Genomic DNA, 72,089 nt, shown 5'->3' on the forward strand with positions numbered 1-72,089 from the left:
GAGATGATAGTTAAAATGGATGTCGATTGAAACCTGAGATGTTACTTTTATTATGAAGAAGCGAAGGGAACTTCCGGTCTACTACTAATTAGCTTAGCGAACAGAACGGCGGCATTCTTTAAACCAGCCAATGGAACTAACCTTTAGGTGTGAACTTATTTGCATGACCATATTAATAGCCGTAATCTTTGTTCTGGAGTCAGTTCTTTTTGGTTCAGGAGATCTTGAGACAGCCCCGGGCTCTACCCTGCTCCTGGATAAAAGAGAGATGCTTTGGGAGCAGCGAGGTGTCCATCTGTGGAGAGCTCTCCCCTTACCAGCTCCACGGCCGAGAACGCTATATGACGGTTATCTTTGCCATTAAATATTGCCATTAAAACTTTAATTCATTGAATCCTGAATTTCCTCCGGCCACGGGACCCCGAAGGTGTCTGGATATTCTTTCAGACTTCATTACACTTCTTAAGCAGAATGACGCGGATGGGTTTACATTGCAGTTACTTGAAAGCCTGGTGCGTCTCATATAGATGCTGGAGGGTATCAGATGCCGAGGGGCAAAACAAAGCGGCAGTATTTGATGCCCTTGGAATGAGAAGGGTCTGTCTATACATTCAGAATTATGTTTTGCAACCAGAGGAGTCGCCCCCCGATGGGCATTAGAAAGAAAGCAAGTCACTTGTGCATTTTGTTCACTTTTCAGTGAACCAGACAGCTAATTATTCGAGCACATCACAAAAAAACGCCTTCTTTCATCTTAAAAACATCGCCCGTCTACACCCCTCCCTCTCCTCCTCAGCCTCTGAAACACTCATCCCCGTCTTCGTCACCTCTCGACTGGACCACTGCAACAGCATCCTGTACGGCACATCCACCAAAACCATCAACAAACTACATCCAGAGCTCAGCTGCCCGTCTCCTCTCCCACTCCATCACCGGAGATCACATGACCCCAGTCCTTCAAAAGCTCCACACAGTTCAAGGTTCTCCTCATCACATACGAAGCCCTTCGCAACACCTGAACCCCTCCATACCTTTCTGACCTCCTGCATAGACACGCCCCCACCCGCAACCTCAGGGCTGCAGACGCCAACCTCCTCACCCCCCCTACTCTGTCCTAGCATTGGACCTGGGTGGGGGGGCCTTCTCCATTGCTGCCCCCTCCCTCTGGAACTCTCTCCCCCATCACCTCAGACGTTCTCCATCACTCGCCACTTTCAAAACTGCACTTAAAACTCATGTGATGCCAGTTATTTATGTTTTTGTTTCATACTGTGATATAATTTTTCTTGTGTACATTGCTATTGCTTCTATTGTTTGTCTTTGAGTACCTTTTTAAAGCGCTACAATGCTTTTTTTTACTGCATTACTTGTGCAATCCTGCTTTAGTATAAAAGAAGCTCAGCATTTTCTTAAGATGATTAATGGGTGACCCAGATGAGTCATCGGTAATAGTCCTGATTAAAGCATTGTTGGTGTTCTATTAATCAACACGTTATTGACCCCTCTGACTGCACAGAGATATGTACTGTGGTCAACATTCGGTGAGGCTGCTTTGTCTCCTCTTTTATACTTTCACAATTCACCGTAAACAGTTTATCATTTATAGAGACGGAGGAGCAGCTAATGGGCATCCTGCACCACTTAGTGTTAGGTACCAAAACAAAGAAGATGCAGAGTCGTATCCATCAAAGCTCACAGGCGGAGATAACTTTGAAGATTTATTTTTGTGCATAAACACACCTGCACGGGAGTACAGCGAGGCGTGTATTTCATCTAGCATTATATAAAAGTGTCAAATAACCGCATGATTAAAAAAAAAAAAAAAATGATGTACCCCCCCCCCCCCCCCCCCCCCCCATCCCTCCTGTAGCTCACCGGGAAGAAAAACAAGTAAAGCCAACACCGCTGTGACAAAGCACTGACAAAGGCTGTCAGGTTTCCACGCTAATTAAAACCTCAGCTTCACTCTGTTCCCTGATCACTCCTCACAAAGACCCTTGAGTGGCATCAATGAGCACGCTCAGGCTTAAGTGAATGTTTACCTCCCCTAATGACTATCTGTCTCGCCGCTGAGTAAATGCAACTGCCTCGGCCCTCTTCGCCACTCGTTAAGGTTACACACACTCACCCGGAGTCCAGGGCTCGGCCGGAGGTCTGTGTACCGGCTGTCTGACCACACGAGACCACTGCTGGGATTATTTGCTGGAACGCACGGTGGCTCAGTGTTTGATGGGAAGTTGTTCGTGGTGGACGAGTAGCAGCACCACAGTTTAAAAAAAATAATTACAAAAATGACAATTGAGAATCCATCCATCCATTTTCAATACCGCTTATCCTCATTAGGGTCGCGGGGGCGCTGGAGCCTATCCCAGCTGACATAGGGCGAAGGCAGGGGACACCCTGGACAGGCCGCCAGTCCATCGAGGGCACATGTAGGGACATACAACCATTCACTCTCACATTCACACCTCTGGGACATTTAGAGATCAATTAACCTGCAGCATGTCTTTGGACTGTGGGAGGAAGCCGGAGAGCCCGGAGAGAACCCACGCTGCCACGGGGAGAACATGCAAACTCCACACAGAAGGACCACTCCGACCGGGAATTGAACCCGCGGCCCTCTTGCTGTGAGGCGACAGTGCTAGCCACTACACCACCGTGCAGCCACAATTGAGAATCCTTCATACAAAATTACTCAGCTGTTCACAGTGACGCAAATATATATTATATATCCAATAAACCTTTTGATCGTTAAATATGTTGCAATTCATCATATTGTGCTTTTTTATGTCTATTATGTTAAGCTGTAGTTTGCAAAGTGATAGTAACTATACATGAACCTGACAAAAAAAAATGGGCTGGATTAAAAATGTCCCTTTGAAAAGAAATGTAAAGTAACTCAACATGAAAATACATCAAAATTGGGATGAAAGCTGCATTTCATGTTGTGCAAAAAGCAGAAAAGCACAACATTGACATATTACTTATATATTATTAATATGTTGACAGTGTAAAAATGTTGTCCATCTCTATAGTCAGCTGACACATCATGCACCAATGTAGTTTCTGGCCACCTGGCCTACAAATGTCCAACTCCTGAGGGGAATACGTTGCTCCACTGTGTTCACCGAATCGTTGCTATAATTGTATCTGAATGCCAAGTGCTGAAAGTACATCTATAATGAAAATAACGAGAGTCGCTGAAAAGCTCAGCAGAGATTAAAACATATCTTGTTTATATGTTACTATGAGTGACCACTTACTGAAGCGGGGTAAGGGCGGGGACAAGGGGCGCAGGTAGTCTGATAATGTGTTTTTTTGACTCTGATAATGTGGGTTTTTTTCTATAAATCTTTAAACGAACCAAACATGGCATGCAAGGTTCTGCACAGCCCGTCCGTCTCTGTTTGCACAAGATGTCTATCTCCTGAGTGTTGACTCGTAATAATGAATATGATGTTGTTTTAGACCTGAGGCAGATTAGGTTTTGGTTGTGTACAGGGGTTGTTGAGTTTTTTTGGGCTATTGCTTCTTCTGTAAAAAAAAATGTGTTGTGGTTGTAAAAAGAGAGTGAGAGAAAAAGAGCTGCAAATAGCTGCTTCTATACGCGCCTCCCGCTGCTGATTTAGAGAACCGTTAAATTAATGAATTCGGAACATATATAGCCCTCTGCTTGTGTTACTTTCTTTCTTACTATTGCGTGGTTAAATCAATTAATTAATTAATAACTATTTTTGAGAACAGATCCCAAAGTCACTTCAGCCTTGCAACAAAAGTGTATTAAAAGTGTATTTGTGTGTGTGTGTGTGTGTGTGTGTGTGTGTATAGGTTGTGTTGTCCCAGTGCTCCCTGATGAATGACTCACTGTACGCACAGAACTCAGTCGAGGGCTGAGCCAGGATGGGTTATAACGAAGGTTAAGATATTGTAACCCCAGTTCTATAATCAATGGTGGTTGCACGTGTATGGGTCGGCACATCCTAATTGGCCGGCTGATTATGGAGATGTTCATTGGGTCGAATGAACTCATGATTGGAAGGAAAAGAGAGCCCTGAAGAGGGCATCGCTTGTGCTTATTTAAGTACTGGGCTACATTATCAAAACCTTCGGTAATGCTGCCTGGAAATAGTTCACTGGCCAGCAGCTGAGACTTGTATCTTTCCTGCACCTATAATGAGCCCTTTGCTGTGGCATTCTCTTTGTCTTTTTTCTTTTTAATCTTGTGCTGTGTTCACATCTCTTCATAGACATCCCTATGTTCCAATCAATTGGCAATCAATTAAGTTTTGCCTTGGCTGCCTCTGTCTGAAAAATAAATAAACAAGTCCATTTCTCTTGTGAGCACATCACAATACGCATGTAAACGTAGATGCGCGCACAAAAAAAACGCACACGGAATGATTACGGATTTATTTGAAACGGTAAATAGCGTTGTTGTTTTCCACCCTGCTCGTCGGAGTTCTGTGGCTCTGAGACCTCAAAACAGGTGTTCTAAAAACTGCCTCAATGCAATCTGTGAAGTAATGAGCTGTGACACTTTCGCCATCTTTTATTCAGAACTTTAAAAAAAGAAAAACACAAAATAAATGTAACCTCTGCCTGCAGACACACTTGAAATGCAACTTAAAAAACAGGCAAGTAGAAAAATCCTCATCCAAAAAAACAAAACAAAAAACACTATAGAGTGATCCTATAGTTGTCCTTCACAAGTCGTCGTGGCTCCAAGGCATGTGTGAGGGAGGATGGGGGGGGGGGGGGGGGGGGGGGGGGGGGGGGGGGGGGGGGGGGGGGGGGGGGGGGGGGGGGGGGGGGGGGCTGAAGAAAAAGCCACCCAATCCCAAGACGTGATGATGAAACCGTGACCAATCAACTCATTCTTTCACTCCAGAATCGCCAAGCGGTGCCACGGGATTCCACTTTCTCTTTGAGTTTAGGGAGCCAGTGAATCTCGCGACTCAATGGTGTTCATTTCTCTAATCCAATCCCTGTATGAAGCCCCCCTTTTGAAGGTCTGCAGACGAGCTGAAAGGCAGCACACACTTCCCTCCCTTCTCTGCCTCTCCGATCCGCGCTCACTGTCCGACGCACAGGCGATGGGATGGAGCAGATCTAATTAAGTTTGCTGATGGTGGAAGTGATGATTATTCTGCAGGAAGAAAGGGAGGAGGAGGAAAGGGCAAATACGATAACGAGAATAACTGCAGGGGGCTGGATACACCCTCTCCTCATCACGATCATCATTACACCGCAGCCGTCATTAAAGCCCTTATTACAAACGATTCGAACTTTTCAAGATTCATTTACACAAAGATAGCATCCGTTTTTTAATTTTTTTTTTTTTTTTTACCAATTTACAATTAGCGGACTGACTCTACATCAAGTGGATTCCTAGAATATTATTTTAGAAAATCAAATTACATTGTGAGGAGCATTTCTTTTTGTTCTTCTTTTTTATATTTGAACATATTTTTAATATATCAGTGCCTTCGCATTTGCAACGGCATGAGTTCTTTAATTCACGCTATTAGTAAAGTTGAATTGTGCCGATTTACCGTTTCCTATCTCCTCTCCATCCTGCTTTTTAATATGTATTAATCTCAAAGGCAGCTAACTTCTGTCGGGTTTCTAAAAATGAAGGCATCCTCTGACCATCGTCTCATCTCACCTCCTAGGACACCTCCTTCTCTCACTTCCTCCAGTTACGTCTCAGCCAACCGAGAGTGTGCTCGATGCTGGAATAAATTAAATTGGGCGGTATAGTACAGGGAGAGAGAGGGAGGGAGAGAGAGAGAGAGAGAGAGAGAGAGAGCGAGAGAAAAAAAGAGAGAGAGAGATGCCATTCACGCGTTCAGTGCGCTGGGAGCCCAGGTACAGTCAGCAGCCATGTCAGCGGGCTTTCCGTGCGCCCTGCACGCGCCCCGAGATTCTCCAATAAAATGAGTTAGAGGGCAGCCACTAGAGTCGCTTCCCACGGCGCGCGGGCGGTTCCTTTGACCGAATCCCAAACACCCCCCCCCCAACGGTTGTGTAGAAACACTCGGGTCTACCCGGGATGTTGGAGACGGTGCGCTCCGGACGCGTCGAGTCCGCTGCGACTCGTTCCGTTGGGTTGGACCTACGCTGCCCATTGCGCAGCGTCTGAGGCTCATAACGAGGACGCGAGAGCGCGCGCTCCGAGGAGGTTGGACGTCATCTTCTGTTTCGCTCAAGTTTTCGCTGCCCATCACCGTGCGTCTGTTTGCATTTGTGGCGACAATCCATCCCAAGAAGAAGAAAGAACAAAGTCCTTCGCCAATGTCGCCGCGTCCATGCGCCGACCCCAACTTCACGGTCCTCTCAGGGGCTTCGGCGGAGACTAATTCCGAGCAGTCACGGGCTTACACAATAAGGTAAAAATCATCATCATATCAAAGCAATATTAGGATGTTACACCTTGTAGCTTTTCTAACAAAACATGTACATTGTCCAACGAATCATTAAACAATATGATTGACTTTATTATCTACATTAAAAGCACTGTAGACACTCTAAAACTATATCGTGACCCGTGATCATCTTCTTTTTTTTTTTTGACCCAACAACACTGGAGAATTGCAGCGCTCTCAGTTCATCTATATCCCACTCACGGCCAAACAATTACAACCTTATTGTTCTCCGTGTCTGCCCTGCTTCAACTCCTCTCCCTCTCCCTTTCTCCTCCCGGCAGGACTCATCCAGAGTGCAGGGAGAATGAGGAGTCACCGGGGCCGGGGGAAGCAGCATGAGTGGCCCGTGCATCTCCATTAGACTGACGGCCCTCATGTTTCTATGGAAGTGGTTAACACTAAGCCTGCTCCACAGCTGGGTGTCGGTAGGGGCCGGGGCGGCGGACCCTGTCGGGGCTGGCTTCAGCGGCTCCACAGGGCCACTGGGCTGGCTCCTTTCGGACAAGGGTCCTTTTCACCACTCCCAGGAGTTTGTTGATTTCACAGAGCGCTACCAACAAGGATTCACCACCAAGTACAAGATATACAGGTGAGAGAGTGAACACGGCAGGGTCAGGGATGGGTTGAGGTGCTGGGATGTCTGAGAGGAATGTTGATTGTGTAAATGAACCAAAATGCAGCGATGTTGTGTAATTACTTAAATCCTTCTTGTTGTCTTGCCTGGAGGATAATAGGCCTTTTTTTTTTTTTTTGGCATAGGAAATATATCACATGGTAATTTTTCTTTGGACTATAAAAGATGCACATTCAGTAGGTGGAAAACTGTGGGATAAAGCGATTACTTGGAGGAGTTTTGCATACAAATGAAAGCTCTGCATGTGACATCTTTGGGTGCGACTTGCTGCTTCTTCTTTTTCTTTGTGGGCTGCAGAGAGAAATATGGTTTGAGTTCGATACACACCCCTCAGAATGCTGCGTATCGGTGGGAACTCAAAGTGGAGATACCGCAGGAGGGGGGGGGTTGGGCAAAAGCAGCAGGACGTAACAGATATCTGACTGAGCCTGGTTGATGTGTGACAGTGGGTAGACAGGTTGGCTTCAGAAGTGTGTGGTGTGAAGTACCGTGGGCGTGCGCTCGAAAAGCAGCAGGCTTTATTGTTTTGAAAAGGTTTGTTGTTTGAAAAGCTTGCGACAAAAAAAAAATCACTTTTTATTTTGGGAGACAAAGAGAGTGAAGTTACAGGATTCCATGGCAGCATTTCAAGACGCCTATGAGTTCGCAGGGTATTAGATAGTTGCCCATTTTGTTGGTGCCAATCGTGCACACCGTGTTTCAAAGCAAACGCAGTTCTGAATCTTGCATCTTCACGAGCCACCAAAAAGTTCACGAGCCATACAGAGTGAATGGTTTCATCTGCGAGAAACAGCTGAACACCTCAACTGTACCCAGCGTGCTCTCTTCATATATAAGATGACTGTGTGTGTGTGTGTGTGTGTGTGTTGGTATTTAGCACAGAGTTGTCTCTTCAGGATGAAAAAACCCCTCTGAAGCAATTTGAACTCAAAACACAGACTGACGAAATGGTTCTAGGCTTGTGGTTCAGTGTTGCTTTAAGGCTGCACCACGACATGTGTGCATATGTATTGTACAAATTGCTCTAATAAGTGGATTTTGCCCATTTTCTTGTTTTCACTTGAGGGTGACGTCGTCCTCTAGAGGTTAAGAAATCTCTCTGATCGAGTGAAACCTTTTCAAATTGCCTTCCCCCATGTCGAATAGCCTGGAAACGATGTTGATTCTGCTAATTCCGTGACTACGTTGACGTCGCCTCCTGTTTTCAGCCAACAACGACAATGAGCCGACCGCGGCTGGGCGTGCACGCTTTCAGCAGTGTCGTGCCAGGTAAGTGTTGCGATACCCTGCTGATGAGAGCGATGCTGGCGGAGCGCACGTACGCACGCAGCCGTGAAGCGGAGGGGCCGATGCCAGCTCGACAGAGGGTTGACTGACACTGGCATTTAGCAGCTGACAGGGGTGACAATGCCAGGCAAAGATAGAGACTGTAGCGCTGTTGGCTTCCTCACATCCATCACGTCCTCCCTTCGCTGCCTCTCTGCCGGCCTCTTCTCGCAGGATGTCTGGTTTGCATACACAGGACTCACAGTTTTACTGTCATGCTAAAACTCACGTGGACATTGTCTGACCAATTTAATTTCAAAGTACTCCAGCAATAAACCTGTTTTTTTTTAGCATTCTGTAACCTTAAGTATGACCTATTATTGAGGGTTAGGGTTATCAGCAAAACATTGACATTGTCCAACGAATCATTAAACAATATGATTGACTTTATTATCTACATTAAAAGCACTGTAGACGCTCTAAAACTATATCGTGATCAGCAAATATCCAGAAAAGAACTGTAAAACCTTCTTTTCCCCTTTAAACTACAGTGGCCTTTTTTTTGGTTTCCTCTGAAGAAAAGTAAGCTGACAAATTAGAGCAAAAACCAAATGGAAAACCCAAGTGAAGGGGAAGAATATTACCATGTGGAAAAGTGGAATCATGTCGCTGCGTTGTCATTGGCTTCCCCTGCCTTGAATAACAAGTCTTTGCAGGCTTTAAATATCTCGCACCCGGAGCACCGTCATTCATCGCTGAGCAGTCGACGATGAGATCAGAAGTGCCTTCAAAAAGCATTTTTGGTTCGTACTCTTAACAGACTCGTGAATTTAGAAAAGCCAGGAAGATCGAGGCGAAGAAGACTTCGGGTCATTTCGTATTGATCCACAACACGCTACGACCCTGGAACGGTGAAAGTCTTATTATTGGCTCTTGAACGTGCTGTAATCCTACATCTAAAACCCAGACTGGTCCCTTGTAGAACTGAGGAGAAGCCAAAATGGCACATTGTTCGCTAGAAAGACTCATCATTTCGCATATCTGCAAGGACATACGCACACTGACATAGAAACAGAGGAATAACGATGAGTAATTAATTTGAATTAACCAACAGGTTAAAAGGAATTTGAATAAAATCCAACCTCTGCTGTTATCTCCACGTCTATCTCCATTTCCCTTTTATCCCGCCCGTTGTCTCTCTCTCTCTCCCTCCCACCCTTGTTGAATGATCTCAAACCAATTGCTCTCCTCGCTCATAAATATTCTCTAGAGCTCAGTTGGCCTTTCCCGTGGGGGGCAGAAGAGAGGGATGAAGTGTGGAGGGGAGGGGGACTGGAGGAGGGGACACGAGAGGGACCCAAAGCTTTACCCCCCCTGCTGGCCGGTCACTGCACCAGAAGAACAGCTTGTCGCCATTTCTAATCACAATGTTTTCAAATGTAAATGTTAATGGAGTATTAATAGAGGAGTAGGAGTTTTTGAAGCACTGGATTTGTACACCAACACCCTTTCATCTTCTGTCTGAGCCGCCTTTAAAGAGGCCAGATTTTTAAAAGCTTGGGAGAATTACAGCTTTCTGTCACAGCGGTCTAATGTGAATCGTGGTAAAAGATGTCATTTTCAAACTGCAAGTCCTCCCAAGAAACAAAGAAAGAAAAGAAAGAAGGAAAAAAAAAAGAAAGAGCTGAAGCGTTGAATTAATGGATTCGGCGGATTCCAAAGTAGTGAAAAACGGCAATAGGAGGCACTTCACGATATTACTTCCGCTGTAATTGCAGAAAAATGCCCGTAATGTCGGTCATAATGGAGTTTTTTCGAAGAAAGACAGGAATAGCATGAATAACAAAACTCTCAGCAATCCATTTCTTTGTCCTGGCGAGGGTTGAAAATCTCCTAAAAGCTTTGTGTCTTTTATTTTATACCGAGGGCAGTCAGCGGGCTGCGGGTTTCCTCGTCCACACTGAAAGAGACACAACTTAATCACTTAATCACTGAACAGCATTTCTTTCTTGAACTTTGTTCACGCTCGTAGCGCAAGTTCAAGTTTGAAAATATGTCTCTGCAGTTGCAGCTGCTACGCACGCATCGGAAGTGGAAGATGGGGGTGTAAGAGGAAGAAACAAAACACGTTTCATTTAATAATTTAGGAGCTCGTGGAAATCATTCTTGTGAACGTGCGAAGCTTTTGCTCCGTGAGTTCGGTGGTCGAGCCACATCCACAGACAGCGGCGCATTAGTCAAAATGTCAGCTCCCCCTTTCTTCTTCTTCTTCATGGACCATAACTTTTACATCACGCCTCATCTCCCGTGTTTTTCTCCTCTTATTTTCTCATGTCCGCCCACTGGCTATTACATTGTCTTGGTGTGAGGAGGAGTCTCTTGTAATTATGGAGCGATTAGTGTTTCAATTACATGCATACGTGTTTGTCGAGAGGATAGACTGCAGAGGTGTCATCTTCCAATTAGGGCTGTACCTGAATATTTAATTATTATTAGGATATTTGTTCTTTGGGCATGTATTTGGATTTCAATATTGGGATTTGGATATCCGTGCTTTTCACAGACAGGGGTCCATTGCCAATGTGTCTTGACAGAGAGAGGACACATGTGGGTTTAACGTGTTTAAGAAGTCTGTCGGCCTGAGGGAGTGGGTGGGGGTTGAGCAGTGTGCAGCAGTCCGTCGGCCTCCGTGCCAGAGTCCAGTCCCGGGTGAGCGAGGTGCAGCAGCGCGCCGGCGGCGACCACCACGGTGTCCTGCTGTGGGTCCAGCCCCCAACAGCTGAGGCAGCGAGGCCCGAGACCAAAGCGAAGCTCTCCCCGGCGGCGTCCTGCTGCTACCAGTCCACCGGCTAATCGATCGGGGATGGCGTTCTTTTTCTCGGAAGGGTAACGACGAATGCTAAAATTTTTTTTAAAAAACAGCGCATCACACGTGTCATCAAATTAAAGGGGCCAGTGGAGTGACTTCATGGATATATCTCTCTCCACGATGGTAGGCTAATTGGTGGAGGTAAATGCACGGACCAAAAGCATCCTTGAGAATAATAACTGTTGAATGCGAGGCGTGGCAACCTCGCATTCAGAATATCAAAATATTATAATTTTTCAAGCGAAGAAAAAGTACTGCATTTGAGCCGAAGATGTCGCTACCTTCTGGTGGGGGGGCTTCACTTTAATCAGCAGGTGGCTAGCAAGAGGCCGGAACTTGCCATGGGCCTCGAGGAGTTGTAGCATTTATTCACCGAACATCATGGGGGTCTCTCTCGCTCTCTCTCTCTCTCTCTCTCACTCTCTCTCTCCTTCGCCACAAACACTTGCTAATGTTACTTGCAATACATGGAAACCCGGGCAGAGTATGCCAGGCACACACACAGCGGAGAACCTCGCAGCGAAACTAATTGATCCGGTGGAAAACTTCCCGTCCACGACTCAGCACGCAGCATCGTGGCTGCCACGGTAACTCTCCTGACAGGCGAACCGGGGACTTGTTTCCGCGCTTATTTCCGCGCTTATTTCAAGCAATTTGGGGATAATGAGATTTCAGGGGCGAATACAAAAAGGTAAATAAAATAAAAACTCTTCAGACTATTCTGCCTCGGTATAATTACCATAAACAATTAGCCGATGCAGGTTAATTTCACACTTCATTTCTTTAAATGCACATTCCAGCACGACTGCCCCCTCCACTTTGCTGGCATACGTAACCAAGTCAAGTCTGACCTCGTTGTGTAGACGGTAGTGGATCCTCAGTGCCATGGTTTTGTTTGTGTGGAATCAATATAACAGTGTGGGGAAATTATTATGGGGAAGATTGATTGCAAACGCACGGCAACAACAGACCCGGAGAGAGCACAAGTGCATATACCGAGAGCCAGTTTCCATGGAACTGCAGTTTCCCCTCATGCGTGATTGCCTCGCGCAACGACGGGAGGCGTGATGGAGACCGAGTCTATCGTCCTCCACCCAGAGGTTGGATGTGTCTCCGAGACAGAAGCAAGAGCAGCCTCCTTCCTATTCTTGATCACCAGCAGCGGTTGATGTGACGAGGACTTCATCAAGCGCGCAGCTTATGGCTTCTGACATGTGTGTGACGGGGGAGTTGTCACGGCCAGGGGTCCACGGAAAAAAAAGAGCCTGTGCGTTTGTGTTTGGCTTTATGCTATAAGGATGGATTGAGCTATGGTCATTGGGGAAGGGGAGGTTGTTTCTTTCACTGAAGGGACAACAAGACTTTTACATTAATAAAGAAAAGCATATGCCCACCCGCCCTTAGTGGCGCCATGAGTTGTCAATGGCAGGATATCTTCCCGGTGCACAGGAAGTTGTGAATTAAAGATTTAGGAGCAAAAAACGGCTTTTAGCACCGTTTGTGTTTTTGGTATGTCTTCACAAAGATATAAAGATATATAGAGGGCATATAGAGAGCCACCAAGCTCCAAACACCATTTCCATTTTTATTTATTTATTCATGATCTATGTGCGTTATGACACATTTGATTATAAATGTCATGAATACAGTTTTACCCCTCCTTTTAAAAAAATGTTTTATCAGAAAATAAAAGCAAATGTTAAAGGCTCTATCCAAACTATTGCAAATGTCAATTGCATTATGCAAAGCAACATCGTGGCCGTCATCGTCTCGCGTGACAAAGAACGATATATAACGTTGCAAAATGGGATCCTAACTGACAGGAATGATGAACTCGAAAAAAAAAAGGATCCGATTAGACCAAAAAACAAAACATCTCAAAAAGATACATCAAAAAAGTGTTAAACAACTAAGTGTGTCATAAAGAAAATGGAGCTTATGCACGAAGGTGGTGACACTTTGTCTGCAGCTACAGTGATTATCGTTTTAAAAAGCCCATGAAGGCATGTCATTGACAGGAGGCGACAGCAGGATTTAGCGTAGCTGGTGGCTCTTCTATCCTCTGTTCCATGTGTGTGTGTGTGTGTGTGTGTGTGTGTGTGTGCACGGCGTGTATTAACAGTATGTGCATGCCTCATTATGTACACAATGTGATTCCAGGCATTGTGTGTGAGGTAGAGTCTCTTGTCAACAGTGTTATGACAAACAGCAGCACAAGAGGCATCAGCAGTCTTCATGTCAGCAAACTCTGCTGTAAATCTCACTCTCTCTCCGTCCTGCCCTCGCTTTCTGTGATCAGAGCCACGGTGATGTTCAAAGCGGCTACAAATCAATAAAGCAATTGCTTTTCTTAACTAAACTCACCCTCCCACAACAGTTTAGCTGTATTTTTATTAGTTTTTCGCACTATTTCACGGTTTCCCGATACTGGCTTTATTTTCAATTACCTCTGTATATGCTAAAATATGGTAAAGTAGCATGCTGTTGTTTTCATGTTCCCCCCAAGAAAGTGTTAAAGCTCTGCTCAAAGGAAGAGAGAGAGAGAGAGTGAGACACCATTTTATATAAAGAGTTCATTTAAAATGGTGTGAAGCATTAAAAATGTGTTTTGGAAATAAAAGCCAGTAATCAGTTCAGTCAGACACATTTAAGCCGAGGAAGTGACTATTTGCAGCAAATAGTTAAACCATTTGGAACACACACACACACACACACACACACACACACACACACACACACACCACAAGTCAACCATATCATCATAATGTATAAGAAGGAGGAGCTTGAGGCGTTGGAGGGGGCTGAGGCAGCAAGCAGCGAATCAACAGAGTAATTGGTGAGAAGTGTCAGGTTATTGAGGCCACTGTGTACCCCGGATAGATGGATGGATGGATGGATGGATGGATGGATGGATGGATGGATGGATGGATGGATGGATGGATGGATGGATGGATGGATGGATGGATGGATGGATGGATGGATGGATGGATGGATGGATGGATGGATGGATGGATGGATGGATGGATGGATGGATGGATGGATGGATGGATGGATGGATGGATGGATGGATGGATGGATGGATGGATGGATGGATATATGGATAGATAGATATAGATGGATATAGATGGATGATAGATGGATAGATGGATATAGATGGATAGATGGATATAGATGGATAGATAGATAGATACTGTATTCATCCCCAGGGGGGAATTTGTTTGTAGCAGCAGCAAACAAGGTTACAGTATTTACAATAAAATTGCAGAGCAGCACATATTACATTTAAGAAAATTGAATAATAAAGAAAATGAGAAAAGAAAAGTATATACAGTGTATATAAGTGTGTATAAAGTATATAAAGTGAAAGCGGTGTGAGGGTTATTGATGTTGTTCAATTTGATGAGGATCTGGCCAGAGGTGATTTATTAATAAAGTCTTATTGAATTCATAATTACTGCATCCACAGGAGGTGGTCGTTGGCGTCGGCGTCTCGTATTCTTAGTGGTGATCAACCCGGTTAATACTTCCCGTCTCCTTCAGTCAAGCTTACCCTCAAGGGAAATACTTGAGCTCTTTACTGGAGATCAGTGTGACGCACGTGGTTTTAAAAGAATTCCTATTTATATATTTTAAATATGTTGTTCATAAATCATTTCAATCGATTGAGCATAGCGATTGGAAGCAGGGGTAAATGACTCCAACGGCTCCGTCCTTCATGATAGCGGCAACGAGGGGAGTCTCCTCCTCGCCCTCCACTGGAGGTTTATGATGTCCGCGGCGATGGTCACGTTCTCGGGTAGTTATCGAGTATTTGAAAAGTGTACTTGGGGAACACTAAGAAGTATCAAAGGCAGGAAAAATGAGCATGAAACAGTGTGCTGTCTTGTTTAAAGGACCTCTCGGCCGGTTTAATAGGATTTTCACAAATTAATGGTCTGATGTTTGTTTGATGTTGTCGGAAAAAAAACTGTTGGTGGCAATTCCGTGAAGCGCTCACAACCAGCAGCTATTAAGTACATCATTACACTCTCTTCCCTGTTTCTCTCCTCCGTGGGTGGATTACTAAAAGAAACAAGTCTCTCCATCTTTTCTCCCCCCACCACCACCACCCATCTTACTTCCGTTCTCATTTGGGTCTCCAGCTCTCCCCTTTATCATCCGAAGCTCAATTAACAAAGTTCACGTATGCCACTATGAAGGTGACTTTCAGGAAAATGCAGACATTTGTGGAATTTATTTTTGATGTTATTCTTAATAAAAAAAATGTTATTATTTATTTATGTATTTTCCTGAATGAAGCATGAAGGACTTTTCTCTCATTTTGCACAATTCTATTTGGGGAGGTCCTTGAAATAACATTGAGTCTACTTCAACACGCTGTTTTGCACAATGGGTTATTTTGGTATCTGGGGTAACTCAACTACACACACACACACACACACACACACACACACAAACACACACACACATGTCCTTTTTGGCTTTTTTGATGGTAAGCAAATGTTTGTCATGGTAAGGTAAATGTAGTCTAGATCAGCGGTCCCCAACCTTTTTTGAGCCACGGACCGGTTTCGTGTCAGACAATATTTTCACGGACCGGCCTTCACAGTGTGGGCGATAAATATGACGTAATAAAATACAACTCACCATGACGCCGAATTAGTGGGAGCCCTGAGCTTGTTTATCTGCAACGAGCCGGTGCCATCTCGGGGTGATGGGAGACAACGACACCCGAAGTGTGTTTGTTATGTCTGCTCCGTAACTTAGTTTTCGTCGCTGTTATTGCAGAAAACCCGCTTCACAAAGAAGCTCTCCAAAGACATTTTTACGACTTTGATAAAAACCTTTTTTTCATTCACTTGCTCTGTGCGACCCCGGTACCAACCGACCCTCGGACCAGTACCGACTCGGGGGGTTGGGGGCCGCTGGTCTAGATGGTTTTTCACCAACATTTGTGCATCAACACAGAACAAAATGCAATCCATTTCAAATCTATTTCCTGTTTTTCTATTAATTAACTGAATGCAGTAATAATTATCTCACTCTTTTAAAACATGCAATTATCAAAGTGATAAACAAAAAGCAGCGGATTATAGATGTTCCACGGTCAACCTTATCTCCTGGCAATTACGATTGAAGTACTACTACTTTGAAAGAAATGTAATGCTGAATTTTGGCAATTAACATATCTGGCAAGTTGCAAAACATTGATTCTTAACATGTCTGGTAATAGTTCGCTACAGCACATTTATATTCATAGTTTTGTTTTGGTACTCACAGCTCTAAGTTATTATTAGAGAAAGACTGAGGTCCTTAAATATTGAAAAAGTCCACAGTGAGGTAACACTAGAATGGATAGAGTTTATTTTGGTGGACAAATGTGGGCGCCGATAGCGCCCGATTCTGTTTAGAAAGCCTCTCACTTGACTGCAGCAGGGGTCTGACAATCTGTCCCTGTGCAGTCCTGGTTCTCCCGTGCCTCCCTTCCCTCGAGCTGGACCAGCATAGCGGCCCGGGCCTCCAGCAGCGGGGGTGTCGGCGTCGGCTCCCTGCTGCAAAGCTCTGCTCCTGGCTGAAAGAGGTGCATTCTCTCCAGCCAGAGGTCACGACTGCAATCCGAAGATGGCAGGGAAGCCGGCCCCCGGGTCTGTCTGCGGTGGGCTGATCACTGCTGGAGGCACAGCTGGAGTCCGGGTTGAAGGACTCTCTGTTGAACCTGCATTCTTTTTTTTCTTTTTTTCTTATTCTGTGCATGACAAATAACCATATAGAAATAGGCAATCTTCTCCTTGATGGTCTCGTTTACCTTTATAGGTCACATGTCATATCGAGGCAGTGTTATCTAACTGTTTGTTAACCAGGTACAAGTTCCTTACAGTGACATTAGGTACTTTGGTTGCTTAGACCTAAATCCATGTGGGACTCAAGATAAGAAATCAGTGTTAAATTCCTCTGTTTTCTAAAAGTCTAGGAGACAGGGTTGTCTCTTCTTAAAACTCCCAATATGTAACATAATTCTTACATGCAATGAAAGTCGAAGATGTTTCTTAAATAAAGGCTGAAATTAGAGCCAGAGTCAGTGATGCAGTTAACTGTAAACCAATGATATGGCTCCATATAAATATGCATTAATTACATAAGAATATTAAACGGTAACAATGCCTGTTTTGCCATTGTGTAAATATTGTGCATTTTGCGTCGCACAGTTTGAATGCAGAGTTTTGGTATCTGGACCTAACTGCTGTAAAGTCATCTCACGATGTCGGAGTAAAACAGTGAGGAAACGAGAGATGGAAGAAAGAATGTCGTCAGAGGGAATCAGCTCGCTGCTCATGCACATAATCTGAACACCTGCTAAGACAATGTGTTTAATAATTTTCTTTCTCTGAGAAATTCAAATGTTCTTATGAGGTGTTGAAATGCCTGCTATATTAATGTTCTTTGTGTTTAATACAGCTCCCGTACTACACTAGCACGATTGAGACACCAGCAGCAGTCATAGAGGTCATTCATGCTCGGCTAATTAATGTGCAGCCAATGAGATATTTTCACCCTAAATTATGCGTGTATAAAACTTGATATACATTTTAAAAAAATATACTTTCTGTTTGGAAAACTTAGACAGTGGCAATTTCAGTAGGTGTGATTATTCCGTGCAAACAAATGTTCCGTCCTTCAGAAGGTTCGGTGTTGTGCATCAATTATTTGAGTTCCTCACATTTTGCCCACAGTATACATATGACATGACCTAATTTACCTTGTTTTGTGCCTGAAGTTTAAAGACTGTGGTGTGGCCCTGGATGGTTCCCAGACATTTTACCGAATTATGAAGCAGTCTTAACATCGCTGGTGGGCTTTTTATTAACCAAAAGGGTCAAGCTTTCATCCGGCAGAAGGCCTTTATATAGACACACCCTTGGGTATTTTCCACCAAGAATAATGACATTGAGGCTGATCTCACCAATAGTGCCACTGTAATTGTCCCTTTGGTATACAATATCACATATAATACGGTTCTCGTATATAACAAATTCTACTTGGTGCTTGGAAAAAAAGCAGCAATAAAAAAAAAAAAAAGCAACAAAAATGAATAAATAAAAGTCGTAACCGAGTTGCTTGTATTCGATAGTCGTTATCTTTTAACTGCGTTACAGAAGGCTCCTTTGAGCTGAAAGGCAGTTTCACATTTTTAAGATTGAAAATAGATTTAGTGTGTGCTCTCTTGCTATTAAGATACACCATGATGTGTCATGTGTGTAGAATTTCATTTTCTTACGATAATGTTCCTGTTAACAGGCCTCAAGAGAGGATAACATCAGCAATAGTAGGCCCTCACTGAGCCCGCCCAGTCCCAAACCGGCCTGAACTGACACAATCTGCATTGCTATGCTCGGCAGCGTGTTCTTTGACTGCATCGCTGGGTTATTCGGCGGGTTGATTCCTTGATTTGTTATGTTGGGCTCCGAGCGGCACCCTCGGGCTGCCTGTACGCTGTGATGGATCTGAGACACATGGGCTGTGATGGACAGGTAGCAGGATATGACTCTCCACGCCCCCCCTGCTCCGATCGCGGCCCCCGCAGCTCCTCACCTCCTGGTGCACGGTGCTCAGGCCTGCTCGGAGGCGGTGCTGACAGGTAGATAGATGTGAGGCGAGCCCCCTGCTGCACGGAGCTCCAGGGGAAATAAACGTGTGTGTGTGTGTGTGTGTGTGTGTGTGTGTGTGTGTGTGTGTGTGTGTGTGCGTGCGCACATTTGGGAAGAGTTAATAATGAAATAAACCTGCAGTCTTCCATGAAACACAAAATCGGTGTATGTGCGTGGTGTGCAGAGGATGAGGTTGAATAGAAGTCTTCGACCATAGAACCGTGTGTGTGTGTGTGTGTGTGTGTGTGTTTGTTGCATCCTACCGGTTATAAACGTCCGTCAGCGAGCAGCATAGCGAGGCTTTGTGTCCATCACAGTTAAGTTCTCCCTCTTTCTCTCTATTCTCTCCGCTGCTCAGTTCTTCGAGCCGGTGGACTCGGGGAAACACTAATGGCCACTCGTTATAGGGAAACTCAGACATGAAACGGGCCTTAATGAGCTGTTTTCAGTTTTGTATTTTTCTCAGGGGGTCATTGTTATTGGTGAGAAATTGATTGGCAGCTGGCCCGCACCCATGGGGGCGCTGGGGTATTCTGGGCGATAGCAAAGTTGTTGCAGCAAGGGCAGCTTTGTTTTCGATGTTAGCAGCTGTAGGGTGCGTGAATGCGTGTGTGTGTGTTCGTGTGTGTGTGTGTGTGTGTGTGTGTGTGTGTGTGTGTGTGTGTGTGTGTGTTGGCAAGTATCTTGGCATGAGGAATAGGGTGTTGGGTTTTTTATGTATGTAAGAGAGAGACAGACATCGGGGAACCCAAACCCTTTTGCAAAAAGAGAAGGAGCAAGCAAGAGTTTTGAACACATTTTTAATGGTTTGAGGAATTGTATTTCTCAAAAACCATTAAAAGGCATTTGTCAGTGTGATGCTGTAAAACAGTGTTGAAGCTACAGTGTCACTTGGTGCAGTCCTGTACTCTTGAGAGCACTCTAGCATTCACAATAGATTGTCTCTGCCTCTCGCAGGAGCACATTTGTATGCACGGGATGCTGCCAGGGGTTGGTGATATAGATAATGTAATGCTGATGAGATAGAAAATAGTCGCTGGCATATTGCACATTCTTTTGAAAAATCAATTGAGACTCCATATAGATATATTAACGTGATGGCGCTGTCCTCTTTTTTTGGCTAACCCAGTGGATGAAATACCGGACACATTTTAAGTTTCCTTATCTAATGCAGTTCTCAAACTGGGGCGCACCCCTCTAGTGGGGCGCAGTGGTACTACAGGTACAGGAAATGCAGAAAGACCTTTTTTGAGAACTTCACATATTACACAAGTTCAAAGTACACAGACATAAAACTAAGTCATTAATAAATGTTGAAATGCCTGTGCCTTTGTGTACATGCTTACGTTACGCCGTTAACAGGTTACGCTCACGCATGAGCGACGGCTAAGATTATTGGCGACTCGCTGATTTTTGGCCTTTTGCGAATCTCCGTGAGATCGGCTTTTCCGCTGTTGCCCTTCAAAACAAGAGCTCAACATTGACCATGAATTGAGAGTGGCCGTGTCAAGCCCATTTTATATCTGTAGTGGAAAACAGGCTCATTGCAGCCACTAATAACAATATAACTTGACACACATATCTGCACTAATTTTGTTTTGCACTGGTTCCACAGTATTGTTTTGAAAATGTATGCACTCTTTATTGCCAAATATTTGAACTTGTTTTGTTTACTTTTTCACAGGTTGCACTTTATTGTTATTATCTTGAAAAGATATCCAGTGCAAAACAGATTCATTGCAGCCACAATAAGCTATTTATTTGCCAGTGTGCTTTTTTGCACATGTATAACTTTATTTGCATTGTACAGTAATGTATTGGTTTCCATATACAGGCAACTGTCACATTGACCAAATAAACAGTTAAATTGGGATCCAAAATAGCAGAAACTTAAGATGGCTGCCAGTCTGTCTCGGCTGAGTTTTGAATGAATTCTTTGTCGATTCGTCTTGGCAACAACTGTAATCAAGTCAGAAGAAAGTGTTTGATTGTTTTTTCCGGTGTGAAGAGGTATGTTTTGTGTGCTTCCGCACGCTAATCTCACCCATTGCAGCCTCACGAAGCAAATGCATAGTCAAAACTCGAAATTCATATCAGATTTGAGATCCTTTTTTCCCCCCCCCCAAAAGACAAATAACCACCGATCCAACAATAATTGAAAGGCCTTCAATATCTCCACTGCATGGTATGGGTAAAACTGTGTTGTTGTTTTTTACCAGCTGCATTTGAATGGCACTAATCTATGCATCAAGCAGCAGCACTCAGTCTGCAATTGGTAGATAAAGACAGCTGGCATGCTCCGAGGCCAGGCTGAATATCAAACGACTTCAGATGAAGCCTGTTCCCTCAAAAAGAGGCAAGAGAGGCCCTGAAAGCAGCAAGGCTCCATCCATGATTACAGCCCGTCCAACCGTGGGGTGACTCGAGATGAGAAAAGATTGCGCTATTATTTAAAATCGCTGGAGAAATACAATGTTTTTCACTACGGTGCAAAGCAATCCAACGAGCTGGAGGTAGAAATAGCATGAGACCATTCATCACCAACACTTTACTTTTAGTCCCTCTGTATAACTTTCATAAGCAGCATACAAATTGACCAAAAGAAAACATTGCGACCCATTCAAGATTCCCTTTCGAGATCGTGAAGACAACATATTTTACATATGGCTAAACAAAAGACCTGAATATGGACCTCCTCGTGAGAGACACAAGCTGTGCCTCGTCCATTTTGAATCCCAAACAAGGCGCCTTGTCAAAGAAGCAGAAAACAACCTTTCCAGATGGAATTGCTGCATTCAGTCCTTGCATTGTCCACATAATGTGTGCTGTCCGTTGGACCTGCGTCCGCCTCTCAAATGTGCCCGCGTGCAGCATTCGCATGTGTCCTTTACTCAGTCTTAGCATGTGCTTCTGTGACATTGCAGGGAGTTTGGCCGCTGGAAGGTGAACAGCTTGGCCCTGGAGAGGCAGGAGAACAATGGCTTTTCCTTGCCGCTGGACCCCGAGTTCCTGCAGACCATCAGGCAGCTGGGCAGGAGGCCCAGTCTCGGAGCCATCACGGACAACATTATCAGGAAATACGGAACCCACTTCCTGCTCTCCGCTACACTGGGAGGTAAATACATTATGCTGGCTTTTATTAACCTACCCTTAACACGAGGGAACGGGAAGTGTTAAACGGTGAGATTTACGGCATCCGTGTGGCCCAAGACAAACAAATATATATATATATAATAATAATATGTGGAACTTAACTAAACAAGACAAACAAATATATATATATATAATAATATGTGGAACTTAACTAAACAACTTTACTTTGGCGACCTCCAAACTTCTCCAGTCCAACACTCATTGAAACATCACAGTCAAGCAGCTGTAAATTTGAAGAACTATGTTATGAATAGGCATAAAAAAAAGGCCTTTTGTTTCCAAAAGCAGCAGCTCATATTCATCACCACCGTGTCCTAAATGGGGAGCTTTTCTCTACTTGTCCGTCCTTGTGGCTGGAGACTGCCGGCTGTCAAATGAAGGGGAATCGTCATGAGAGTAATCTTTGAAAAATAAATCTTTCTTGTGTGCTTAAACAACTCAATATTTGATTAAAGCCTCTGCTGTGACGGTGGGGTTTCTTTGTCACTTTGTCACATATTCCCTGATGCAACATGTCAAATCGATGTTCGGAGTTGTTAAACAGAAATGTCAGTGGATCCTCCACAACAATAGTTGTAAGTTAGCCAGACAACTGTAATGCGCAGAAAGCTCCTGTGGCTATCTGCTGCACGATCTTCTCCCAGCTCCTCTGCTGGCTCTTTTCATCCCTCGTCTCTCAAAGCAATGATGAATACCAACAGTATTTAAAACGGATCGGAAAGGCAATCGAGTGCATCACGATTCGCAATTAAAAAGAAAGTACATCAGTGACCTAATGTAACCTTGTCTCCAGCCAGTGTTACGGCATATATAGATAGTGTGTTTTTAAGGTGCTTTGTGTGGCATTGTTAAAGAGCAATACATAGAGATTAATTGGGATTTCATTGTTAATAATTGTTAAACCCCCCAAAAAAAGAACAAATATTGCTAGTTTTGCAAGTTAAACCGTTTTTCCAAAGGAATTCTCTTACTGCGAGAAATAAAATGTGTCCGTCTTAGAAACGAAGCTTGTTGCAATATAATTAAGATAATTATACCGTTGTTGTACCCTGGTCATTTTATTAGTATTGGATACACATGGTCAATAATAGACAAAGGGAGTTATTCAAATGGGGAATTGTCTCAGACAGGCGCTAACCTTCACCTATACCCAATGTTTGTTATGCCTCTCCAAATTAAAAGCACATTCCCCATGAAACCTAATGCTAGAAAGGATTTTTCCATAGATGTTTTCACTCTTTCCGCCCTCTGAAGGCTTCGGCTCCGTTTGGATTGAAAGACTTTGTTCCGTGACGCGTCTCGATTTGGGGCTCAACGTATCGGCGCCACGTGACTGTAGAAAGAGCGCTTGGCAGGCGCTGATGGGTTAACATGTATCACGATATCACTGAGGACATGTTGTGTCTGTGTTCCCAGGGGGATGAGTCATTAATGGAGTGTGCATATGTGTCTGTGTGCGTATTCGCAGGGGAAGAGTCATTAATGATCTTTGTGGACAAGCGGAAGTTGAGTCGGACGTCTGACGTGAGTGAGTCCAATGGCACAGCTGTGACTCTGGAAGCTCTGCACCAGCTGGCCGCCTCCTACTTCATCGACAGGGAGAGCACCCTGCACAAGCTGCACCACATCCAGATCGCCTCCACTGCCATCAAGGTAAAGACAAAAGCTTGCTTCCCAGTCCAAAAAACAAACAAACAAACAAACAAACAAACAAACAAACAGGTACTCATTTGCCAGAGATTTAAATTGCCACCATTGTTGGATATTATTTGATTTTACAGCCATTTCATGGGGACATCGTTGTTGTTTTTTTTGTTTCATTGTATAAACGTTACTACATTTTCTTTTCGCGTGAGTTTTGTTTTTGTTTTCGAGTATGGAGCATTTGAATAGAAACCCCACAATTATTAGGTTTGGCTCATCAGGGTCCAGATTTTTTCCCGTTTTTTTTCTGTCTCTGTGAATTTAGTCTTCCCCTTTAGTCTTTAGGATTCAGTTTACACCCCTTTAACCATTATATCTTTACTGGCAAACATTACAGACGTAGAGTTATTAAATTACTGACCTACATGACACTGCTGTTTATATAAAACAATATAATGATAACAGAATATTATGGGATCTCTACGATGAGATATTGACTCATAATGTTTGACGGTGCATGCAGACCTGCCTAATGAATGCTATAACATCCACATAGTTATTTTATTTTATTTTATTCTTTTAAAGCTTTGTACATTTTTTCTGATAGAAGCCATTGATGCCGCTTGGACAAGACACAACAATTACAAAAACTAACAGTAAACAGTATTATTAACATATTATTGCTGATTATGAGACAACGATGGTGAGTGTGCTTTCCTCTGGGAATAAGTTTTGGAAAATAAATAAGAAAATCACTCTACAGTGCTACTTGCCACTTACTACCAATTACTGTATGCAGTTGGCGACACATCAACAGGCCCTCAGTGGGCTACCCTGGCCTGCTTCATATGCAGAATGTCATCATGCTGCAGACTATTAAAACATAATCTTAAGGACATAAAGCAGACTGAACCCTCTATAGGGAATGATGAACTTCAGCTGCTTTCCTCCCATTTTTAATTAATGAACCCTTCATAGTGAAGGCATTTTAAGACCTCACCTAATGTTCCAGCCAAAAAACCCAGGATAGTTTCATCGGTTGCCTCAGGTCACTTACGGAGCCAAACTTCTGCAAATAAATATTTCCACGCTGCTAAGAGGGACAATTGTCGAGAGAAAACCCTTAGTTTGAAAATCTATGCTACTTAGTAGATTTACTTTGCATTAGCTCTGAAAACCATAAGCCAAATGTGTCTGCAGTGGTCTTTTTTCTTTTAATCTTTTCTAAACCAGGAAACTGAATTCCCCCTGTTTCCACTTTTAATGCTAAGCTAACAGGGTGCATTCAATTAGGCATATGTATCCTAATTGGCTAAAATATATTCAGAATGTTAAAGGTCATAACAACATGCACTCTCTTGAACTTACTTGGTACCATTAACAAATTAGTTAGTTCCCCATGTTGTCCAAATTAAACCGAAAGAATACAGCATTTTTCTTGTCTACGCCTTCTGGAAATATGTTTTTTCTTCTTCTTTCTGCTCGACATCAACAGCACAACATTGGCTTGCCACTGTTTTCCAAAATTGTTCCAAATCACGAAAACCGACTTTGTTACGGAATTATCGTGATCTAATTTTAAACTTCTTCATTAAGGTATAGCTTCGTCGTCATTGTTTAGTAATAACAACTTGATAAAGTCTTAAGGAATAATTAATCAGCGCTGACTTGCTGTAGAAAACAGCAAGTCAGCGCTGTGGTCTTTCGTGTTGAAGTCCGATGCTTTTAAAAAAAAAGAGAAAAGAATCCTTCCATCATCCCTCTGTGGAATACATCATCCTTTGTTCTGGACGGACACGGATGCATGACTGCTAGAGGCAGAGTCATTTCAGGGCATCTCTTCCCTGCAGATCGGCCCCTTCTTGTGTGGTCCAACTCACCAAGTGGCTTCCAGTGTCGTTGCTTTGCTCAGCTCAGGTCTATTTGTCAGAATTGTGCTGTTTTATTTTCTTTGCGCCTTGAAATCTTGTTGATTTTTTTACGAGGAGATTCAGAAATCGTGTCTTTGCCAGTCCTAGTTAGCTGCATCATGAGGGTAGTGTATCTAACAGCAATATTAGCCTCGATGTGAAAAGCGTTTGATAAAGTAACAAAAGTTTTGATTGGCAAAGCTGAAACATGACAAGTCAAAGACTTTATAGAAGTAAATAAACTGACTGACATCCTTCATGAAGCCGATGGATTAAACATACAAAGTATTCCTCGCTAATATTGCATTGTATGCACTTTGATATGACATGTGTGTACAAATGTACACAGGCACGCACTCCATGAGAGGATGAGAGGATGAGAGTCCGAGCAAGAGAAGAGATGAAGGGAGCAGCACCGCTTGCTTCTCTCTTCGCTCTTTCATCCGTGTGCATGCTCTCTTATATGAAACGGCATGTTATGCATCTCAAGGTAGGCTTAAGATGTAAATATCACCTTGCATCTTTTGCTGCTTTGCTACCTCCGGGGTGTGTTCATTCATCACTCTGTCAGTTGTTATCAAGCCGAATTAATTGAATTGGCCGAGTTTGCCCTTCACACTGCAGACGGAGCTCTCTTCGCTTCCTCAGGAATCTTTTTCCCTCTCGCGGCTTTAATGTGTTTACGCCTGCTTGTGGTAAACAGCGGATTAACGTCACGGAATGTAGGTAATATCAACAACATGCCAAAAGCACTTTTGTTGTTGGATGTACCACCCCCCCCCCCCCCCCAAGCACACCTGACTAATAGGACCCCCCCCCCCCCCCATTCATTTATACAAATTTCAGTTAATGGGAGCATTGTGTTTCGCAATCTGCCACGGAAAACCATGTGTCTCCATTGTTTCATTGTCAGTAACACCATTTTTTTGTATATTAACCAATATACAGGGAACCAGGGAAAACATATTTCTTTGAAGGTAATGTTTACAAAATGTTTTAGTTTTCTCTGACACATTACCATGATATAGAAACTGAAATAAACAGGAAGTCCTCACATAAGAAAAGCTAGACCTAGTTAGGCATTTGTGTTCTTGGTGACTGAAACCACTTACAGGTGCTCAAAAGAAAGAAAAGAGCATATTGTCTGCCTCTGCGCGACTCTCAACGTAACGACCCAGCAGCTTGCACCAACAGGGCTTCTTACATTCAACACTGTTAACCTAAGGCACAACATGACGCCGGGGGGGCTAAATTAGCGCGATGACCCCATCAGTCGGGATGGCGCCATCATCTGTATCTGCCGTATAAGAGCAGTGTGGAGCGGCTGCCCTTTGCTAGCCGCCGGGGGCCGATGCTCACGCTCACTAACATGCACTGAAAGGCCCACGTGGTGGACCCCGCCTCTGTAAACAAAGCACATAGAATGAGTTGAAGACGCCAGGAAAACGCTCCTATGTATGATATTCTGACGTGCAAACCTCACCGTTTTTTATTAAACTGATTTGCATGCCAAGATTGTACACGGTACATTAAGCAGTCATTAGCGAGTAGCGGGCTCGAAGACGGACCTCCTTTGGAAAAGCAGAAAGATCTGAGTCTGTATCCTTCTTTCCGACGATGTGGCCGCGGCTACAACGCTAAGTTGCTCGCCTTTTCCTGAGCTGCAGCCCATTTTTCATCGACTCTCACTGATGCCCCCTCTCTACAGTCCATCGGAGATAAAACTGTACATTCTCGAAAGTGAATTGGCAAGAGGACGTTGAGCTGATTTGGCAGCCTCCGCTGAAGCAAAGTGCTGCTAAAAACCCCTCTGATTGAGATGAATGGAGAAGGGGCCCCTCTGGGGTATATTTGTTTGTGAGGCATCTTCAGGTGACTGATGTGAAATATTCACAACATCCGCTGCCTTTAATTCTTACCTCACCTCAATGAAGACGGATGCCAAAACAAAGCTGCTTTTAAGAAGAGCGCTGGTCCTTTGTTTTCAAAAGATAATATAGTTTAAATAGTAGAAGTGCCTGGCCTTAAGGCCCGGACGACTCGGTGCAGCAGCATTGGAGAAAAAAAAAAAAAAATCAAAGACGGGAAAACTGAGATAAGAGTGCCGGAGAAAATAAAAAGTCTCTGCTGTTACATATAGTGTGATGAATCAGCCCATACGTTTCTGTAATTTCCTCTGAGAGCCCCGACCATTTGTCAAAAATGTTGCGGTATGAGTTAAGGTGTCATGTGCGACTGCACCGAAGAGATGAGACGAGGGCCGACGGGCCTTGTTCAGCAGGCCTTTAAGCCCGGGATCGGAGTGCAGCGGATACGCAGGAAATTCCGCATCAATCAACGGGCTTACCTTTTGATTTGCGGCCCGGGCTCCTCCGTATTGCAGAATCATTAAACTAAAGTTGAGGAGGAGACTGTCATTGAGAAGCGACGGGGAATGTTTGACACAATTTGCCGCGCGGGCCTTTAGTGTTCAGTCAGCCGCGCGGCGATACACTTCATTTTGTTGCCGTGGAAGAGAACACAAGTAAGAGTCGAGCTCCAGAAATCAGATTTGCGGCTGCCGAAGGAACGGTTTCAGCTGCCTGAGTTCGGGGCAGTTTTGATGGCAGGATAAACGCAACAAAACAAAAAGCTCTCTGTTATCACAAGTGTGGATGAATAATTCATAACTGGCAGATTTTCTTTTCTCTTTTTGCTTCTTAATTATTCAGAAAGAAACACAAATGTCCTTTCTTATTGCCTTTTCACAGCGTATTCAACCCCTTTTAACCTTTTAACGGGATTTACAGGTTTCCTTTGCGGGATACGTGTTGGGTGAAGAAGCCACAGATAATTGTCTGGTATAAGTAAACGGATGATAGCTCCTGGTTTAGTCTCATATCTGACCTCCAATGTCAAGAATTTCACTTCTTTGCGTTATTTCTCTTTAACCTGCAGCTGGTTCAATGAAGTGAAGACAAAAGATAATATGCAGAATCACATTAGCTCATTTGGCTTCTTTTCAAGCGACTGATACTTCCTGTAAAATAGCATCGCTTATACTGTAGCTTCCCTCGGAGAGTGTCAGTGAACAAAACACCACGTGCAGTATTCAATTCAAGGTTCCCCTCTGCTCCCCTGTGACTTTGAGAGGCTTTTTGTCTTCTTCTCACAAACACACACACACACACACACACACAATAATAATCTCACTCTGATGCTTTTTTTCTTCCTCTGATGCTTTTTCTTGCTTTTAGTTTATGAGCTTATCCCTCGCTGGTTGACATTATAGTGTAAGCCAGTGCGACAAAGTGGTCTTAAAACATGCATCGAAATCCTCAAAGACTGAATAAACAGCGGGAAAACGCTCCTATCTCAGATGCAAATGTGGATTTGCACATCTCTGCCGTGGTGATTAAGCCAGCGACAAATCTTGAAGGTGCAGCGAATGAGGCGATTCTGAAATGAACCATAATTTTGAAACATTAATTCTGTCTTCTGCTATCTTTTTTTTTCTTCTTTTTTTTTTTACCAGCCAGCAGAATATGCAGCCATTTAAAGCTCATTGTTGCTCAATCTGACAACACGAGCTCACTAAGTGACATTTTATGCAGTTTGTGTGGAATTATTCATACTAGGGATTTACAATTTAAGTGATGAATCTCCATCAGTAAAATGCTCTCACCTAACCGGTCTTATAATAATATTAAAGCTGTACATTTTTAAATAATAGATGTGCCTCAGAGCCATGTGTATCCGTGGACCATGTTAACAGGCTAAGTGCTGTGCTCCCCTTCCAAGGCCCCACACCAATAGTACAGAGCCTCTCATCCATCTATACACTCTGCAAGACGAGGCATAATCTGATTTATATTATACGGGTATTTTGATTGCCAACCTGTAGCATCGTGTGTATCGTGTTCATTTTATTCAATTCATCAACTATAAATATTCAGTTCCAGCTTCTCGTGAAGCCGGACATTCGGCTCGGCTGTAGCTCATGGGGGAGAGCGGTCGTCCCGTAACCACAAGGCACCCGGTTCGATCCCCGCTCTCCCCATAGATGCATGTTGAAGTGTCCTTGAGCAAGGCACTGTACCCCCAGTTGCTCCTCTGGCTCTTCACTGCAACCCACTGCTATTAAATAACTACGGATGGGTTAAATGCAGAGAAGAATTTCCTCAATAAAGGATGTATTATTATTATTATTATTACATCGTTGTGACTTCCTATCTGGTTTAGTGAGGGAGAAAAGTATAAGGCATATAAAGATAGTGTTACATTTATATATTTTACATTTCTTAAACATTAATCTTCATGTGTTTTTTTGTCTGTGTGTGTGTGTTCTTCTTTAGTTTTATTATCCAGCTTCCTATATTTGCCGTAGTTATTCCCCACATAAAGCATGTTTGAACTCGAGAGTGTTCTAGTGGGAACACTGTATCCGACAATCAATCTCTCTCTCTCTCTCTCTCTCTCTCTCTCTCTCTCTCTCTCTCTCTCTCTCTCTCTCTCTCTCCCCGATGTAAAACTGGCAGCCGAGCAGTTGGATCCAGTTAGGGAGCCAGATACTGGCTCTGTCTCCGGCTCTCAGCCGCTCCAAAGGCTGAAATGACACGTCCTGAGCCGCCGGGCCCTCGTGCTGCCTGAGAGTGGAACTATGTCAACTTTCCAAGCAGCGGTGTTTGGCAGCGGGCAGAGAGCTACATGTTCACCGCCGCAGTGTAATATGAGCGAATGTCCGCCTGCTGCTTGAATACGCACGGCGGTGAGGAATTGAAGGGTAAAAACCTGACTGAACGAGTTACCAAATGTAACAAACGCCGACGCTTCGATGCTCGTGGGAATAGTTTTGATGAAAAATGAATAAATAGATAAATCATAGATAAATCATCTATGCTCAGCAGATCTCACCTCGGTTGAGCAGCTATATTGGATTTAGGATGCATGTGTTGAGCTGCGTTCACACCAAATGTAGGTCAATCACGCCAGAGAGAAGGAGGGGCTTATCTCCATGTAGATGCGCAACGTCTATTTTTTTTTTTAGCTAATCCATTAACACTCAAAGGAGACATAAATACAGCAAAATAGACGGTCCATGGGCTACACGCATACACGTATATGTACAGTATATTCTACAGTAATTGTAATTTTTAATGGAGGTGTTTCCAGTGACTCCAATCGTCACCCATCTGTAGTTGACTTACTGGCCGCTTTTCCTCGCTGTGGGACAATATTCTATATCCCCATATGAATATTGTGAAGCTTAGCGCTAATCTGATAAGAGTTGTATTTATTTATTTAGTGTGCCAGCTTAAACGTGTGCTTGTTCACGTATTCTTTCAACAATGGTGATTTGCAGAAGACATAGAGATACAGCCCAGGAGGAATATGGCTTTCCCCTCAGGCAAAACTGAAATGAGCATTAAGCTTTAGGAATTTATTAAAATTGATCATTGGCTTTTTTTTCTGTCAAACTTTCTGCTTTATTATGGTTCACTTCGTTATTTTTATTTCTCATATTGTGATCAAAATTTTTTTTTAAAAACACACACACACTCCTTTTACCATGGTGAGATAAATTTGCGTCCATATAAGTCAGCCCGAAAGATATTTGAATAAGCTAAAAATGTTAGGACTCTAGAGGTTACACAAGATCTATTTTCAGGATTAATTCATTATAAAGGAGCATTTAGACAGTGAGAAGACATCAAAAGGCGAGCCTAGAGGGCAAAGAGAAATTCATAGTGATAAGATAAACAAGTCACGTCCACAGCATGGGTAAGCATTGCAAACTGCTTATTCTAGGAAAGCCTTTAAGTGCAATTAAATGTTCCATTAAATGCAGCTGTTAGTTATTCCAACACAGTCAGCACAATTATCTTGTACTCAATTATGGCACATTAATAATTCCCCCACCGACTGATCTATGTAATTTGCATATCACATTGTTGGAATCACTTGTATGTTTTCTGGCTTTTAGCAATAAAAAAAAAAAAAAAGCCCAATGGGGTCTTAAAAGTAGTGAAATATACAAAAATGATTTTTTTTCTTTGTGGGGTCGATTTCTAATAGAGAAGGCTGACTGTGCACACATGCTCTGCTCCACTGGGTTCTTTTTGCAGATGGTCTCATTGCTATGCATAGAAAAGCCATCTTTATATTTGCATTTGGTCAATTTTCCCCTTTAAGTTGGACATCTGTCTCTGTTAGAAATTAATCTGTGGATCCCTACAGATGCTGCTCAGGTTTTAATTAATTGTTTTAACGCATCAATAATAAAAAAAAAAAAAGAAGAAGAATTGGAGTCAGTTGCCTCTCCCACATCGCTCCTTCTGCCCTTCCAACTTAAAATGGCGAAATTGTTGTATTCAGAAGACACCTTTTAAGTAATTGTAAATTACTAAGTAGTAGCTCTGTTAAGTATTTTCCAAATTTTGCACAAACACCCACGTCAGGTCCGTCCCATGAGCGATTTTCCTCAGACTTGCCACTTTCATTTGGACTGAAGGATTTAGATGGTTACTGTAGCCTCACAAACCCACTCAAGAATCCATGTGTGAACTAAGCAGGGCCACCACTGCTGTATTGTGCGATTTAATTACTACAACCCAACAATTGACTATTCCCAAAACATCCAAACTCAAGAATAAGCAACGATGAATGCAGACAATTGGCTCGAAGTTGTCAAACAAGACATGTCGTACAATCGTGCCACAACAAAAAGGTGCTTTGAGAAAACGTGGCAACAACCGCGGGAGGTCCTTGAGCATGCATGTACAAGTGGCCACCCAGAACATCATGCATTTTGCCCCCAGAATGTGGGATTAGCTGTGGACGGACACAGAGGCGCACACTCAATCACTCACGGACACACACACACACACACACACACACACACACACAGATCTCATGATCTCCCTGGCAGATTAAAGTGACAGTTTCTCACAATTGCCTAAAAGGATAAAGATAATGACATTTTTAGACGGATATGATGAGGCGGTATTCATCCTCAGGTCTCTCTGAATCTAGTTTTTCCTTTGACCTTGTAGATGTCAGAAGTAGATGTCAAAAAGAAGACAAAGTCTTGTCTCCTCCCGGCCAAACACCACGGTTAGTTAGTCATTAGTCTGGCAAGGAGATGTTGTTACTTGTATTGGACCTTTGGGAAAATATTAAAAGAAGACACCGTCATGGTGTTTGGCAATAATTTGCAAGTGACAGCGAAGGGAGATTGATTTCCTTTTTCGGTTGGCAGTTTATCTTTGCTGCCCGTGGAGCCTACATATACGTGCGCTCCAAAGTCAGTCTTTTGTCGAGGATGATTGAGCTGCGATTGTGAACAATCTAACCGTGAGCTGAGAAGCAGAGGCTGGGTTCTAGAGTGTCCTTTGTGCTTTCAGCGAAGATATGCTGCTTTATCTTTTAGCCTTTATATAAATGAGTTGCATCTTTCAGGACAAACGGCAAAAGTGAACTTGTGAGATATTTGAATGCCTGTCTCGATGTTTGATGTAACTTTTGTTTCACACCAACAAGTTATTGCCAGTTGCTTATCGTTGTATTCATGCCGTTTGTCTCTTTGACCTTTGTCTTAAAACAGCTTATTAACTGCTTCATTTAGCTTGCTATCCAAACTTGGGGGGCAATCATCTGGGTCTTTTTCAAAGCTTGCTTTGAGTGTGTTCATGTTGGCCTTTGCTCTTATTATTTGCTGCTTTTCAATCTTTTGTATTTTTTTTATTTGTGTATCACAGTTTTTTTTTTCAGTAATTGCTCACCTGAGTGCAATAAAACTTACAGCAGCAGAACTAGCAGCATGAACTAATTTGTAAACAACAACTCAGACCATTTTTAAAACCACATGTACCACTCTGTACCACATCCAACCTTTTTATCCAGTATGACTTACCGTGAATACACAGATTCCGTTTGGCAACATGGTCAGCCTACTCAATACCATTAGTATAATATGTCTGCTATGCTTGCACACACCTACTGTGTTAAAAGACCTTTTTATAAAATGTATCTTAATACATTAGCCTCCGATTCATTTTGACAACAGTGTGTCTTAATGGTTCTAGAAAATTGAAGCAGTCTCCTTAAAAATGGTTGTCTTTTCGTCATGCTTTCTTCGCGTTACTACATTCAGTCAACCCATCTATTGAATCAGAACATTTTAATTTAGAATGATTCTTTTTGAGCCAGCAAAGAATGAGCCGTGAGCTTTAATAGATTACCCAACAGGTAATAGAAATAAACACATTCGGCTCGAGTGGAGCTGTGAAACAGTTATCTGCCTGAACAGCTTCAAAAGCTTCATTTCTTTCGAGAGAATCATTTCCTCCTGGCACACAGAAGATACTTTAAATACAAACAGGAAGGAGACGGGTTCATTCCACTTGTTTAATAAGGAAATACAAGCAAACAACCGATGCTATACAAGAAACGTGGTCTTCTACACGTTGTTAGGTTCGCTGTCATCGAGTTCTTGTTTCCCCAAAATGTTACATTTGCATTCGACACTCAATGCTGAGTTGTTCTCCACACTTGTCGTAAAAGCAAAGGGCTTCTGTTACATATCAGGTGGAAAGCTCAGAGTGCAGACAACAGGAATTTACCAAGCGAATTGCAACGTTACTTAACGCAACTATGCAGCACCGACACAAGGACACAGCGATGTTTACTGGTAATTCAGACGCACAATGGCTTCTTCACAATCGAGACAACCCCTGCCCCACACACAACCCAAGTGTCCTTGCATGAACACATACTTCTTCCAATGAACAGGCTGGTGGACAGAGTTGTCTGCATGTGTGTCAATCAATGTGATTTTTTTTCTTCTTCTTCACGTACTCCTACATGGTTGCACCCGTAGAATCAGGTCCCCTCTCAGCCTCCAGTTGGTGCTTCCAGCACAGCACTCATGACCAGACCTTGTGAAGCTGTCTGATATATGCCATGGTATGAATCCCTGAACTTGCAGTAAAGGTTTTCCTTGACAATTATGTACACATAGCCGTTGTGTGATGGAAAACAATGCCATAATGATGTATGGCCTGTGGATAAATTGGGTGAGCATATCCTCTGTGGAGGCTGGCTGGGAGATTACTCTCTCAGTGCCAAACCAGCAACTTCTGCCAACTTGTTCGGTGTTTCCAGACAAGCGTTTCCTAGATGAAAGAGAATGGAGAAAAGAAAGGATTGAAGCAATCACACCTGGTGACAATAACAACCCTATCGTAGGTCTGTTTTTCGGCTCAACCACAGGCACACCAAAAATGCCAAATAAATCCCTTGTTTCACCACGTGAGCTCCCATTTAGAGGTTCGCCAAGGGGCTTGTGATATGTGCCACCGATGTGGAGAAAAGAAAGCTCTAAAAAAAGCAAAGAGTTTCTATAATCATGCTCTGGCAGCCAGTAACACTTTCGGAGAGTCTAAAGGATCTTAAAAGGCAACACCTGCCCGAGCCACGGCCTGTTCACCCTGCTGCCGTCTAGCAAGACGTATCCGCTGCCGTACCGCCAGACATCAGAGCAGCGTCTTTCCTCCGCCTGGGAGACTCCTAATCTCATCCTCCACGCTCCACCATGTAATATAGTGTTTTTCTTGTGCTGCAACATCGGACTACAAACTGCATTTGTTGCGCAACTCTGTGTTCAGTTGGTCCAGACTAGAATATCTATTATATATGTATTTATACACTATTGAATGGATTGCAATAAATCCTTGTATGGACATCCATATTCCCCAGAGGAGGAAATCAACTGACGTTGGTGACCCGTTGACCTTTCGTCTAGTGCTTCCACAAGGTCTAATTGTTTGCGCGTTCTCCTTCAAACGTCCAGCAACACGTGTTGATCCGCTCATTGCATGCATTCAGTCTTAAAATAAACCTTTTGTCTTCACGGGACACACAATAGGGTTCAGGCAACAACAGCATTTGGTTTAAGTGGCGTTACTTTAAGGAGAAGAACATAACAAAAAAAAAATGTTCAAACAAGACCCCAGGAAATAAAATGTGCCCACATGGAATTTCAACTTCGGTGTGAGTTACATGATTATATTGAGCCCAAAATACTTTTTCCTTTAGACGTACATCCCCAGTTGATGTGAATGAGCCTGAGGCCGAGCAGCTTTGTGGCAAGGTGAAAGGAAACGCCAGTGCGCTCAGCTCTATGGGGATGGATGCGGAGGATCCTGATAGCTCGGAAGTCAAACCTTTTTGTGCTTCACATGTGGAACTTGGCCAATTTTGTATATTAATATCTGTTTACAGGTTTTGAGGGGTTTGTTTCTGTATAAAGCAGTTTGTTGTGCCAGAGGAAGCCGTGTACAATCTAGTAAATTGCCTCGAGTGATGTCAGACACATTGTGGGTCATGTCGGCATGTGCTGACATGGAAGATACGAAAAAAAAAAAGAAAAGACAACGTATCTAGTTCTGCTTCATTGATAATAATGATATTCATATTAATCATTTGTGTACATTGTGTGTTTGACAATGTAACAAAACTGCAATGAAATCGGTGGAGCACTCCACCGATTTCATTCGCGGTTCCCAAAACTGACGGATGCTTTTTCATTTTTTTGCCAATCCTCTCACCACATCTCAGCCTGTGCGTATATTGCTGTAACAATCTTGCATACCTCATGCAAACGTTTTCATCGAGCAATTACATGAATCCTCAGGTGTGTATATAATTGAATAGGACATGCTTACACCAGCATCACAATAGATTGTAGCATGTTATGGGTGTCAAGGGGCATGGTAATGGGGAAACGCAATGTCGAAATAAATTTGACAGATGACACCACAACTTACCCATTATGCTTTGCTCCAGGGATCCTTATCTCAACTAAATTTCCAGCCGACAAGCTCACAAAGTTTCCAGTTCAGGTCTAAGTAATAGAATTGAAGACGGGATAGTGAAGGGAAAGGGTGTTGTTAATTTTATTCGGCATGGCAGTTAGTCGTGTGCTCTTTGTTTAATTTCCCTCTCTCTATATTTAATGTGTTTTTTCTCAGTATGCATTATTATGTGCCTCTGTTTCCCTCCCTTTAGGTGACCGAAACAAGGACGGGCCCTCTCGGATGCAGTAACTATGACAACCTCGACTCTGTCAGCTCCGTTTTGGTTCAGAGCCCTGAAAATAAGATTCATTTGCAAGGTTGGGCATTTATAATTGAACTCCCCCAATTTCTGTTGGAATTGTCGCAGTGTCTGTTCTTTGGCAAGTTTATCACTGCAGCATGAGAGTGTCGGAACGAATTTAGCTTCAATCACTCTTTTCGCTCTTTTCCTTTTTTTTTTTTTCTTCTTTTTTTTGCCATGCATCCTTGCCGGCTTCTGAAGTGAATCCTGTAATGATTCGGAACAAAAGTAGCAGAACTGTGCAGTGAAAATAAAACTTTAGGTGAATCTCAGCATATTGCATGTGACGCCGAGCACATGTCAAGCGTGGCAACAAAAAAACAACAGAGAAAATGAGTGCCAGCCTTTTGTGGCGTAGAACAGCCATCTTAACTAATTCTCTGCAATAGCCAAAGTACTTGCAGCTCCATATTCATTCATCCGTGTGACATTTCCATGTTTTTGTCCTTGACATAGGGCTCCAGGCCATACTGCCTGAGTACCTAAGGGCCAGGTTTGTGCAGGCAGCTCTCAGCTACATCGGTTGTAATGAGGAGGGCCAGTTTGTGTGCCGGGACAATGACTGCTGGTGCCAGTGCAAAGTGGACTACCCACAGTGTAATTGCCCCGAGGTGGATCTGAGGGCTATGGAAGCCAGTGTGCTGAAAATCCGAGATTCCTGGAACATGGCCAACAAAGACTTTGAGGAGTCAGGTCAGTGTTCTCCTGTTTGCACTCATTCATCGGCTGTGACCCCTCCACAATGACAGCAAATTAGTCTATTGGTACAGGAGCCGGTGGGCACAAAAAAAAAAGAAAAGTAGACCGAAAGGCGAAACAAGGGCCAATTACAGCCAATCAATGTGATGGGAATTCAACAGTACACAGAGGTGCCGGTTTTAAACCAGAAGTATCGTTCTTGCAAAATGATAAGAAAATAACGGAGAAGGGCATGCCATGCCTATTAGCTGAAATTACTGAGATTTGATGAATTTGCGCTAGTAGCTGTGGTCTTAGACTTTAAATTAAATCATTTTGACACAAACTAAAGTATTGCTCTCTATTGGCCAATTTTGCAAAATTAAATGACGATGATGTACAAGTGAAGGCGCTTCATCAAATTGATGGAAGAAATCCTGTAAAATCCAATAGCGCCATAAAGCCTATTGATTGGCAACATTTCCCTCAGTTTCCCTGAAACAGACAGAAATAGGCAAACATCTCTTTACAGTTAAATCGGTCACATCCCAGTGTCTTCAGCATTCAAACAGCTGCCTTGTGAGCCTGCGTGTGTGCAGAAATTGCATTGTGCAAATCTCAATTTTCAGAAAATGAAAGGGTAGCATTAACTGTAAAGGTTTTTTTCTGTAGCGAAGGGGAAGCTGTCCCACCCCATAAACAAATGACAGTAGCTGTAATCTGTTAGCTGCCTCTGATGTAATACTTAGCAACTGAGTTCGAACCCTTTTTTTTTTTTTATCAGTTAACCTCATTTTAACCAGCTTATCATTTTGCTCGAGATGTTCACTTGGGAAGATGCGTACGAGCTTTCAAACAAGCTTTTTGCAAAGTGATTTTATTAGGCACACCACACTGCGTGTCGCACACTTTGAATATATTTACTCAAATGTTGCACCCTCACAATGTATCACACGTGTTCCTGAATGTCCCAACAAAGCTCTGTTTCTGTGTTGCCATCATTATTTAAACTGTGAGCTGCATCCACACACCCTGAGGGCATCGAGTCACTCCCAGCTCTGCCTTAAGCGGTTCTTTGTGCACCCCGCTGGCTGAAAGTGTCATTACAGGCCACATGCTTCTGTACTGAGGGCGACTTCATTAGCTCACAGCTGGCGATAACTTAAGCAGCAAGGTGCCTTGAGAACTGCAGTTGCAGTCCTGAATCAAATCAAGGAAAATAAGTAAATTCCCTTAGAAACCCCTGGGGATCCACTCGTGTATTAGATCTAATAGAGAACAACTAACGGCAGCGATTAATAATCACGACTTGGATTTTTAAATGAGGCTTCCATAGTCACTTGATGGCGTACGTAAGGTGTATGTTTTTTCATTGCTTCACACAGTTGCTTGGTGATCTTCAGTTTTTGGTGAGCCAAGTAATAGAGTCATATTCATAATGGTAAACTGGAACAGTCTAATATCCATTGACTGGAGGGTGCAATATGTAACAAGTCAGGGGGTACAATACGGATCTTTGAGACCTTACACATTCTAATATTTTGCATTTGTTGTCAAATGGATTAAAATATCTGTGTAAGATTAACAAAGACAGCTTGTTTTTTTATTGTAACCTCATAATTTAGCGATTTAAGAAGTATCTGTCAAATAAGCCTCTTGGTACACATCATTACCCTCCAAACCCCAATTCTGTTTTAACAATGCCCAGAATGTGTCTGTTCTGCTGCCACTCCAGAGCTGACAGCGTCTTCTATTTTATAAATCTTACCAAAGGGGGGAGCGCTGTTACCTCCCCGGGTTCAGAGGCTGACCCGATAATAATGGTGGACGGAGAGTGGGTTTCCAGGGATGAGCTCCCGTTGTCCTGGTGATAAAATAATGGTCGAGCTCAGCAGCAGCTTGCGGTTTCAACCTTCCACAGGAAACTCAACACGGTGACCAGGTTTCGCCACTACATTGTGTCCAGAGAATAAAGTAGTGGACATAAAAATGCACACGGTCAACAGTAATCACCTATGATACAGTTACAAATTGTCAAATAACGTGGAGGGAACCATAGCTTTAAAACATTATTTTAATTTTTATATACCGCCCTGATGAGGTACTTTGTAAAAGCACAAGACTGAACCAATTAGATTTTGATTGTTAAAAAGCTCAAGGTCACTGTGACCTCACAGAACAAATCTTTGGCCATAACTTGACAATTAATTTGATTATGATGACCGTTTCACCAAAATGTCTAATTGGATAAAATGATGAAGTGATGACATTTTGGAAAGACGTGAATGTAAACTCTATTTTGAAGCACTGAAACCGCAAGATTGTAATTGTAGTAGATTGTGTACTTTTAAGGGGATTTGTATGCAATCTGAAAATATTATTATTATCATATTAGTTAATGTAATATACATGAATATGTGGAATTCGATGAACAAACATGGAAGCCACAACGTGTAGTTCCTTTCCTCAGGAGAATGTCTTTCATATTAATATCTAGGACATGTGAAGCCCCCCGACCCCAAATAACCATGTAATATATTTTATTACAAGCTGTTTAATCAGCTTATTAATTTCAGAGGAACCTGTTACACACCTTGCATAATCACAAGGGAAGCCATTGACACTTAATTGGTTTTCTAATCAAATGCTATATCATCAAGATATCTAATTACAAAAAGTGAAGTCATTTTCTCATCTGTGTTGAGCTTTGCATCGACGTCCCATATGACCAATCGTGAATATTGTTATTGAAGGTGCCTCAGATATGTAATGTGTTTGCTGTGCATTGTGTTTTCAGCAGACAGCGGGTTGACATACAGGATATTATCCTCTGTTCTCCTGGTCCATAATGTTTTATCAGACTAACCTGGAAAAGCTGTAGTCAATAATGGAGGAAAAACAAATATTACCCCAACCTTGTATTTAGTATTTTTTTCATTATTATTAGCATAGGCATACAACAATACCACTCCCAGTTTGACCAGCAGCTCTTGAGCACATGTGACTCCTGCAAAGTGAGTCTCTCATTTGGTTTTGAAAAGATTAGCCGAGTAGAGCGAGGGAGGAAGTGAGAGAGTCAGCTCCGTGTGTTCCACTCTCATCTCGCAATCTCCCTTCGCCTTCCAGAGGAGTTTCAGAACTTCGTGCGAAGGATTCCTGCTTTCTACGCCCTGAACGCGTCCGCCATCCAATACTTCTGGAAGATGGAGCCGACCATCCACAACCGCTACAGACAGCTGGAGCTCGGCGCCCAGCAGCTCCTGAGCAAGGCGCGGCGCATCATCAACAAGCTCTTCACCCTCAGCAAGAGGTGTCGAACTCAGCCCAAAATTATTATGCTGAGGGAGAGGTGAGAAGCTTATACGTATTCCTGCCCACTTTTACTGTTAATACGGATGTGTAAGTGTGTGTGTGTGTGTGTGTGTGTGAGTGTGAGTGTGTGTGTGTGTGTGTGTGTGTGCAAAGCCAGCATGAGCATGTGTGAAAAATAATAAGAAAAAAATCCAAAGCCTGCAGCCACATCACGAGTTCTTTCAAGCAAGCTGTGAACGACAGTGCTCATTTATTTTTTCCTCAGCCCACTGTGCACTACAGCACTTTGTTATCCCCTCTACTATGCATTATGCAAATAATACATACAATACGTTGGCGCTTTGATATTCTGCTGAGGTCCTACTGAAAGTGAGCTATAGTGTCACACCTGATGATTTGACTGCACTCCCAGCCCAAGTCTCCTTTACATCCAGGAAATCAAAAGCCACCCTCCTGTGAAATTAAAGTGTGCAGTGTTTTTAAAAAAGGGAATACGCCACGTTCGGGAGTTCTTCCTGTTGGTTAACTAGTCGAGACAAAAAAAAGTTTTCCATGTCTCCTCAGTAGATCGTTGGATCTATTTTTGTGTTATTCTTAAAAGGAAAAAGGCACATAGTTTGCCAACTCCAAGCTGATTTAGTCAGTACAACTATTTATGGCGTTTTTATTATTTTTTTATTAGGAGCTGTTTGAGGTGAGAACTACATAATACTCCATTTCTTATTGCCACCTGCTCATTCATTTTAACACTCACCTACGACATCTTATCTGACCACACAAACACGCACAGGATGAATTATTAACCTGAGAGCTGCAACCATTTAAAATGTTCCGCTCTTGTATTGCCCCGTTCGATAAAGCAGATTATAATCTTTTATCAGAGTTGATGCACTCTATCTTACATGATTTACAGCCCACTAAACAGACACATTGCATTTGTCCTTATTTACTAATAGAATGCACCAATATTTTACCCGCCACTAAAATGAAAGGAAAACGGCAACAAGAAAAGTCGTGTCTCGTGGAATATGTTTTTTACGGCATTGCGGTTTAAAAGGAGGAGAAAAAGGTCCCCGGGGTAATAGCCGTCACACCTTATTCATCATTGCAGACTGACATCATACGGAGGAAAACTGCATCTCAGAAATTGTATTAAAATGACACTTGCATTATTGAGTTACTTTCACAGAGCTCTCCTCTCAGACAACACAAGACAAAACAGCAGCGATGCCACAAAGCGTTACCCTTTTTGTTTACAGTTTTAATAACACTTTATAATAACTGCACGCTATAAAGCATTGTTTTTTAACACTTAATTCATCATTAATAAAGCATTGTTCCACAAATGAAGTATTATACAATGCTTCATAGCGTGCAAAAGATTATGTAGCCAGATATTACCAAGACGTACCAGTGTATTTGGAAGGTCGGCACACATTAACTGCACGTTATGAAGCACTTTATATAAAACTGCATTATATAATTCTTCACTTACAAATGGTGAATCCATCATTCATAAAGTGTGGAACAATACTTTATAAATAATGAATTAAGTATTTACTCATGCTTAACTAATGCTTCATAGTGTGCAGTTATTAAAGTGTTAGCAACAGTTTTACTAATCACCCACGTATCTAAAACTTGACTCAATTATGGATCTCTTTGTTGACATCAGTCTATTTAACAAATGTTTCCATACATTTCCTGTCGTCCAGCATTAAAATATAATGCTGTTCTTCATTTATATTCTTTTCAAGTATTACCTTAAGTAGGTGTTACAAGTTGTCCCTTCAGATATATTAAAAAGGCTTGTACTTTTATTTTGAAGGGGCAATGCTGTTCGGAGGTAAAACGTCCCTGTAGAATGTCAATAGTGTCAGAACTCATTCTTATCTACAACACGACCTAACTATTGACAATGAGATGAGATGATGAAGTAATGAGTGGCATGTAGGTTATGTGCATATGGATCCATACAGGCAAAGAACACCATCTGCACTGAATGTAATATTCAATATTTCCTCAACACTTCAGCTGGACAGTATCTGGGGCAAATTTAGGGAGAGCAGCAAAGGCAATAACGAGATGTAGTGGGAGTGATGAAAGTAAATACTTAAACTGGATAATTTGGTTCCTGCTGTGTAATAACCTGGTGCTCTCAAAATGATCTAAGGAGAGTCTGTTTTTCTTTTTTCTTTCATCTTAACGTGGCTCAAAGCCAAGCGGTTGAAAAGAAATGGAATATAGCTTTTTCCTCTATATCAAAATCCTTTTAACTTTGTAAATTAAATTCCAAACTTTGCACAAAATTACATTAGTAAATTACACGTCTTAAGGTGCGAATATTCACATCACGTTTGGTGTGAACATTCCATAAACGTCGGAACATCTAACGCCCTGATGTTTGGGTTCATAACATCACCCGTAGGCTCACACAGCTCGTGGAATTTCACCGACTACGTCTCGATAACTTCCGCTTCCAGCGCTACTAGAGCAGCAGCAGCCAGGGGGGCGGAGCATCTCAATGCCGATTGGCTTTCGCAACCTGGCGAGTTGCGAAAGTTTTGAAAATATTTCAACTCTGGCGAAGTTTCGCAACTCGCCAGACGCGTCTTATCGCAACGCCCTTCGAAATTCGCAACCATTCGCATCAGCGCATTGACTTTGCGAAAACTTCGCAACGCGTTTGGTGTGAACGCCCCATCACTTTGACAAGCTCCATAAAAATGCACATAATAGAAAGGTTTCCTCAATTACACAGATTATTTCCATATTCTATTGTGTGTAACCTAGATCCTAGAGGCTTTTTTTTTTATTTAACTTAAATATTCATATACAATATGTCTGCAGCCATCATTCATGTAGCATCGTGGTCTTTGTCAGATGAAAAATAAGAAATGCTTTGTAACACTACGCCCAAAAATCCATTTTGGAGTTTCTACTGTAACTCTCTTTAAAGATGAGGAGAGCATGCTTTTTCGGTTTTGAGCTGCACTGTCAGAGAACACAAGGTGTCCAAATATCGCACGAAACAACAGATGTTCTTTTCTTTTTTTTTTGCTGTTGATAAAATGACAACAAAAAAAATGGAGTGAGGAAAAAGTGTTGCTGAATCGGTAGCAGAAGGAGAAAGTTTGAGTAATGCATTGATCGGTGTGACAGACAATGAACAGATTGCAGAGTGAACGGCCGGCTTCTCTTCGGCCCGCACTGCACACTGCGTCTCCACGACAGTTTACATGTCCTGCTGACACGATGCGCTTTTATGATGGCGGGACAGCTTCCTCTCCCTTGCTGTGCGCAGCCTCCACTCTGGTGGTGAGGTATGCACTGACTCTAATGGATGAGTTTCAGAGACGCTAGGTACTGTTAAGACTGTGAGCACATTGTATTGACTGTCTTTTGACTAAATGTCACCAGGATTTGATGTCGGAATATTGTAATAAAGTGGCATGTTTGTTCAAAGCGCTTGAGTTTCTACAGACTCCACAAGATTCACTCTTTAGTATTAAAATGAGGAAATATGCTACACATAGGTATCATTCTAATTCTAAATATTCTCTCTTTCTATATTTTTTTGGGGTGAAAATATATACACAGAAAATATATACACAGCATACATAGAATATTCCGAATTAGAATGATACCTATGTGTAGCATATTTCCTCATTTTAATACTGCATAATAACACAAAGATTTCTCAGTCATGTGGACTTTGACAATGTAAATGTTTTGACATGATGTAATACATCATGCAACTGCCTTAAACATGTTACCTGCATGTATCAAATGGCACCATTATCCATCACATTGCAGACAGTTGTATGATATTATTAATTTTGATGCAATCCCTGCATACATATGATATCCAGGAGCCCCGATGTGTCACTTTAAATCGTTTTATCAAAGCAAATTGCATTTAAATATGTTTTATCAAATCCCCCCAAAAAATTGACATAGTTCTCTTACTTTTTGAAAAATATATGTCTATCCTTCAGCCGTGTTCAAATCTGAGCTTCACATCCAAAGTATCAAAGTCTTCAGGCGTCACTTGAGTGTGAGAGAGGATTTTATTTTAAATGTAATGCAAATTACATCCGTCTGTTCTACTTTGGTGATGGTGCTGTGTGTACGCACATGCATTCCTCATTTGGCATCATTGTGTCTCATCAAATGTTTGGCCAGGGAAAGTCAGCACTAAATATACTGCCATGTAGTATTTGTTCCTGTGTGACGTGTACTGAGGTAGAACTTTATTTTGAAATGCTGAAACATGCCTTGTGTAACTGAGCTTGTGAAGTAAGAAACTTTGCTGACTTTTAATGGCTTTGATCTAATATTCATCATACAAGTTTAAATTCCCAGCGAAGCAGCTCGACTTGTAGTTAGTCAAACAACTGTTGGAACAAATGTTGTATTATTTCGATAAAAAAATGTGGTCATAAATTACTTATTCATGCACCATTGTTTGCCCTAAATGAATTGAGCAGCTGCACATGAGAACAATAACAAAACTGGTAACACCGCTAGAGAACAGGAGAGGATTCAGAAAAGTGACAGATGTGGAACTAAGATGGCGAGAGACTGATTTATGGCATTATATTTGTGTCATGCGGCCCATCTGCTCCTTTTTTTTTCATCAACAGTCTCAGGAATTTTGATTTAGAGTATATGTCTTAGATTAAATGAAACTATTATACATGAGCAATTTCCTGTATTTATTATTTTGTGTCTGAGCTCTTCTCGTTGGTACAAAGTAGACGAGTGTTTGGGAGAAGAAGATATGAGGTATTTCCAGCACCAATCAAAATGGAACAATATCGCAATCAGAATCTGATTAACTCCAGTCCGCTTATCATGGAAAGACAATTGGCCAACTTTGAGTGCTAACATTAAAACTTTTTTCACTAACATTACATATAAAAAAGAACACATACAAAACATCTTTTCTCGAGGGATGTTATCAAAATTTGAAGGGATTTGAATGGATCATGCAAATGTGCGCCTTGCTGAGTGGGCATGAGTCTCTGGAGAATATGAAGCGATACAGAGCTGTGGCGGACTGTTGACCTTCTCCCATACTGCCCTCGCCTACATTGTTTCATCGGAAAGCTGACAAGAGAGATATTAAATCTTAGCCAAGGTTGTTTTGAATATATTATTACCATAAACATAGAAATGCTTATCGCAAACCCATCATACTACAAGCTAACGATTTAGTGGTGTTTTATGGGTGGATTTATTTGGTCATAAGTGTCATAACATTTTTTTATTTTATATTATTATATTCATACTTGACAGATGGAGATAACTGAACAAGTGAAATCGAAACACACGATAAACCCGTTTTTTTAATGCTTATTTATATATCATATTAAATTCCATACATAGCCTTTTTTCCCTCATAACTATACAGGTACCTTAAAAATGTTGACACAAAATATAAAATTTCCTCCCGACATTACAATTATTCCTTTAATTTGTTTCTGGGCAAGATGTTTTTTGTTGTTGTTGTAAATACTTATTTTTATGACATAGATGTATTGATATCTATATGATATATATTTTTCTCCTGCAGGCCCTACAGCTACTGGCTGAAGTACATCCTCTCCATCATGTACTGCAGCGAGAACAACCACATCGGCTCCTACATGGAGGAGACCAGGAGCTGCTCCTGCCCCTACGAGCACCCCCCCTGCCAGGGTGTGATCCCCTGCACGGTGGGGGAAGGCACCTCGTGCGCCTCCTGCTCCTACGAGAACCGCTCCCGCTGCGCCACCTGCAACCAGGGTTACATGCTGAGCCAGGGCGCGTGCCGCAACGAGGTGCCCGACTCCACCGATCACTACATCGGCTTCGAGACGGACCAGCAGGACCTGGAGCTCCGCTACCTGCTGCAGAAGCGAGACAACCGCATCAGCATCCACGGGATCTTTGTCAGCAACGATGTGCGGCTTAATAACTGGTTCGACCCGTCGTGGAGGAAGAGGATGCTGCTGACGCTGAAAAGTAACAAATACAAGTCCAACCATGTCCACATGCTCCTGGGGATGTCTCTACAGATCTGCCTCACCAAGAACAGCACTCTGGACCCCATGCTGTCTGTCTACATCAATCCGTTTGGCGGGAGCCACTCTGAGAGTTGGATCATGCCCATTGACCAGAACAACTACCCAGACTGGGAGAGGACTAAATTAGACCTTCCGTATGACTGTTACAACTGGACTTTGACTTTGGGCAACAAGTGGAAAACATTTTTTGAAACGGTCCACTTTTACCTCCGGAGCCGGATCCGAGCGCCCTCAAGCACCGGGAATGGAACAGTATATTACGAGCCCTTGGAGTACCTGGAACCGGGGCGGAATCTAGGCTACATGAAGATTAACAGCATCCAGGTGTATGGCTACAGTATGCACTTTGACCCGGAGGCGATCCAGGACTTGATTTTACAGCTTGACTACCCGTACACTCAGGGATCGCAGGACTCGGCCTTGTTGCAGCTGCTGGAGATCCGGGATCGGGTCAACAGGCTCTCCCCGCCCGGAGCTCAGCCTCTGGACTTCTTCTCCTGTCTGCTGCGGCACCGACTCAAGCTGTCCACCACGGACGTTGCCAGGATCCAGGCAGCGCTGCAGACCTTCAGTGCCAAGCAGCCCAACTCTATGGAATACGAAACAACCAAATTATGTAGCTAATAAGTGGGCCGGCGGCCAGGCGCGCAGATGGCAGAGTGGTTATCACACAGGCCGGATGGCGGTTAAGAGCAATTCTGGAGACATGTGGGTTGGTTTTCACCGTCGTCATGGATCTCCAGAGTGCATTTGAGATCCTCGTGTCAGCTTTTCGTATAAATTTGTACAACATTGTAGAATTAAGGAGGATTTCACCAAACTTGCCTCATAGCGTCTTTTCTTCTTTTCTTTTCTTTTTTTCTTCTCCTGATGGAAATAATAACTTCGACAGTTAATAATATGAATTTGAAGCTCTCCCACCACGGATATGTGGCCAGTGTGCTGACGTTTGTAGGTTGCACACATTTTAAATTGCTCTCATGTGTAAACAAAAGCTTTTGCTGATGAAGTATTACCCCAAGCAATGTTATCATGTCACGGTTATAAACATTTCAACACCAGCATGTTTTTTGTTCGTACTTTTCCCATCACATTTATTTCTCAAGCTCAAAAATAAACACACATTTTCATTTTGACTATCATTGTCCTCTCTTTTAACCTGGCACATGATGGGCACCTCATTGTTTTAAGCGTTTTCATTCAACAATAAACATTTTTGTAATAAAAAAAAATTCAATAAAATCGAAATGAATAAATAGATGCTGTATTACTCCAGATGTGCAGGCAAGCAAACAACTCCGTGATCACAATATGTTACATGTGCTTTTATTTTTATAATGCTGTTATTTGTGAATCAAAAGAAGGAAAAAAAAAAAAGTCTCTAAAATGTATAATACAATTTGTTAATACACTAAATAAAAAAACTTTTTATGTGTGGTCTACATATGGTTCACTTTTTATGCAAAAGATACTTGACACAAACACCGTATTTTCACCTTGTGACTAATAGCATTAATGATGAGTTATATAAATAGCATTAATGACGAGTTTATTATATATTGGTGTGACAGTATGTAGAAGACAGAGGACCTTCAATAAGGTTAGGCTAATAACTTAGGCTATGTTAACATTAAAAGCATTATTGTGTTGCTCTCATGACATCAGATGTTTTCAAAGTATTGTTGACACAGAAAGCATTTTTTATTTATTCTTTTCACAACTGCCATTTTTATATATGATCATAAATACGATCACTGACCATGTGACCTCTGTGAGAGTGGTTGTAAAATAAGTCAAATGTGTTTTTCAAAGCTGCAGACACAGATCACTTAACATAAAGTTTCAGTCTCTCTCTCCACAACTATATAGCAGTGCATCATTAGTTATCAGACACTGATAATGTTTGTCACCTGACAAAAAAACACTTTTCTTGTTCTGTATTACATTGTATAACTCTGTTTTAGTTCTCCTGATACATTTGGTGTCATGTTCAACAAGCTGTTCAACAAGCTCCGCCCTCGACTGCAATAATACTCTCCTCCATTCACAGGCATGCATTGGCTGATTGACAGATAAGAGAACCAGAAGGTCTGTAAGTAGAGGTTGTAAACATGTAAATAGTTCAAAATATAGAGCACGTGGAGCCTCCAATATTGGTCACTCAAGCACTCGGACAAAAATGAGATATTCCATTGTTTTTGAATCTTTGTAAAATTAATCATGAAGGAAATTAAACTTAGAAAAAAGATGTGGACAATTAATACTCTATTAAACCTCACTAAAATACATTTTGAGTTATCCCCACTTCTAGCCATGATTGGATTGTTTCCATAGAGGTGTGGGACTTATATTGCAGTAAAAAAAAATGAGGCCACAGTGACAGAAAATGAGGGAGTCTGTCTTGAAGGCAAGTCGCCCATCCCCATGGGGTTGGCTCCTGATGGCTTCGGAGGGCTGGACTGTCTGTACAAGTTGTGAAAACCGTCCAGGTGATGCGGGATGCGCCATTGCCAGAAAATGTGGAATTGAGCCTTGCAATATGGATGTAGCCTATGCTGTTTTCAAACGTATCTGGCTCTTGCCAGAGCATCTGCTAAATAAAAGGACAATTTATTTTTCGCTGCAAGAAGTTTGAAGGTAAAATCGTCAAATGTTCAGACACAAATCACGGTTTACCTTAGAGCTATGATGATAAATGTTGATATGATAGGCCATTGAAGAACATGTATCATGTGATGATGTGATTATCACAAACAAAATCAAAATGAATAATTGGGACACCTTGGGTGTGGAATAATTGGTATGCAAGAAAGATTGAAACACATAGACGTATCTGTTGAAACAATGGAACCAGAAAGTAGGGCTCTCAAACATTACAGAAACATAAGAATAGGCATTGGGTCATGGTTTATGTGGAAATAAAACATAGCCATCATCAACTACCAACTCCATATAAGGAAAGATCAGAACCGTAAATGACTAATTAACAACGTTGTGCAAATTCATAAAAAATAGAACTGAAGTATCTCATTGACATAAGTATTAAGGCCCTTTGCTTTGCCCCTTGACATTTAATCCAGGTGCCTCCCATTTCTCTTGATCCCCTTTTATTGGAGTCGACTAGTGGAAACTTCTCTTGATTGGACGTTGGAAAGGCCACACTTGTCTTTACTCGGTCTAATAGCTGACGATGCATATCAGAGCAAAAACCAAGCCATGAGGTCGCAGGACCTGACTGCGGAGCTCAAAGCTCAGGCAAGAAAACCCCAAAGCGTGTCACATCAAGGCAGAACATGCTGCCAAAGGTGCTTCAACAAAGTACTGATGTAATGGTCTAAATACTTATGGCAGTGTGATATTTCAGTTGAATTAAAAAACTGCAAAACTGTACGAAAATGTCTTTGTGGGGTATTGCATGTAGACTGATGAGTCCACTTGCGATATACCTTTTTTAATAGCGGACATTTTCACATAATAAGTTTAATTTTGGCATGTTGTCAAATTACTCACATACTTAACAGACATATTTTCTTACAATAGATTGACCCCATTACCAATTTGTGTGACCAGCTCGGGACATCTCTGTAAATTAGTAGGGGTCAGGGTTTCTGAGGATTTCTGAGGGTTTTACACATCAAATGGCTGTTTAACTAATCCAGCAAATTAGTTTTGCATCGCCACAACACCTGTTTATACAACTACAGACTCAATATATATTTTGTTATTTAAATATATAAAAGTAGAGAGAAATATTCTAAGAATAAGCAGAGGGAGTAGAGACAAATTGGCAAAATTAAGTGCAAATGCAAAACCAATGTGATGGCTGCATTCAAGGACCATTTGATCTTTATAGAAAATGCAACATTTAGTGGATGGTGAATATCATTCAGAGCTATTCAACACATTTTCAAAAATTGCATCTTTCTGAAAGCACTTTCTGCAGAAACTAAATCATACATTATTGAGTGGAACCGTCACTTCATTTGATAGCTTGTTATAGGTCAGGTAATATAACCCAAACATAGCTGATTAAAAGAAAAAGAGCCGGTAGCTGCTGTTTTAACATCTTTATGTGGATCATTAAATACTAGTTTATTCCTGTGGACATCAATCCAAGATATGAGACCTCTAAAGAACAAAAAGTGTTCTCTCTTTTGATATGATAGCTCTTCAAACAGCATTTTGTATGCGGGATTAAAATTACAACTGACCACGTTTGGTCGGCTGTTGTTTTTTTGTTATTGAACTGCATACGATGCTCTGTAATAACAAAAGAAGAGAGATTATGTGCTTTAGATCTCTTTTGGATTTGTGGTGATGGATGGCTGCTGGAGGCAGGGCGGCGAGACGCAGCATCAAAGCCCGTTATCTCAGGTGGTTCCATCACTGGTTTGTAGTCTGTTGTAATTTGCGGGGGTTTATGTCTTACTCCTAGCCGTGAAATAAAAGCCTTACACTCCGTGTCCCCCAAGCGCTTTGTGCTGCAGACGTAGAGGATGCAGCCAGCCTGAATGCTTCACACGCAGCCATTCTCCTACTCCTCTCTGATCTTTAACCATTTCATATGATGAAAGCAGTCAGTGTGAACATGCAGGCTCAGAGACTGACATCGCCCGGAGGATTCCCCATCACACATGAAAAAAAAAAAGGCAATGTTGCCTTCTGCCAAACGTGGCAGAAAAATGCAAATGGTACCTCCACAATTGAATAAAACAATAGATCAAGTGGAAATTACAGGTGGAATATGAAAGATTGCCTTTACATCACAATAAAAAAGAAGAAAAGAAACTCTTTAGTTCATTCATTTGAACATGTTTGTCATCTTACACATATTTCCTGTAAAATCAAACCAAAATGTTATTGATAAATGACTGAACATGTGAATTTGGAATATAAAGTGGCCTTTTGGTTTAGTAATCTGGCCGAGTGCTGCAGCACCCTGGGAGTATGGAGAATGGTTATGATAGAGGGATAAATGTAAGTTGCATTTTGGAACTTGCTCTCCCATACTTGTCAATGTTTCATAAATGTATTGTCTAACATCGGAAAAAAATCCTTGTGGCATGCTCATACTGTAATTACACTTCACCAGCAGCAAATCTCCCCCTTCCAACATTGAATGGAACAGAGCGTTAGCCCCATTATGTCGGGTGTTTTGCTTTTGTCTTCATATTTCTGCATAGCGATTTGATTTGAAATGATCCATGCATTACAACAATCAAAAGAAAAATCTGTGCAGAATGTTTTGCTCTATGACTCCATGTAACTCAGAGCAAGCCGGCAAATTGATGGATTCACACCAAAAAATGTGATATTTTCATTAAAGCACAGGTCCAAATGGGAACAATGAGGACGATTGAATTGATTTCTTCGTGCTCAGGTAACCATCGTAATGCAGCCATTAATCAACAATTACCGCCTTGCGACTGTGTGCTTCCGCCAACCAGTCAAGTTTTAGCTCATGTCCATGTTTTTGCCAAAATGTCATAACTTCATCATTCAATACTATTAGGCATTTGTGTGACATAATTAGCTTTTTAAATTGTTAGAACCAAAAATGAATTTTGCGATGTCACAGTGACCTCGATCTTTGACCTTGAAATTCTAATTACGTCATCATTGAGCCCAAGTGGACATTTGTGTGAAAAAAAAAGTTCCCTGCAGACGAGATAATGCATTCATGCAAATGGGAGGGAAAGACTGACTGACAACCCATAAATGTAATACCTCTGGCCACAACTGTCACTGGCAAAAAGAATGGGACATTTAGGTATTTCTGAAAGTATTAATGGGACATTAAACTCAGAGCAGGTGGTAACTAAAGCACAGGAATGCCCATTAAAGTGTCCTCATAGTCATAAGGGCAAACGTGTTGTGTACCTCAAAGATTTTTAAAAGAAGATTTCCTTTGAATCATTGCTGGTTTGGTGAGACGGCTGCAATATGTCAATTGATTTTTCTTTAATTGATCATTCTTGGTTTCATGGTTGAAATAAAAAAAAATTTTGTTGTGATTTATTTTCTCAGAAATATCTAACCATGAAACAGACAGGGCATGCTCATAAAGAAATAATGCCACAATGCTACAACAACATAACATCAATGTATTGAATTAAAAAAAATGTTGACATTCCAATTACAACATGAGAGTAAATCTAATCCCCAAATCAATTCATAATCCCATGGGAAGAAGTCCCAAGTGAGGCTCCACTCCAGACCGGTGGAGCAATCAAAGCTTGCAGCTCAACTTTGAGAGGCTTGCAGAGCAGTGGTGGCATTTGCAGAGAAAAGTTCAAGTCTTTCAGGCTGTGGGGGGGGGGAAAGCATCATGTTCCAACGTTTTGGTTATTAAAATGTGTCAGTTTCAACCAACTCACTAGTTTAAGAGCAGTGAAAGCTACTTAAAAAAAATCCTCAAGCAAAATGTTGTCTATTCATCCAGTGTTTTGAATAGATAAAACCAGATGAGCTGAATGCTTAATTAATTGGGTGAAAACGTTCAATTATCCATGTCGTTTGGCTCTATTCACATGCATTCTTCCCAAAGTAAAAAGAACAAATTAAACCGGCCCTGTTAGATTAAAGGCTCAGTGTGGAGTCCTTCACCTCCAGTAGCACCCTGGAGCTGCTTTTCAATGAGTGGATCATTACATTTAATTTCACTGACGCTTTTACCCAAAGCGACTTACAATCACACACCGTAATCACGGCCAGGGGCGTCTCTAGACCCCCTGGGGGCCCTAGGCAAGAAGGACCATGGGGCAAAAACATAATTCCAAATACAAATTAGCACCAGTTTAGACAGACTGAACTGACAGCAGAATTGATTTGATGCTGGTATCAGTTTTAACATTTGACAACAAATGCTTTATTCTGGGAGAAAGTATCATTGGCGTTGGCAGCAAAGGACTAACTTATTGTGTGGCTATGAATGTGTTTAGAAGAAAATGGCTGAATTCACTTTACACGGAATCTGCGGAGTGTCTGCTCTCTTATGCGACGCTGTTTCAATGTGTAGCATAATGCTACGTAGCGTTAGCCACCAAAGCCACCAAAACGCGCCAATCGGTTGACGAAATTCTGCGATATGAATTTTGATATTTGGTAATTCATTTAGTTAGTGTTTGGAGCTTATATATTCTTGTAGCCCAGATTCTGCTGTTTAATTTGATGGCTATATTTGTTTGTGATCAGTGTTCGTATGAAGCTTATCTGTTGTTAAATGTTTTGATTTGCACCCGGGCTCAAGAGGCTAATGTGCAGTAAACTTATTTGGTGCCTGGTGGATGATGTTTGGGATAAAGTGGCAGGCTAGTTGGCAGCACTACTTGTTCATAATGTAACACACATAGCTTCCACATTCCCACTTGCCACTGTCACATTTTTTCTTTTCATCCTCTTCTTGTTTTTTTTTTCGTTTTGTGTGCCCAGAGTGATATGTTCGCTTCATTTTGTTTGTTTGTGTTTGACCGGCACCTCACGTCGATGCCGGCTAGTAATGGGGCCCCATTAGGGAGATTCCCGACGTGACATTGCAGTGTCTACGGGGGTTTCAAGTTGTGTCGCTGATATGGAGCGATATCAGCCGTCTGTCGGGGCCCCCTACTAGCAACTAGCCAGTGACAACTCGGAAAGGGCCATGTGGGGGCATTTCCGATGCGTTGTCGTTGCAGCGTCTAAAGCGGTTCCATTATTTTGTCATTGATGTCAGCCGTCCCTCGGGGCCCCCTTCAGCTCGGGGCCCTAGGCAATTGCCTGGGTTGCCTGTTCCGTTGCGGCGCCTCTGGTCACGGCTACAGGGAGCAATTTAGGGTTAAGTGTCTTGCTCAAGGACACATCGACTAGGGCCGTGAGCGGGATTTGAACCGCCGATCCTCTGATTGAAAGACGGACCTACCATCTCCATTCACCGTACGGACAATGGTTTCAGAATGGGGCGACTGTGGCTCAGTGGTGAGCTGGGTCATCCTTCAATCAGAGGATCGGTGGGTCGTCCTTGGGCAAGACACCCAAATTGCTCCCGTAGCTGTGCTGGTGTATGAATGTGTGTATGAATGTTAGCTACTCCTGATGGGCAGGTGGAACCTTAGCCCCTCCCATCAGTGTAAGAATGGGTGTGAATGTAGTGTTAAATCGCTTTGAGTGGTCTTAAGACTAGAAAAGCTCTTTACAAATACAGGTCCATTACCATTTACAGTGCTAGTGAACTTGGTGCTAAACCATCTTTTTGGCCGAAGAGCAAAACCTCCTATCTGAAGGATGTTGTGAATAAAATGTTTTAGTTTTCTTGCAGAATGATATTTGTTAAAGATACCCTATACATAATACAAAAATACAAAAAATAAATCAAAAATACTAAAATACTAAAAAAAGAAAAACAAAGTGCAGATAGGACGGGTTTCCTCACTTTTCCTGGATCATTTTGCCGATAGGAGGTTTTGCACTTTGGCCATCGATATATATTTTATTCAATGAACATAAAAGCAACAGTCCGCGTAAGCAAACTGACGCTTCAGGCTTTATCCAAGATAATTTGGGGTAAACACATAGGAAAACCACAAAATAATAAAGAAGCACACACTATCATAAAAAAGATTGAAATAAATAGGTCCATGCCCTTCTCAATATAAATGTGTCTCTTGAATTTTCCAATAGTTTCATTTTTACATTAGATCTCTTTATTTCTCACAACAAATAAATCCACTTTTTAAATATTTGGGAGATACAAGGTATTTACAGTTTAAATCCCACAGCTGTTGGGTCAAAGTCCTGCTGAATAGAAGGTGTCACACTCTAATGTAATATGTAATATTTATCAATATATTAATACATCACATACGTTCCAGTATCTGTTGCAAATAACACTGAGCAAAAAATTTAATTCATGCAAACATCTTGATGCTAAAGAAACAGAAATGGGATGATAGTTTAATTCTGCTAGTTTAATTCAGTGATAAAAATAAAAGTGTCTTTTGGCCTTTAAGAGGAATTTACGCTTAGTTCTATATATATCAACAATTCAGAGCATCAAACCATATTTTGTTATAAAAAATGTATTTACTTTGTCATACCAGAATATGTTTAAGTGTCTCCATCTTAGTTCAACTCCAACACTGGGTCTATTTTGTATAATGATGTGCTAACAACTCTCAAGCAGCAGCATTTGCCTCCCCAAGGAACAGATGTTTTGAGATTTGAGACTGCGAATATTTCCGCAATCGGCACGTGCTGCTTTGCTTTTATTGCCCGACATTGTTTGTTCTCGTCAGCGTCGTCCGGGCTGCAGTTCCCCGCAGAGCAATCTGTACGGCTCTTTTGAAAATGTACTTCATAGTTCACCACACAAGCTGCAATCAGACACAATTCCCAAAGTGACCCCGAGAGTCACACAGCACAGTCTCAAACAGAAAGAAAACACTGGAGCAAACTCGTAAAAGTGGCACTAAAACATAATGTTAAAGGATGCGCCGTCTGCACAGAAGGTGGCGGGTGAAGGTGATAATATCATCATCATCATCATCATCATCATCATCATCATCATCTCAATGCCAGATCCTCAGAGAAAACGTTCCCTCGGAAACATAAAGTGGGCGGTGGGACGCACTGTGACTTTTAGAAGAACTGGAATGGGAAGACGAGAGAGTAATGCAGTTCATATCACAGCAGATACCTGAAACATGGAGACGTTTTGAAGGTTATTGACATTCACGTGGCCTGCCTACAGTGAACTTGAGCGGAATATTTTGAGAGCAAATGTTTCCGGGGGTATAAGTTATTTTTAAGATGATTATGCTTCCTTGCCAGAGGGGGTAAGTGAGTCTAATTTAGCGGCAATACAACTAAATTAATGGACTACAAGCATCGGAGCACATATAGAACTAATTCCATCTGAAAGTAACATTAACACAGAGAATATGTAATTGCCGAACGGGTCTATAAAAATAGTGATTTGCTGGGCCAAATGCAAATGTATCCCTCAAACCAACTGACAAGTTATTTTCCAAGCGTGTCATACAAACTGGATCCAAGGGAAGCAAATGTCCTTCAAATCATCAGATTTCAGGAAAGGGAATGGAATATTAGGGATAAGGGATTGGAAATATTAGAAACCCAGTGAACTTTGGATACAGCTTTGAGGATTGGGGACTGCTCATTGTTTTGATGGCCCAAGTCCGATAAAGTGTCCCATCATGGTAAAAGCCCATTATCTTGTCAGCCTGTTAGTCCGCAAACAGGAGGCCATTGTTCTGAAGACCCATTGCTCTTAAAATGACTTCCAGCTTATTATTTAGGTTGAGACCAAAACCTAGCTTAAGGCTGAGTGAATCGTGGGTATTAATATCCTTGCATTGGCCTCGTGGAAACACAAATGCAACAACATAAATGTAATCTAATCAAAAGACATACGGACCTGCGAACTCCTTCTGGTGGCCAGTAGCTGTATTGCTAGTGAATAATTATCATCATGGGTTTGAATTATTCAGGTGAGACTTCCTGCTCACCATGACAACCAATTTTGAGCAATCAATTCAAATTTCTAAACAATTTGATCAAATCCCTCCTTAAATTATATTAACATTTCATGTCTGTGATTTGTCATTAGTTAGAGAATAAACTGCCATTACACGTACTCGTTATATATTGTATGCAATATTGTATGCAACTGAAAAACAATGCCCATCTATCACCGCTTTTGGATTAAAGAAACCTGATCGCACACCCGTCTGGAGGAACGTCTATCAAACTTTTAAACGAGGGTTAGAACCTCTGATGTGAACATTTGTCAGAGGACGCAGGACACACAGCAGCACTTACGGTTTTATTAACTCAAAGTCTATTTATCTGATCTCTTTTCATTGTTTAAAGGACAGGAAAAGGAAATGCAAGGCTTACTAGAAAAAACTACAGAAACCAAAATATACTAACCACATTTCATAGGAAATAAAACACGTCACTTTCAGTTCCCGCACTCTTTGAACATCACAGCTTGCTCTCTGGCCCAACCTACTTATGCATGCCAGCAATAGTATTTTGTGTCCATTTCTATTCCAATTGCTTATGATAGCAGGAGCGCCGTGGTTTCCTCTGGGGCTGAGAAATGCTCATTTGAAAAATCGCCCAGACGTGTATGGAGGTTGCCAACCTCAATTTTTGATGCAGTAGCTCATTTTGTGTGTCTTCCTCTGGAGTTATAGCCCAGCCCCACCGGAGGCCCGGCCACACTAGCCAGACAATTATAAGGGCCTTTTCCTGCACCTGCCCACTGCTGCCCTGTGTGGGTCTGCGGCTCCACTCCAGGCCAGGGAGCAATCAAAGCTGATGCCCCACTACAGCTCGGCTCTGAGAGGCTGACGTGGTGGCATTTAATGAGGAAAGTTCAAGTGTTTTAGACCACGGTGAAAGCCTGCGATCGTTTTTCGGAGGTTCTGGTCTCCAGGATTTGTCAGTTTTAATCAACTAACTTGCTTAAGAGCATCCAACGTAGCTTTTTGAAATTGCTCAAAGAAAACGATTTCAGTCAATCCGTTGGATGGAGGATTTGAGGATGAGAAAGGGAAATTCGTTGAATGCAAGATTGTCTCGGGGTGTAATCTGTCTGTTGCCATGCAGAAAAGAATAACTCCCCACTGTTAATGCCAAGTAACTAACAGGCTGCAAGTATTAACTTTACATTAAGTAAATAATGCAAGCAATTTTCTTCTTTGCAATTATTTTAGTATTAATAACAACAGTCCACTTAAACACATGGATTATTTAGGCTCTACCATTCTACGGTCAACTCGTATGGGGAAAACAGCCAGCAGATAATGGTATATTAATATGGTATGTATTAATATGGTAATCATGGTATATTAATATGAATATAATATTCAGTATATTCTAAATAAATTAAAAGAATTACATTAAATTATGAAAAGCCTTTTATTTTCGGATCGTACAACCTGCACAGAGTAGAACATGGAAATATAGTAAAAGCAATTTCCACTCCCACCTAGCCCGAATCAGTAACTCTACATGAGTTACTGTATTTTCTGTCTATTGCTGTCTCTTGCTTCTTCTACACTTCCAAACTCTCCTTCACCATTGCTGTCATTTATTGTTACTAAATTGTTACTAAATGTCTTTGTCTCTACCATTTGGAAACGTCCATGTGTTCAGTCTGACTGCAGCTAATGGAGTGAGTAATGTGGCGTCTGCTGCCTGATTGGACCGATGCTCCATAATGCAAAGGCAAAAGGATGCAGGCATCTTGGAGCAAGAGAGACCACGGATAATGTGACTCTGCTCATTGCTCCAGGTAAAATAATTAAACAAGTTATTATATCCACAAGCTCACACAGTCTCAGGGCAATAAATGAGGGCATCATTGAATATTTGCGAATATATGCAATTCTAAAATGTGTCTAAAGCCAAATAACTCATGGTTCACCGTTACTGGAAGCCACTTTCAGGGAGGCATTTCTTTTTGCCAATCAGAAGGGGAAAACACAGCGCGGTGATCAAAACAAGCCGACTGATTGAGCGCTGTCCTGAATAGAGCAAGTCTTTTTGCTCGAGACGCAGGAGATGAGTGGTGTGGAGATAAGAGGAACACGTTGTCAATGTGAGCAGATAAACTGATTGTGGAATGCCAGCAACTACTTATGCAGTTTCATTTTCACATCCAATCTCCAATCAGTTTGACTGCATAAACTGAAACCCAAACATATTTTTTATTTTTTTTTTGGTCCACACTACAGTCTTCTTATCATGGCGTTTGCTTTCTGATGTGACCGTCTTTTTTACCAAGCGCCCTGGATAGATGGCCTTTACAGATGACGGATGTAATGGAGGACCACATGGTCTTGGTCAGTAGAGCATACGTGATATCACCACCGTTATGTTGGTGGTCAGCTCCAATGGTCGCAGCTGGGCGGTGCACTCCTCCACCCAACTAAATCGTCACTATTTGCCAACGACTCGTGTTGAACGTGAGTGCATGGAAAGGTTAGAGCTTCCCCTCCTCCCCCCCCCCCCCCCCCCTCCCCCCTTCCCCCCTCCCTGCAGCGGTGCACACTATCCAGGACACTAAACCCTCCTATGACAGCAGAAAATAAATGGTCATTTCTCTGAAGGGTTTCTTCACCCACGCGTCATCAAAATGAGAAGAAGTGCCTCCTTGACTCTGTTTGTTTCAATATGTTGTACGCACGGTTCGACATGAGGCGGACACAGCAGTTGTTTGTTTTTACGACAAAGGGACACCCGCACGCTGTGGCTCTGTCAAAACAGCATTTTGTATCACTGTGACGTTATCATACAGCCGACGGCGACAGACATCTGTGCAGTGGCATCCTGGTTCTCTCCTTGGCCTTCCATCCGTTTCTATCTGTAATATTTATGTGTCTTCCCCGACTCATTTAATGTTAAATGTGCCAGACGTGCATATGAAGTGTTGCCTGATCTGGCACCTTTTATGCAGGGGAAGTGCCGTGTGAGGAGAGTGTAACGTCACTCGGGCCCCAAACAGGGCTGACTTGATGTCACAGTGGGGCATGTACAGCTTCGCCTTTCACCTAATAGCAGCAGCTACTAAATGGCGAAGCTATAGACTGTTAGTTGCATATTGTAACTGTTTATACCTCCCAAGGGTAGATGTAAGGGAAGCCCTTACGGGTCACAAGGGACACATGTGACTGCAAATGTGTGCAGGGATGAATTCAGTTATGTCTTCTCCAAGAAGACTATGCCTATAATCCTGAGTTACACTATTTAATGAGGTTTCCATACTGTGCTGGGCCCCTGTAACCTCAAACACAGAGGAAAACATTCAGCTGTTATTTAATTGGAGATGACAGAACAATCTATGTTGTCTATGTCTTGTGTTTTCATTAAAAAAAATTTTTTTTAAAGCTGTAGGAAAGGCGCCTGTGAGTGTAAGTGATTATGTTTTGCTTAGAATTCCTCTAAAAACAATTTTAAAAACAATTTTAAAAAGATGGTGGGAATTGGATGATTTAAAAACCTCATTTCACACTGGGATTATATTTATTTATTCATTTAATGTATTTATTATTAAAACAGTTTTGATACATGTGACTTCATAGCCAGAGGGAAGAACTAACTCTAACTCTGCTGATGTAGGGGAAACTTATATTCAAGTGCGCTTGGTCAAACTAAGATCCAAAGTCCTCTAAAAGGTGACAAAGTGATTTTTTATGTGCTGCATGAGGTAGACCTATTCGATATTCAAGAGACAGATGAAACCTGGTCATTTGGTTTCCGTATTTCTGAACATATGAGCAGCAAGATGCATTATAAGCCCTCTGAGGCAAATTTGTAATTTGTGATATTGGGCTATACAAAATAAATTGAATTGAATTATTTTGTCGGTGCAGTGCAATGAGTTGCAATATATTGTGATTGCAATATTTCCTATACCTTGATGGATTGATGCGTAATAAAACATTTCTGAGATGATTTTCATGATGTTCATGATGATGAAAAAGTGCAAACCATCTTTTGTAGGGCAAGCTGTACATTTTGTACTTGCATATGATACATTTTCTCAGTGTGTCTTCAGTGTAGAGGGTTGACTGTACCCGTCAGTTGGTTTGGATTGAACTAAAAACACCATCATTCAGTAAAAAGCATTAACAGTGTCACCGTTTTTGGAACAGAATCATAATCCTTTGAATTTTAGAAGATAAAACCCAACACATTTGACATTACTTATTTTTGCGATGGCCCAATGAGTGTCACCTTGTTGGTAGTGACATATTTGATAAATTATACTAAATGGCTTTAATGAATATCTTGTATTGCACAAATTACTCTATTTGGTTTGTTATACCATTAAATAAAAGAATCCTGTTACTTGTATTGGTTAGGCTACTGTGTCAACATCCAGTATATTAATAAAAAAATTGCTACCATCTCCATTTCCAGTACTACTGGATTCTGATACAGTACCCTTAATATTGCACCAAGGCATGTTCATGAATGCAGTTGTATATATATTTCATTTGTCTTTGTAGCAGATGCATGAACCTCTAGAGTGTCGACAACCGGATATTACAGACATTATTTACACTGGCTCTGTATCAAAACTGTCTTGATTATGCATTTTGGGAGACTTTACAAGTTGTACATTCTTATGATTATGTTTCTGGCACTAGAAGAGCAAGCTGTCACCTTCTCCAAACAATATGAATGCATGCCGTTTGTCATCCAAGCCTGGCCATTTCTCCAGGGTATTTTCCAATTTATGACATAATTTATTCTCCCTCCTGCTCTCACTCTCCTGCTCTTTCTATTCCTTTAATACATGTCCTGACTTGCGGGCACTTTCTCATTATTCCTATCTTGATATCTGCCACTGTTAATGAGTGGAGGGACTCGAGTTGCAGAGTTTGAGCATTTGGATTAATGTGGGTGCTGCAGCGGGGAAGTTTGGGAATAGTGTGCACTCTCACAGTTCATTACTGTGGATATTTGACATTTTAAGGCTGTGAGACACCAGGCTAATGATGCTCCTCGGTAAACACTGGAGACAACCAGCCACTGCACCTGAGAATGTTCCTCTAATAGCAGGGATGTCATCATGCTGACAGGTCCACCTCCTCTGTAGACACCGTACAGCTGCATTTTTTTCTTTTTTTGCTTGTACAAACATATGTTAATTCAGTGAATTGACAATGGACACATTTTCAGAGTGCATGTTGTGGACACAATAACAGGAACACCTGTGCATCAAAGCAACATCCAAGCTTATAATGTCAACAGTAACAGTGTCAAAACAGTATTGTTTTTTTCTCCAGGTATCAACACCAAAATGTACCGTTAAAGGTGCAGCGTGTAGGATTTGGCGGCATCTAGTGGTGAGGTTGCAGATTGCAACCAACTGAAACTTGCGAAGCGTGTACGTCCCACAAGAGGATTACAGTAGCCAACGTAAAAAAGTTAAAATGCGAATGGCCCAACCCAAGAGTAAGTGTTTGGCTTGTCGATAGGAGGCTGGCTCCGTTAAGTCGCTCCTCTAAAACACAATCATTATTATTTTCAGGTGACTATACCATAAAGAAACCATAGTTATTAATTTCATATTCAATTTCTACCAATAGATCCCCCTAAATGTAACACACTGTTTCTCTTAAAGGGAGACACTACATGTGAATAGGGTAAAATCTATAACTGATACCATGAAACTTCCCTGTGTGATTTACACAATTAAAAGGTGCAAATAATGCATTATCTTATCAAACACGTGCTAATTTTTTTTAAAGTTTTAGGATATCTCCTCTTCTCTCTCTACTTATGGATGAATTTACATCTCTCCATTGCACCTTATTAACTCTGCTTCCTCCCCGGAGTCGTTGTGACTTCACGTCTCATAGGGTCCATTTGACCTGGAGGTGTCTGATGCCTCCTGCCTGGTGAGCCGGCCTCCCGCGTTGGCCCTGCTGATGCGCCCCGGCCCCCCTCCTCTCTACCTCCTTCTGTTTCATGGATTGGAGTTTGATTCATACATTGTCATATTCATGTAATGTGTTTATGTAACTCTGTAATGTTGTTCATTCTATACACATGACATATATTGCATCTGTCCATCCGGGGAGAGGGATCCTCCTCTGTTGCTCTCCTGAAGGTTTCTTCCCTTTTTTCCCTGTGAAAGGTTATTTTTGGGGAGTTTTTCCTGATTCAATGTGAGGTCCTGGGACAGGGATGTCGTATGTGTACAGATTGTTAAGCCCTCTGAAGCAAATTTGTTATTTGTGATATTGGGCTATACAAAATAAACTGAATTGAATTAATTTGCATACATTCCAAAAAATGAAGGCGGTGTCCTTGTTCCTGGTTTAAGGAATACATTTCTTTATAAATAAGGCTATACATGATATATAAACAAAACCCATTTGCAAAAACCAGCACAATATAGATAGAAATGAAACTGTGTGTGCTACTAAAGTGGAGATTGTTGGTTTACAGTATGATAAAAATCTCATTTTGAGAAAAGTATTATGGATAAATACTAATATTTCAATTTATTCATAGATGCCTTTCAAGCACACTTATAAACAAGCAGCAATGTGTCAAGACATCATAAAATTAAATAGTCATCTGCCATTGGTGTTATGTGCAGCTCGACAGGAACACTGGACCCAAACGCCGTCAACGATGGAAAAGCAACTTTATTGCTAAACAGGATTCCAAAAACAGGCTTCAAAAAACCAGGATACAAAACACGCACACAAGATCTTCCACAATCTAGACAAGACGAACCGATGAAGGGGAATGACATGAACAGGACTTAAATACAGAGGGCTGATGCAGGTGATTGGACACAGGAGGAAACAATCAGGGACAGGGCAGACAATCACAGGGACAGGAAGTGAAGAGAAACAGAGGACACGAGAGACAAGGACTTCAAAATACAACAGGAAACACGACACAACACTACAGATCCTGACAATTGGAGAACAAAAACGTTTAAAAATTTAAGTTTTTAGATTATTACATTACATTACATGTCATTTAGCTGACGCTTTTATCCAAAGCGACTTACAATAAGTGCCTTAAACCATGAGTCCAAACTCAGAACAACAAGAATCAAGCAAGTACAATTTCTTCAATAAAGTTAAACTACAAAGTGCTATCAGTAAGAGACATTTAAGTGCTACCAAAGTGCTACTACGGCTCTACCTTCCCTATTCAAGGTATAGTAAAAAAATATGTGTTTTTAGTTTGCGACAGAAGATGTAGAGACTTTCTGCTGTCCTGATGTCAATGGGGAGCTCATTCCACCAATGAGGAGCCAGCACAGCAAACAGTCGTGACTTAGTAGTTTGACCATGTCCTGGATGTAGACCGGACCCGATCTGTTCGCAGCACGGTACGCAAGTACCAATGTTTTGAAGCGGATGCGGGCGGCCACCGGTAACCATTGAAGCTCGCATAGAGTAGCGGAGTAGTGTGGGTAAATTTCGGGAGGTTAAAGACCAGTCGAGCTGCTGCATTCTGGATGAGCTGTAGAGGTCGAATGGCATCAGCAGGTAGACCTGCCAGGAGGGAGTTACAGTAGTCTAGATGTGAGATGACCAGAGCCTGGACCAGGACCTGTGCCGCCTTCTGAGTGAGAAGAGGTCTTATTCTCCTGATGTTGTACAGCATGTACCTACAGGAGCGTGTTGTTGCGGTAATGTTGGTAGTTTCAAGGTGGAGCCTTGTATTGTAAAATATCCAAATAACCCCAAATCTCAAAAAAAAAAAAAATGTTGCCTTAAAACAAGGATGTAACTTTTTCTGAGCACTGTCCAAAAGCGACTGACAGAATAATGCCTTATTGACGTTCTTTGTCTGCCAAGTTTATCTCGAGTCAGCTGCTTTACAGACGTCATCATTAGGTCACATGACTGACACTGCGTGGACAAGTGGGACCAAGTTGCTCTCTGCTCACATGCTAAAAAACATCTTCAGGCATCAATGCTTTTGGACCCATGGAGCATGAACATACTCTGGCTTATTCCCCACACAGACGCAATGAACCCAACGGATATTTTTATAAAATCCTGATGTGTCTATCTGTCACATTGTAAATATAATATGGAATATAACCGTAACTTTAATCGAAGAGATCAGTTGAGGGGCAGTGTATCTTTACTGGGAGATAGCACATCAACAGAATATGCCACATTAAATAATATAGCTTGGTCAGTGGCATTAACCTTCAAAGTATGCTTGCTAGCCTCAGTGCAGTGTCAGTATACCCTCGTTATATGCATTGTCTTTTCAAAATAATCGTTCCTGTGGCTGAGGTTAACTTGACGACATAAGTGACCCTGGGTGAGACACATGACTAGTGACACTATGGGAATGGGGATCATATGTCATCATAATGTTCTAATATGTCTGGATTGTATCATTTGTTACACTGATTTGGTGCTTAATTTTAAAAAAATGTGTACCAGTTGAATATATAAATAAATGATCAAAAATCCCTCCAAAATACCACATTAGGAATGCAAGTCCTTGAGTAACACCATAGAAAAAGTCGTGCTGTAATATGATATGTAAAACTGTTGATATTTGAAGATTTCGGCAAGAATTGCATTTGTTGGCGATTAAATGGCGAGGACTTCTGTTGTGGGGATTGCCTTATAGTCAATAAATAGCAAGGCAAGCCATACATTATCTAAATGCCCTGGTTCTAGTTTGTGGTTTTAAATTCCCATGAGGCTGTGATTATCCTCGAGGTCACGAAATGTAATTTTATGTAGTCGGGTAAAGTTTCAAAAAAGGGACTAATCTATGTGAAATGGCTACTTTGAGACCTCATCACACATAAATAACATTGGGCTCATTGGATCCATAAGAGCCTCAGCTTTACAGTCATACCCAATTTATGAATTCCAAGACTCCAGTATGAAGGAATATTAAAAGAAAAGGCAAAAATAAGACAGTCATACAAAGTAAACTCCATGATATTTGGCCAAAACGTCATAGATTAGCATAAAGTGAGCATGTCTGTCAATGTGAGACACGTGCGGTGTTATACAGCCCCCTTGCCGACAAGCCTCTAATGGTTTCAATATATTGTTTCAGTTTGGTAGCAGTACCTTCACTATAGCTTTAAGACTGAGCCCACAACAGCCTTTTTAAGACTGTATTTAGCTGGGTTCGCCGAGTGTGTGTTATTTCCTCTTTCACAGGGCACGTGGTCTCACTTAACACCACACAATTTGTCGCAGCTAAGGTGTCGGGGTTCACTCCTTGGAAATAAAGAATGGATCAATAATAAGACAATAAATTGATATGAGGACTATGTCTTACTGGAGAAAAAGTATTGGTTCATTTGCCTGTGAGCTATGGAACTTTTATTTGTTCTGGTATTGATTTGGTCATGCAAACACAAAATGGTCAACGAGGTATTTGATAAAAGTCATTGATCAACTTTTTTTTTCCTTCTTTTTTTTTTTTTTAAAGTAATGTCATTGTGCAAATGGAGGTCATGTTTCAACTGTATCGAGTCTTGGCCCCCATTGGCACAGCAGCAACATGGAGTCAGCATAAAAAAGGCCTTCGGGTAGCAAACCCAACCCTCTCTTTTGGGGATAAAGTATGCCATTCGAGCACAGGAAGTATTCATCAAGGCTCACATTGATAATGTCAAAAGCAGAACCCGACCACTTAACATGTGGAGCTGACCTAATATATGTAACTCCAGCCTGTTTAACACAAAGCCTTTGCTTGAGTAGGAGACAAATTATCTTTTGATTTGAAATGGACCATTTCCTTAAATACCTGTGTTCCTAATGAGCCCGCCCCGCCCCCCTCCCTGCTCTCACTCTCTGCTTGTCTTGCTATTAGTGTCCAGGGAGCGAGCGGCGAGCTGCCCGACTGCCTGAGTGATTAACTGAGGCTTGGGGCTGACGGCCTAGATGGAAACAGGAGGGGGATAACGCGAGACTCTGTTTAGCAAGGCACAGAGAACTGGGCAAAAAATAGTGGATGGGTAGGAAAGGAGCAGGGAGGAGGAGGCGAAACGGGGGGAGGCAGTGACGACAGAGACAACAAATGGACTCTGAGTGAATGCGGGAGGAGAGGAGCAGAAGGAGTGAGTTGAGGGGGGGGGGGGGAATAAGGGGTTGAAAAAAAGCTGATGAGGAGACTAAAAGACGAAAAAAAAGAGGAGATGAAAAGCGGCAGTGAAGTAAAGGATGATGGGACGGTGAAGGAATGTGAAAAGTGGAGGAGGCACACGGGGGGCCAGGGGGTGGAGAAGCGACGCACAGGACTGCAGGGGGGAGTCCCTTGCGAGATAGCAGTTAAGTCTATGTAGTGATAGGGGCTCAAGCAAAACTAATGATCTTGTCCAATTGAGAATAGGCCATCGGAGACCAGCTTATATCTAATGGATGGTGCAGTAGGCTGTGCAGGTGTTTCAGGCAGCCTTTTGCAGAAGCCCCCCTATGTATAGCTCGGGCTCCTCTGAATCATACATTTATGGGCAGTGTTTATGATTCCTTTGCCAAGCCGGTGACTGTCGTGAATCAAAGCGATAGCTGCGGGTTGAAGTCCATGAAGCGCTGACGACAGGGTGCACTTTTAAAAAACGGCTCTCCACCTGGAGGCCGAGCTGAGAGTGAAAACAGGTTCATTAGCACGACGGAGTAGTCCATGACTGACGAGAGACAGAAGAGGGATCTGCAGCTTGTGACCGCGCGCGTCAATTCTGTACCAATGAATACGTTTCAAAACAACCCGGTCTCTCGGGGCTTCTTAATTGACATTGGTTATCAAGATAAGGAAATTAAATACGTCCATACAACTTCAGCTTTAACATTTAGACTTTAAAGCTTCCTTCACACATTTCTTTTTACGAGTTGTTTGCATGTTTAAGTCAACCGTATGCATCTAATTTTCATGCGCAATGAGTTGTGTGGGATATTTGCTTATGTATACTGTTTATGAGCAGCAATTTAGTTTTCTGTATAGCCGAGCATCCTAATTCTCAATCACTTTCCTAAAATAAACCAATGCAAAAAGCCATTGGACATGAAAAGATGAATATTACTGTGCCAGCATGTTCTGAATCATTATGCATTAGCAACGAATAGAGAGCATATCACACTGACTTCTTTTCCCTTCTGGAAAAAGCCCGCAGAAATCCGACAATTTTGGTGGCAATAACTGTTGAAAAATTCTGAGGGGACAGATAAGATTCAGGATTGGAGTCGCACGGCACATTAATTTTCTTTTCCATATGAAATCGTGGTGGCAGCATTCTCCCCCTGGAAAATGCTTGGCTCTGTATTTTGTCACCTTATTAGTGTCTTCCTGTCCTGCCGCTGCTGTGGGTACTTTCCATATGTGACAATCTGACAAGCTGTGGGAAGCCACTGGGCACTTCCAGGTGAGAAAGTGTCACTGAGGAGCGATCAGAACTATGTTGAAAAATAATAAATTCTGCACTTACTGAAGCCCACAGAGCCACCTCATTTGTGCTTCAATACTTCCCGGTTATTTAGTATTTATTGTGACGTGTGGGTGAATATTAAAGAGAAGGCAAATTCAATTAATATTTCAAGTTGCTCTCATTGGGAAAAAAAAGAAAAGTTACATTTCTGAAAACAGATGTGTGATCTACAGTGCATTTATCTTTTGTCTCTATTAAAGCAAAACAAGAGCCAGAAGCTGAGACAGAATGTGCACACACACACACACACACACACACACACGCACGCACAGTTCACACGCACGCATTCACACATTCACTTCCTGTTCCGCTTATAATAAAAATGTTATCAGCCATTCTCCTTCTTTTCTCCTCTAAAGTGAGAAACACCATGGGGGTGTGAAACAACTTCACAGGAAGCTAGTGAGGAAAAACTGCAGCGGGTGATTCACCAAGCGGGATCAAAGTGCTGTCATTCTCCACCGCGGCGAAACTTCCTGCGCTGTCCTTTTGCAGTCCTCTTAGGAGGCATTAAATCACAGTTAATTAGCAGAGTCGAAACAGGAGTGACAGCGGTGCAAATCACAACATTGGGCAGCCATTAGCAAGGACGAGCATTGATTTAAAAGGCAAAGTTGCAGCGTGAAGAAGTAGAATTTAGCTCTTTTGATTGTGGACTTTCGTGAAAGGAAATGTGTTGCACATAAAAGCACACCAGAGTGTTAAGTGTGAAGATGCACAATTCATAGGCATTATCACATACTACGCATCGGGAGACTGACATGTATGCCTTTGCACGGTGCAGCCAATTATTTCCCCTCTCTGAGCAGTGCACTATTGTGCTGACTCTCGAATACTGACACATTCTGCAACAGTGTATGAAGAATATCTCCTCCTCCACCTGAGCACTCTCTGAGAAAAGACAAGAAGAAGAAAAAAAAAAAACAGCTGTGTGCCGTTGGAATCTACGTATTTCAAGCGCATCTGCACGGAATTCACTTGCAGAGGTTTCATTATAAATACCTTTTTTAAAAGCATGTATTATATGTATCCTTTCTCCCTTAATGTTGCCGTTGCTGCCAAAAAGCCTCGAGGAGAAACACAAAATGTGGCGGGGGGGGGGGGGGGGGGGGGGGGCTGCACATGAAGCAGAGTTCAGGGATCAGAGATGATAAATGATGCCTCGAGCCCCAATCCCCAATCCCAATTCTTTTTGTGTGCAACACATGCGGTAATAGAGTTCACATAAACCTCATTGAAGCATGAGTTCATAAACACCCTCAGATCAACCTTTGGCACGTTTCACTGTCAACAGTTTATGACACTGCCTGATGGGAAAAGGCAGGCGGGCATATGTCGCTGTGGTGCTTCGCTCCCTCTCAAGCTTATTCAAAGGGCCTCTGAATCTGCATGAATATAACCATCAGAGCCATGACAGTTTTTAAAAAAGCGATGATCATGTATACACTTGATTGTGACTGTATGGGCTTTTATTTCCTTCTGTTTTGCAGATCGGGAAGATCTGAGAACCACGCCACCTTTTGAAAGTCATTTTGTTCCTTGTTAATAATAATAAAAACCTGCTCGCGTTATCACTTTGACGTATGTAAACAACTCAGGTGCCTTGTGTCTTCAGAGTTGCTTTTAGTGAAAACACTTTTCTTTCTCCAAGGACTTCTTAAGAACCAGGAGTTCCAAGGAGTTCTGTTCAGAACTTCGAAATTGGTTCTTTCTTTTTTCCCATTAAGAGTCTTTGAACCGCTTTTCAGTGACGCCAATTGATTTATAGAGCTACATCCACGGCGCGGCTTTACCTCCTTGAAAAACTAAAAGCAAGGCCAAGCAAGAGATGCCTATTCTACATATCAGTCAGCAAACCACAATTAGGAAGGGAAAAAAAAACCAAAACAATGACAAGCTGTCGCCGCGCTGCCTTCATCCCGAGAGCGCAACGCACAGCGTGATCCCGCTGGCTGCTGCATTCGTCTGACTAAATTATGAATTTGTGAGTTTTTTTTAAATGAATACTTTTAAGGATGGGTATTTTCATACTATGTGGTGACTTTTTGTTTAGCACTTGTTTTGGCAAGATGACTATGGTGGCTGGGGGCGTGGTTAGGCTCAGCTGCGGAGGGGTGTGGGGGAGTGGTTCAGGAAACAGGTGCCGGGAATTGGCCTCAGCTGCAGGGAATCAGCCTATAACTTGTTACACTGGAGCCCAACGTTGTGCCCCCTTTAAAAAAAAAAAAAACACCCATGGAGAGAGTAGAAACGCACCCAGATCTGCCGAACCAGCAAGCTATTGCACTGGGGCAGATGCTGGCGGGAGTGGCAGCGATGCAGCGGGACCAGGCAGAGGCGAACCGGCAGATCCTGGGGGCGCTCCTGGCCCAGGCAGAGAGGCAGACTCACACCATAGAACAGCTCGCCTCTGGGACAGCTGTGGCAATGCCGGACCCTTCACCCTTTACGAGGGTGGCCCTGCATAAGATGACGGCAGCGGACGATGTCCAGTCGTTTTTGGAGACATTCGAGGCGGTGGCGGAGGCATGCGGCTGGCCAGCGTCGGAGAGGGGAGTCCGTCTCCTGCCCGTGCTCGCCGGGGAGGCGCAGACAGTGGCCCCGGCAGCCCGGCACTGTTACACTGTTACGCGGACGTGCGCAAGGCGGTTACGGATCGGCTGGGTCTGACCCCGGAGGATCACCGGCGGAGGTTCCGTGAGGCTACGCTGGGGGCCAACGACCGGCCTTTCACATACACGCAACGGCTGCGGGACGTCGCGACGAGGTGGCTGCAGCACGGGAGCGTCGCAGGCGGTGGCAGAGAGTGTCATCTTGGAGCAGTTCCTGGGGGGGCTGCCAGCCGGAACGTCGAAGTGGGTCAGCTGTCACCGTCCTACGTCGCTGGAAGCCACCATCACTCTGGCGGAGGACCACCTGGCGGTTTATTCCGGCGGTCAGGAGGACAGCGGCGGCACGCTAGCTCCGACTCGGCCAACACCAGCCCCACGGAGGAGGCTCCTACCGCAGAGCCTGGCCCGGCCCCGCGGTCGGCGCCGCTGCCTCCCTAATTGGGATAAATGGCTTGATAATAGAAGAGTCACACAGTGCCTGGTGTAGCCCCATTGTTCTTGTTGTCAAGAAGGATGGGTCTATACGGTTCTGTGTGGACTATCGCAGGGTGAATGATGTGTCACGGTTCGATGCTTACCCAATGCCCCGGGTCGACGATCTCCTGGACCGATTGGGCACTGCGCGTTTCTTTACGACACTGGATTTAACCAAGGGCTGCTGGCAGATTCCTCTGTCGCCAGAGATTAGGGAAGGGGGCCAGAGAAATACTTCCTAGATGTGGAATATAAACAACCCCTGGTTTCCAGAGCATCATAGCGGATGTAATAACTGTTGTCA

General features: G+C 42.4%; 1 protein-coding gene across 1 annotated transcript; it reads left to right on the plus strand.

Moving 5' to 3' along the window:
* The first annotated feature begins 6,760 nt into the window (after window positions 1–6,760).
* Window positions 6,761–47,368, plus strand: LOC117729799 (BMP/retinoic acid-inducible neural-specific protein 3-like). Its single transcript, XM_034531168.1, has 7 exons — window positions 6,761–7,014; window positions 21,765–21,955; window positions 23,462–23,646; window positions 36,594–36,699; window positions 37,140–37,376; window positions 40,488–40,710; window positions 46,252–47,368. The coding sequence occupies exons 1-7, from the start codon at window positions 6,761–6,763 to the stop codon at window positions 47,366–47,368; spliced, it is 2,313 nt and encodes a 770-aa protein (XP_034387059.1).
* Window positions 47,369–72,089: the final 24,721 nt, after the last annotated feature.

The sequence above is a fragment of the Cyclopterus lumpus genome, chromosome 4 (genome assembly GCF_009769545.1).
Source record: "Cyclopterus lumpus isolate fCycLum1 chromosome 4, fCycLum1.pri, whole genome shotgun sequence".
In the NCBI taxonomy this organism is placed as follows: Eukaryota; Metazoa; Chordata; class Actinopteri; order Perciformes; family Cyclopteridae; genus Cyclopterus; species Cyclopterus lumpus.

Excerpts from the sequence above, each read along its gene's own strand:
- LOC117729799 (XM_034531168.1), top strand. The coding sequence starts at position 6,761 with ATGAGTGGCCCGTGCATCTCCATTAGACTGACGGCCCTCATGTTTCTA. Across the intron at positions 23,647-36,593 it reads TCGCCTCCACTGCCATCAAG|GTGACCGAAACAAGGACGGG; the intron begins GTAAAGACAAAA and ends CCCTCCCTTTAG. Across the intron at positions 36,700-37,139 it reads AAATAAGATTCATTTGCAAG|GGCTCCAGGCCATACTGCCT; the intron begins GTTGGGCATTTA and ends TCCTTGACATAG.